Source organism: Melanostigma gelatinosum (genome assembly GCF_949748355.1).
Source record: "Melanostigma gelatinosum genome assembly, chromosome: 13".
NCBI lineage: Eukaryota > Metazoa > Chordata > Actinopteri > Perciformes > Zoarcidae > Melanostigma > Melanostigma gelatinosum.
The window spans coordinates 7171762-7243850 of record NC_136646.1 but is presented as its reverse complement, the minus strand read 5'-3'; the positions used below and the strand labels follow the sequence as shown (position 1 = coordinate 7243850).

Here is a 72089-nt window from a genome sequence, read left to right as displayed (position 1 = left end):
GAGAGTTTTAGGGGTCCTTATTATTATTATTATTGTTATTGTTATTATTGTCTTTTTACCTTTGGACAGAATAGGGCTTGGCATTTTCTCATTTCCAGACTTTGTTCTAAGTTAAACTAACCGGCTGTCGGAGGTAACATCATATTAACATAGTGGTATCAATCTCCTCAACTTTCTGCAATTAGTGCATTGTGGACTAGAACCGTATCAGTCTGTCCGTCTGTCCACGACATGGTCCTCACTTTGCCTAGCATTAGGCTTCTCAGCGGTTTAAGAAAAGAAAAGGAATCAGCAATCCTACTCTCTGGGCTGTTATCATATTCCTCTGTTATGTGTCCATTGTGGAAGTCGTTGCTTTAGTTTCTTTTAAAAAAGCCAAAGAGAACATTAATGGAGCGTGTGCATCGCAAGCATGCCGGGGGACACAACAGCAGACCCAGAATGGCCAATCAACAGGTGGTCAGTTCCTGTTTAGCATTGAGGACACACACACACACACACATACACACAAATGTGAAACACGATTATTAGGTGTAAACCTCCCTTTCCTAGCGTACACACGCTTGCAGTAAATGATTATTAGCGGGAGGCCCCTTTATACACACACACTGACACGCATATGCACACACACACACACACATACATACTCTGCATAAAACCCAAAACCTCTCTCCTCTCCGTTCTTTGCCAGTAGCGTAAACTTCAAACAGCCAATAGCTTCCGTTCATAAAGAGCCCATTACACACACACACACACACACACACACACACACACACACACACACACGCTTAACCATTGCTGAGGTAGTAATGAGAAAGCAGCAGGTAGGCTGTGCTTTTCATCCTCCCTCTCTCTCTGTCTCTCACATACACACACACCTACACGCACACAAACACACACACACACACAGAGGCTGTCTCGCTGTGTGTGATGACAGACAGCTGTGTGTTCAGGTTTTTACAACCTGAGAGGAAGTGCAAAGTCGACAACAGGGCGACATCAAAGCGGCTGCTCGCTACTGTACAGTTAAGCACAGTTTAATTCAATGCACGTGCGCAGTTTAGTACAGTTGAATCTCACACCGTGAAATTCACTTCAGATCCATCGAGTTTTAAAATGTGCCCGAAATAATCATACCTCTGCATTTACTTGCACTCCACGGCCATTCTGTCCTCACATTAACTACTTTACTTTCTTTTGTGAGAAAAAAAAGAAGAAAGATCTGCTCGCTCTATACACATCAGGGTGTCTTGTCTGTACTTGTCTGTAAATTTGCGGCCAAACACGCATGGGCGCAAATCTACGCTAAAAGGCAGCTAACATCTGGAAGTACAACTGTATTAAATCTATTGGCTGCTTTATTCTTTTTACTTTAGATGAGATGCTGAATTTAACTGACTTGTGATTAACCTCTGAGTCACATCAACCCCCAATAACTGAAATCTATGTTTAGATGTCTCCTTAGTTAACATCGCTACATAGCACTGAACAACAAGTACAGCTGAAGCTGATGGCATTAGCATTTGTTTTGCAGGTAATTGGTCATAAATTTAAGTATTGGATAGCTTTGAATGTGATAATAGCGCTCTAAAGCATCACTAAAGCTATTATCATTGATCTAATCTGTCTTATTTTTTGTGAATTTTCCTACGAAAGTCGAGCTACACTTTTCAATATCTGCTCGTTACATGGATACCACCTTTTCAAAATAAACTTCCGTCTTCACGGGAAACAACTCACTACGGTTTAGGCAACGGAAATACTTAAATAGGTTTAGGCAACAAAAATAATTAGTGAGCTTTAGGCAACGAAACCACTTAGTTAGGTTTGGGCAGCAAAACTACTTAGTTAGGTTTGGGCAACAAAACCACTTAGTTAGGTTTGGGCAGCAAAACTACTTAGTTAGGTTTGGGCAACAAAACCACTTAGTTAGGTTTGGGCAACAAAACCACTTAGTTAGGTTTGGGAAACAAAACCACTTAGTTAGGTTTGGGCAGCAAACCTACTTAGTTAGGTTTGGGCAACAAAACCACTTAGTTAGGTTTGGGCAACAAAACCACTTAGTTAGGTTTGGGCAGCAAAACTACTTAGTTAGGTTTGGGGAACAAAACCACTTAGTTAGGTTGAGGAAAAGATGGTAAAATACTGAGTTAGGTTTCGGCTGCCAACAGTTCACATCCAGATCAAGAGGAAATCACATCTGTGTGTGTGTGTGTGTGTGTGTGTGTGTGTGTGTGTGTGGTTACAGTGAAGGCAGCTCCACCCTGCAGTCTGCCTCGCTGCTAACTGACCACAGGACGTTATGAACGCAGCACAGAAAGTCAGTCAGAAAGAGAGACACAATCAGACTTCCAGACGATCAATCGGACCGACAGTCAGACAATCAGACAGTCAGTTAACAGTCACCGCAGCGCAGGGAGTAATGACTGCTTCTATTTCAGTCGGTCCAGCCGAGGACACACACGCCCTTTTCTAGCTTTGAATATCGTTTTTTCTTCTTTTGTCTTCTCTAAATCCTCATCTTGTTGTCTTCTCATCTCCATCTTCATGTTTTCATCCTTCTTACCTTCCTCTGATGGAGGGCATCATTTTCCTACATGCTCCACCACCTCCCGCCTTTCCTCTCTCCTCACCCTCATTTTACACAGTCTTCTCTCCTGTTTCCTTCAATAGTTTTTTTCAATATCTTCAAGTGTGTGATTTTGTATATGTAGATATTTCTTGGCCTTCCCTACCTCTCTGTGATGCTTCCCCGTTGTAGAAGCAGAGCATCACAACTGTGCAAGATGCCGTCACGAAACTTTCAACTGGTCCGAGCAAAGGCGACAGAAGTAGTGGGATAGGATAGCAAGCTGTTAAAATGTAGATATGGGTACATATGTTTTGACGATATACTGTGGCAGCCGGAGGGGCAACCCCAGAGGGGTAGTGATAGAGGGACGATATTGCCTGACATGGAGGCGGAGCCCCATGTCAGGGAATGGAAAAGAGCGCCAAACCACCATCAGCCCAACAAGCAACACCTGAGGAGGAGAGACGAGGGAGCGACCACACCCTATCAGAGGAGGAGGAGGGGACTACAAAAGGGCCCAGGAAACAGGAAACCGGGAGAGAGTAGGAGTAGAAGAGGAAGAAGAAGAAGAAGAAGAAGTAGCCTAATCAGCGAAACCCTTGGAGAAGACTGCCTTACCCCTGGATCACCCTGGAACGTCTGACTACCCGCCCGGCTCACGACCCCTGCCTGTACGACTACCCTGCTCCTGCCCGCGCCCTGGACCGTCTGAGGAATACCCGTTGTGCACCGACCCGTGGAATTGGACACCGACCATCCCTCTGGAAAGCGGACCTTGTGTTATTGAGTGTCTATCCTACCTCTTTCCACTCTCTACCTTCAGTAAAAACCTCACTTGAACCGTTTATCGGCCGACTGGTTGTGTTTATTGGTCAGTGTTGTCGTGAAACCCCCTGTCCACCCCGGGGGCTGTCACAACTGGTGGAGAATGTGGGCACAACCCGGTTCTGGCAACGCTGACCGATAGACCAACCGACCCAGTAAGCATGGCCACCCCGGTGCCATTTCAAGAGCTGCTAGCGGGGCTAATCGCTAGCAACCAAGAAACCCAAAAGCGCCACGAACAAGCCATGCAATTACAAATGCAAATCCTCCAATCCCAGCAGCAACAACAATACCAACAGCAACTACAAATGGAGAAATATATGGAATTGCAAACAGAACGCGCGGATGCCATGCAAAGCGAAATCAAGGGCATGTTACAAAACCAACAGGAGCAACATACCGTGGAGAAAGCCAATCCAGCGCGCTTCATGCTCAAACAAACGGCAGCTGACGATGTTGAAGTTTTTTTTCAAATATTCCAGACAACGGCACTCCGCGAAAAATGGCCAGAAGATCACTGGGCAGAGTTAATAGCCCCCTTTTTGATCAATGAAACGCAAGTAACGTATCAGGACTTAGAGCGCGCTGGAAAAGTTGACTTCCGGGTTTTGAAAGCGGAAGCGTTACAGCGATGCGGGGTCACGCTGTTCTTAAAGGCCCAACGATTTCATGAATGGTCATATGACGCCTCACTTTCTCCGCGAGCCCAGATGCATGAGATCAAAAGGATTACGACGGCCTGGCTACACGCAGAGCCAACAGAGGTGTCGCCCACCGATCGCGTGGTCATGGACAAATACATCAGATCACTCCCGTATGAGGCAAAAAAATTGGCAGGCCAGAGAAACCCCCGCAACATCGAGGACCTGGTGGAAATAATGGAGGGTTACCAAGCAGCACAAGCTTTAGTGCGTGGGGGAAGAAACCAGAAATTAGAGGGGCCCACCCGCAAAGAAAAAATTAAAACTGAGGAAAATAAATATGTGTCTCCCTCCTTCCCCCCAGGCTTTCCCCGACGTCGGCCGGCGTTTGGACAGGAAGAGAGGAGGTGCTACAACTGCGGCGAGATCGGGCACATCGCCTGGGAATGCCCTCACCGCCGGGACGCACCCATGCCCACGGCCAGTGAGGGGAGTCGCCCATGCGGCTTGATTACAGGATGCTGGGCCACTCACGAGGACCACATGCCCCTCACCCCTGTCAAAGTCAACGGCCGCGACGCCTCAGCGATGGTGGACTCCGGGAGCGCCATTACATTGGTGAGACCCACGTATGCTCAGTACCCGCTCCTAACAGGCACCCGAGCGGTCACGTGCATCCATGGGGAGACCCGCGAATACCCCACCACCGCCCTAGAGATCTACACGACGAGGGGTAGATACATCGGCACTGCAGGAGTCGTGGAAGGACTCCCCGTAGAGGTGCTCGTCGGCCGAGACCTGCCCGTGTTCCAGGAGCTTTGGCGCAGCCTGGTGGTGAAACAAGGTACGACCCCTCCCCGAAAGTACAAAAAGAAAGCCATCTGTGGGCTGGGGGAGGAGATCTCCACCTCTCCCCTATCGGAAGGAGTCGCCAGTGCCGTGGCCCGGGCGTTGGTGGAGGCCACCCAACCCAACCCCGATGACGTCTATGCCACAGCCATCGAGAACGACGGACCCGCCAGCCCCAGTGAGCCCGAAGGAGAGGCGCCGCCCATCCCCGAGGAAGCAGATACCCCCTCCCTCGACGAAGAGGAGCTGGCCGGGCTGTTTCCCCAGGACCCGGAGGAGCCCATCTTACCCGGGCCCCTCACAGGGAGGTTTGGGACGGCCCAGTTGGAGGACCCCAACCTAGCCAACGCCCTTCGGCAGGTGGCCGCCGTAGACGGACGACCACTGGACGGGGTAAGAGACCTCCCTCCCACACATTTCTCCATATATAACGGGCTCCTATACCAGGTAGTAATGAGGGACGGGGCCCCCCTCAGGTTGTTACTGGTGCCACGTCCTTTTATACCCTCTGTCCTACAGTTAGCCCACTCCCATCTCCTAGGTGCCCATCTAGGAGTGGAGAAAACCCTGGAAAGGGTGAGGGCCAGGTTCCACTGGCCCGGAATAAAAAAGGCCGTAGAAGATTACTGCCGGAGCTGCCCCGAATGTCAACAAGTGGCCCCACAACCCCATCACAGAAACCCGCTGGTGCCCCTGCCGATCATCACCGTCCCCTTCAGCAGGATCGGGATGGACCTAGTGGGGCCACTACCCAAGACCAACAGGGGACACAGGTACATCCTGGTTATTGTTGATTACGCCACCCGGTATCCCGAAGCCATCCCCCTACGCTCCATGGCCACCAAGGGCATAGCAAGGGAGCTTGTGATGTTGTTTTCCAGGGTCGGAATACCGGAGGAGATTCTCACCGACCAAGGGACCCCGTTCATGTCTAGGATCATGAAGGACCTGTGTGGCATGCTGAAGGTGACACAACTGAGGACGTCGGTGTATCACCCCCAAACGGACGGCCTAGTAGAGAGATTCAACCAGACACTGAAAAAAATGCTGAAAAAGACCATGGACCAGGACGGTAAGAATTGGGACCAACTGCTGCCATTCCTTATGTTCTCCATCAGAGAGGTGCCCCAGGCGTCTACAGGATTCTCGCCCTTCGAGCTCCTGTACGGTCGACGACCCCGGGGACTACTCGACCTGGCCAAGGAAGCCTGGGAACACCAACCCTCCCCCTACCGCACCATGGTGGACCACGTCGAGGAGATGAGGGTGAGGATGGCATCACTCTGGCCCATAGTCCGAGAACACATGGCCGATGCACAGGCGGCCCAAGCCCGCGTGTACACCCGGGGAACACAACCCCGAGTGTTTAACCCAGGGGATCGGGTGTTGGTCCTGGTGCCCACGGCGGAATGTAAGTTTTTAGCCCGATGGAGGGGACCTTATGAAGTTATGGAAAGATTGGGGCCGGTAAACTACCGAGTCAGGCAACCAGGTCGAAGGCACCCGACGAAGATTTATCATGTTAACCTTCTCAAGAAATGGGTGAGTAGGGATGCCCTGCTCTGTTTCTCTCTCTCTACACCCCCAGGAAAAACGGAGCCAGTCGAGGTACCCGTGGGAGAAGAGTTGACCCCCCGGCAGAAGCAGGACGTCCGGGAAATGGTGGATCGGTTCCGAGACGTGTTCTCCCCGGACCCCGGATACACCACACTGGTGCAACACCGGATAATCACCGAGCCCGGGAAGAAGGTAAAACTAAGGCCGTACCGCATCCCCGAAGCCCGCCGGGGGGCGATAGAGAGAGAGGTACAGAGTATGCTGGAGGCAGACATCATCGAACCCTCGACTAGCGAGTGGTGCAGCCCTATAGTGTTGGTTCCGAAACCAGATGGCTCAGTCAGATTCTGCAATGATTTTAGACAGCTCAACGCCATCTCAAAATTTGATGCCTACCCGATGCCCAGGGTGGACGAAATGATAGAGCGCATCGGGAGGGCCAGATACATAACCACCCTCGACTTGACTAAAGGCTACTGGCAAGTGGCAGTGGCCCCCGAAGACAGGGAAAAAACGGCCTTCACTACTCCCATGGGCCTGTACCACTATAAGAGGCTGCCGTTCGGTCTCCACGGAGCCCCCCCCACGTACCAGAGACTGATGGACCAGGTACTTCGTCCCCATCGGGAATACGCGGCAGCCTATCTGGACGACATCGTCGTACACGGGGAGGAATGGGGGGCTCACCTCCAAAGACTGGAAGCAGTCCTGAAAGCTCTGCGAGGGGCGGGGCTGACAGCCAACCCCAAGAAATGTCGCCTCGGCCTCCGGGAAGCTGACTACCTGGGGTACACCATCGGCCGCGGCTGCGTCAAGCCCCAGGTAGGGAAAGTCGAGGCGATCCGGGAGTGGCCCCGCCCCCGCACAAAGAAACAGGTACGAGCATTCATTGGGCTAGCTAGCTACTACCGACGTTTTGTTCCCCAGTTCTCTGCCCTTGCAGCGCCCCTGACGGACCTAACCAAAAACCGGCTGCCAGATCGGATCGTCTGGACGGCAGAGACCGAGGACGCCTTCGAGAAGCTGAAGGAAGCACTTTGTTCCGAACCAGTGCTGGTGACCCCGGACTTTACCCAACCGTTGGTGGTACAGACGGATGCCTCCGAGACCGGGGTGGGTGCCGTCCTGTCCCAGCTGAGGGATGGAGAGGAGCACCCAATCACATACGTAAGCAGAAAACTATTACCTAGAGAAACAAGATACGCCACGGTCGAGAAGGAATGTTTGGCCATCAAATGGGCTCTGGGGGAATTGAAATACTATCTGCTGGGACGGCACTTTACCCTGGTCACGGACCACGCCCCCCTGGTATGGATGTCCAGAACGAAAGACAATAACGCCAGGGTCACCCGCTGGTTTTTATCCCTTCAGCCGTATGCTTTCTCTGTTGTCCACAGATCCGGGGCCGCTCATGGAAACGCGGACGCCCTGTCAAGACGGGACGCCCTAGGTTCCTGGAGCAGTCCTCCCCCCAGGTCGGATTTAAGGGGGGGGGTATGTGGCAGCCGGAGGGGCAACCCCAGAGGGGTAGTGATAGAGGGACGATATTGCCTGACATGGAGGCGGAGCCCCATGTCAGGGAATGGAAAAGAGCGCCAAACCACCATCAGCCCAACAAGCAACACCTGAGGAGGAGAGACGAGGGAGCGACCACACCCTATCAGAGGAGGAGGAGGGGACTACAAAAGGGCCCAGGAAACAGGAAACCGGGAGAGAGTAGGAGTAGAAGAGGAAGAAGAAGAAGAAGAAGAAGAAGTAGCCTAATCAGCGAAACCCTTGGAGAAGACTGCCTTACCCCTGGATCACCCTGGAACGTCTGACTACCCGCCCGGCTCACGACCCCTGCCTGTACGACTACCCTGCTCCTGCCCGCGCCCTGGACCGTCTGAGGAATACCCGTTGTGCACCGACCCGTGGAATTGGACACCGACCATCCCTCTGGAAAGCGGACCTTGTGTTATTGAGTGTCTATCCTACCTCTTTCCACTCTCTACCTTCAGTAAAAACCTCACTTGAACCGTTTATCGGCCGACTGGTTGTGTTTATTGGTCAGTGTTGTCGTGAAACCCCCTGTCCACCCCGGGGGCTGTCACAATACATATTCATGGAATTTATGTCACTTTATTTCCCTGAATTTGCCTTTCTGGTCGTATGCTACACAACAAGCTCTTCCAGTGTTTGTTTTGCTCGTAGCTGTAACACAGGCCATAATGCTTTTAGACACAGTTTCAGGGCCACTAATCTTCCCTCAGCCAATCCCAGTGAGGGAGGCGGGACGTAAAAATATCTTCAATTATCAAAGGATCAAACACAAATCGAAAAGGAAGACACGCATACACCAGTGCGGCTCCTTCAGTGCCTAGAAACCTAGAACCAAACTAGAGGGTTGAAAATAAGATTTATGTGGAATTATAAATGTTTCGAGGCAGGGGACCCGCCGGTACAACTTCCACTCAAGACAAGCCAATAAGGACTCAGAGCCAAGTGGGAACTAATTTGAGAGTGTTAATCGTGTTGTTTTTGAAAATTGAAGGCATTCTGAGGCCCATTTAGTTCTTTAGCCAAGCTCTGCTAGAACAGATCCGCTCTGCCGTCGTTGTAGCGTTACCCTCACTTCCACCAAAGGTGAAAACGCACATCCTTAGAGTTACACAACAGGTGATTTCATCCAGCCAATCATATTGATGGAGGAGGGTCTCAGACATTCTGGAAATAATACATGGGTATAGCTGTTTCCTGTTCAGACATCTCCATCTGTAACTGTGATTTATTGCACTATTCCTTCCATTCCTCCTCTCAGCGTCCTGCTTCTCATCCCTGCGTCCATCCCTCCCCTCCACATTCTTCCATCCGCCTTCTCGCTTCTGCACAATCTTTTTGTTTTTAACGACGCAGTCGGGGAAACTACGAAGAGGAACCTTGCTCCCAAGGGGGAAACAGCTGGGGGCAACACGAGATGAATGTTTAGGGTCCCCATCCTCCTATCCTCTGCCCTCCCACCCGTCACCTGCTTTAAGTGTTTAAGATGCTGAGTTGGCAAGTATACACCCACATTCAGGAGATGAATGATAATTCTCTGCATCTCACCAAATGGCAGATGAAGGACACAACAATTGGTAAGTTGTCTTGTAAGTCATTGAACTGTAATGGCTATCTTTCAATACAATTTAACCCAATTGGCTTAAATTCCAAGTAAAAGAAAACAAGACATCTTCTGAATAAAGTAATTAAAAAAGTGCCTGATTCAGTTCAATGGTTCCCATCCTGGTGTCCAGACGGCAAATGAAATCACAGGGGGTGCGCTAGATTTAAACATGTATGACTAAAATCATAATAACACACTTACTAGCAATATTTCTTAGTTAGGTTCATGAAAAAAACCCTGGTTGGACATAATATCATTAACTGTCAACACACGGTAAAAAATCAATTGGACTGGCTCAGTTAAGAGAAGCTATGGCTGTATTAACTTCATCAGGCTGCTTTCTCCATCTACCTTTAAAATTATTATTTATTCTTATTAATTTATCAGAAATTGGTCACATAGGTCTGAACAAAACATTCACTCGATCCAGGTCCGGATTGTGGTCCGCCATTTGGCGAGGCCCAGAATACAGTATGCTAACGTTCAGTGCAAACGCTATAAGTAACGTGACCTTACCGAGGCAGAAAGTACATCTGTAAGTAGTAATACGTAGTTTTCATGGATTTAAAGACAGAAAGCTAAAGTGAACCCTTGTCTAACCACCTCATTGAAACCAACAGGTGAGACTGTCTCGTGAAGAACAGCCTTCAGCAGTGCTGTACTTCACAGCCACTTATCCGTCTTTCATCAGTGATGGTAATATTACCAACAGAAACAGAAGTACCAGTAATGACAGCAGCGGTTGCTGCAGTAATATAAGGCCTAAAGGAAAAACACTTTTAACTCAGCGCAAAGCCATTCATTTGTCATTTGTCCATTTGCCTGGAATGGAGTGGAGGCTGTGTTGGCATGAGTAAATATTTAAAGCATGCCCAGACTCAATGTCTGTAATCTACACATTTCTACATAAACAACAGGTCGGGGATGTTTTCTGGTGGGAGTCAATGGTCAAGATTCAAGCAATCCGTAATCATGATCTGAATTATTCACACAGCATAGACAGAGACAGGTCTTATTTTTATTGCGTTAATCACAGCTTTTGCATTCAGGTCCAGAGCCATTTTGTGGCCTTTTCACTTTTCAGTGGCAGCCCAACTTGGTCCGAGGCTCTGACGGCTCAGTAGCGATGATGTGGCAGAGATGGCAGCACACAGCTTTTGTGTCAGAGAGAGAAAAAAGAGAGAAAAACGTGTGTTTCTTTTTTGCAATGCTTTCCCTTTTGTCAACTTCCTGAATTTTGATTTCTAAAGCTCAAATGCCACAGTTAAGGGTTGACTGGTTTATTTCAAATCCAGCCAACGACATCAATGATTTTCATCTCCTCAGTAATTTTATTATCTCAGCAGTTAACAAAGACAAAGACAGAACAATGCACCCAAAATCAGGCCAACACACAAACAGCTCATCCTAAAAGAACTCAAGACCTGCTTTTCACAGCTGAAGGCTTGGGCTTGGACATGTTTGGAAAGAGTGGACATTTTGTCCACACCTAACTTCTGGGACAGACCTTCAAAGGCCTGTATGAGAGTTCAGACTTTGTTTTAATGTCCACCTTAGAGTTTAGCTTAGGGTTAGGGTAAGGGTTGGGGTCAGGCATTTGAGTGCATTATGTCAATAACTGTCCTCACAAAGATAGAGGTACAAGGTTGTGTATTGACGTCTAGGTGGCAAACGTATTAACAGGTAAAAGTGAAGCAAGCATCACAGCTCGTTAACAGTTGTCCCGCTGCCTTGTTGTCACTTTCTCTCTAGACGATGTGTGCGTCCTTTCACACGTCCACTGCAACCCTGATCTTGAAGCTCATTGTGAGAACGGAAACGTCCGAATCAGTCGGACCGGACGATAAACAGACTTTACCCTGTCAGCACCCTGGTACATGGTCCATGTAATAGCTGATTGAGCCACCTCTACGCTGATTTTATTGGTTTAACCTTGCTAAATCAAAATGTTCCTCGCTACCTCCAATACATTCTCAGTCCCAACTCGTCATATAACTATGCCTGGTTAGTGGCCCTACGCTTCAAACTATGACGCTCTTGGTCCCCCTCTACCGTCAGTGTTGGACGGGGCAGAGACAACGTGTCATCGTAACGTTTACTTAGTTTCACATGGGACAGGAACAGCAGTCTCCTGGATGAAATTCTGTGTTTGTGTGACCCATACATCCAACTCGACCTCCACTTCACATGGACTTTGCCGATCGTTGTTCTATGTCAGTTGCTCTAATACTGATGCAGATGGGTTTACATTGGAGTTAGTTTAAAACCCTGGTGTGTCTCATACAGACACAAAAGGGTGCCTCGGTGTGTCTATATTGGATGCCAAGCAAGCAACGGTATTTGGGCGCTTGGGCAATTGACGAGTTGGGAGTCAGAAGGGGTTGGTACCTTGTATCTGACCTTTGAGGATAATTAAATCATTTCAATCTCTTCTTCCCGTCCTCGTGTGCAGGAATCCCGAACATTTCCATGTTTTTTCTTCCTGGCAAACGTTGGAAATTACAGAGTTGAAAATTTTGCTCCACTGATCACTCAGACTTTTATTGCTATATGGCTTGGCAATGTGCTTTAATTAGATCACGTGTATTTATGTATGTGTGTGTAGCTTCGTCTCTGGGGTCAAACATAATGTTCTGCCTGTAAGAACTGATCTGACCTTACAAATTCTGAACCAGCCAATCATCTCACAAGTAATTACTGACAGCTCTGTGAATGCAATGTTTGCTAGGAATGGCTTTTTAGGAATCAAAGCCTAAATTATGTACATTTATAGAGCAAATGCACATGATTCCGTACTCTTTTATTTTTTAGGCTGGAAAAAAAACAGGCTCAATTATCAGCTCCACAACATGTTTTGTCCAGACTACACAGAAGGAAAAAAATATTTTCACGAGTTTATTGCACTACATCTCGACCCTGATTTATCCATGGAGTATGTGCAAACTAAATGTTGAAAGAACATTTTTGGACTGTTTTAACCTGCAACAATTAGAGCTATTTTTTAAATCAGTAGTGCAAGAACTTCAAACCCATTTCATTCCAAACAGCATAGTGTCATGTTGCATTTAGAAACACTGGATCATGTGGTGGTTGATTCCATGCTTCTTTACATGTTTGGAATAATCCAAGAGAAGGAGTGCCAGCATGGAGATGATTGATCAAATATGTGATCGACCCATCCAACTGACCCCTTTTACTTATCACGTCTTGGATTCCCATTGGAAAAAGGTGTAGATAGATAGTGGGCTACCTGGGACGGGGTACCTATTTTTTGGAACCACCTTGCTTGAGGTTCCATTTGGGCTGATCATACACTATAAATTGGAGTCATAGCACTGCAGACCACTGATTTGTCAGAGAGAATATTCAGGAGCGCGACACGAGACATCCTACAGAAACCAGCTATTTTTTGAAAAGGCAAATTACTGTCAATAACATTCTTTTTATTTTATTCACTCAAGCAAGTTTTTTTTTAAACGGCAGTCCGCAAAATCACGCTTTGGTAAATGAATGGAGCGCAGACGTGCTTCTGTTTGGGTGTCGATGAAAATATCTAGCAAGAGCTGGATGGGTAGCTACTACAATTGAGAAAAAGAGTTGAGTCAAGCCAAACATTGCAGTGGAAATTAGACATTGGTGTTCCATTACAGCGGGATTCCCATTGACCCCTTGCATGAAGTATAGATTGAGAAGTAACAATTCTCAACATGCATGTGTACTGGATGAATCCAATAAGTGGAGGCAGTCATTTATTTTCAACATGTTCTCACAGTCTAAACATAAAAATATCTTTTGGTTTATTAACAAAAGTGCATCATTTATTGGAATGCATTCAGGGTGGTCAAGCTACCTCCAAATATACTTTTCGGTCAAACACACTTTTATTAAGCAGTATTTTCAGAAAACAAATATTAAACCCGCAATAACTGATTATTTTTGGACCACCTGGGGGCAGCAGAAAGGAGCAGTGAACACAATTTAACATATCGTCACCTTTAAAACTGATATAGAGGAGAGGAGCTACAGTTTAAAGATGGCGTTAGCACTGGTATTAGCATTACCAACATACACAACAATCTGCAATATTTTACGATTTCCGTTTTTGTTGTAATGCATGAATTGACCATGTGTGGAGGCAGCTTATACAATCACCATTTTAAAAACTATTTTCTACACAGGATCTGTGTGTTTCTGTTTTTTACGTGCCAGAACTTGACAAAAAGGAAGGTTTCTTACTGATTGTCAACTAAATATAGTGAACATAGTGAAGTTATCGTTGAATGGCCATGAGTCTGTGTTGTTTGTTGCTGAAATGAGGGCGATATGTTCTTTTCATCAAAAACACATTGGAACAAAAGCTAAATGTGTGCGTGTGTGTGTGTGTGTATAGGATTGTACACATGTGTGTTTGTGTGTGTTGGTTTTGTGTGTGTTGGTTTTGTGTGACGCTTTGAGGATCCGATCAGAGCTGGAGGTCCGATCAGGGAATGATGAGGTGGCACTTTCCTCCCTTTCTTCTTTTTCGTCTTCTTTTTCTTCTCTGCCTCGCTTTCTTCCTGAAATACAGATTGCATTCCGTCCTCTTCCCTGTCAAAAAAAAAAGAAAAAAAGGAACAGGCAGACACATGGATAATGTGAAGGTATCTGCAAGTGTGTGTGTGTGTGTGTGTGTGTGTGTGTGTGTGTGTGTGTGTGTGTGTGTGTGTTAGAGAAAGAGAGGAGGAGTGAATTAGAGGCTTGCTTGGCCAGCTTCAGACTGTGCAACGTGTCTGCTGCTGGTGGATCAGATGGCAAAAAGAACTGCGGCGCTGCGTCTCCCTGCAGCTCTTTCTGCTCCATAATGTCTGCTTTCTGCTTAATTACAGCTCACCTGCAGCCTGGCCGGCGCTCAACATAGCCTTCTGTGGGAGGGCGGGGGGGCGAGAGCAAATGCCCGTATAGAACTTTATTTGGACTGGGGGGGACGCAGCCGCGAAAAAAGGGCTTTTATTATTTAGAGCCAATAACAACCGTAATATCTGCAAACCCCGCAATTGTGCAGGTATTTCAAAACAGGCAGTTTCGGCCGATTGCAGCCGCTCGCTTAAAAAAAAAAAAAGCAAACATCTGGTTCACTCCTAAGAAATATGTTTGTTTTTTTCAGCTGCTTCATTTGCTGAGTTATTTATTTGTCTGTCCGTCTATCTATTGATCTACGTGATTACGTGGAGACAAATGTGCAGCACCGTAGAGTTCTTATTTCTACACATTTCCATCAAATCGAGTTAAATAGGAGGATAATTCTGGTGGTCTTGGACATCAAGACGAAGTCTTATCCAACCTTTTTACACATCACCGTACCATATTCTATGTTCCGATAATATGTTTCTTAAATTTAGCCTCGTCCTCAATTGAAATACTTCCAACATAAGGACATGGTCAACTTTAATTAATCCAAATAATCTGATCATCAGGATATGTTCAATCAGTTTATTGTGTACATGCATTCCTCAAAAGCAATGAACTTGAAGTCTTACTCTTGCACTCTTGGAAATGTGAACCTGCCCAATTAACAATGAACGACACCATGTTAGCTTGAGGCTACATTGGCCGATGCTATCATAACACACACCTGAATCGCCGACCGAACAGTCGCATTGTGGGTAATGTTGGATGAGGAAGAAGACTGTGAAATAAAAAAAGATAATATCTCTAGTTCTGCGTTATCTGTCCTTTTTTTCAAACTGTCCATTATGAGTCTGACAACGAGCATGATGCTAAATCGGTGGAGCGTTTTTTGAAGAACACCGGGCATCTTTAGTGTTTTTTTCAGTCTTTACACAATGCTAATGTTGCGTTCCATTTACCTCGGAAGTCAGCGGCTCGGAATGACGTGACTCCCGAGTTGACCTCGTGCCAGTACAACAAGTCGGAAAAGTTAGCCAGATTAGACAAAACACCGTAGCAACATGTCCACAGATAGAAGTTGGACGGTACTGTGTGTTCGATTGATTTAGTGATACACAAATAAGACAGAAAGGCTAATAAACCGTATATTACTACAGCTTATCACTTATGTTGACTCCATCTTGGATTTTAGCTTACATGCTTGTATGATACAGGAGAACTCAACAACACAAAGCAAGTACAGTGCCGTTCTCTCACAGACACTCGCTGTTGATGAGTCACTGATCAAGATCTGAGTTGTCTGAAGTGCAAACCTATGACACTTAAAGGTAAAATCCCCCAACACACTGACTTTCAACAAGTTGTGGGAGTCATTTAGTGATAAAGGCATCAGATGCAAATTAAAAGGGGTCTCTAGAAATTTTGTATTGCACTTTAATGAAGTTGGAGGACTCACAAAAGACAGATTTTTGAAAGAATGGTTAAACTTATGCAGGAGAGGCAGACATATCCTAAAAATATGGTACGGCTGAAGCTCCAAAAACGCTGGATCCTACAATTCTCATAATTCAACCTGATGGCGTCTTTTCATTGGACCCTCCCTGCATGATAAATGCCTACTTCTTTCAAACTCCACACGCCATGTTTGTGATCCAGCTTGTACCGATAGAAAGTAAAGCTAACACTTCTTGTCAATGTGGACTGAGGGAGAAGAAATTTTGAGAACTGAAACTCGAGTTTTAGCTTTGGTGCTGCGGTTGCAACACAATGATGATCCTAGACATGAAACAAATGTGTCGTGTGAACAATGCAAACAATGAGGCTTTCCAAAGCTGAGGTCAAACACATCGATCGCAACTGAATTAGCAACAGAAAACCCAACTACAAGCTGAGATAAACCTGCAAATGAAAGAAACACACAAAACAGAACTACAACACACCAGAACTTGAATCTTTAATTTTCTGAGACATTTTGTTTGTGAACTACACTTCAGCTGAAGCCAGAATCCCAGAAGCAATCAAAAAAAATCAAAGTAAATCAGGAAGTAGACCAGAACCAGAAATAAAAACCTGGATTAAACCCGTGGCTGCTGGATCCCAACTCCAACTCTTCTGCTGTGGAATTACAGAAGGAGGGACCTGTTTTTTTCTTCTTTTCTCTCTTTTCTTCTGTTTTTTTTTTCTTTGAAGGAGGGGTCCATTCTTGTCTTCCCTAAACGTGCAGCAGCAGCAGCGGCGGGGGTAATGAGGGTGCGTCCCCAGTTTGTCCAGGCCTCCCAGCACCTCCCAGTTCTTCAGGCTCCCATATAAAAACCCCGGCAGAAAGTGAGTGAAGGCAGTAGGGAGTTTTCTGCTGGGGTCAGGAGGATTGTGATCAGACGAGCGGACCCTGCCCCAAAAACACCCTGTGTATGAGTGGAGTGTAGCAGCGAAAGAAAACATCCCCCAGCATTCTTTTTTTCCTCACTCGCCTCAAAGAGTCTACATGTCTGGTGGCATCTAAGACATGTTCAGCTTTGTGGATTTGCGGCTTGCGCTGCTGCTCGGCGCAGCAGTGCTCTTGGTCAGGGCGCAGGGCGAGGACGACCGTAAGTCTCATCACTGTTTGCTGGAGCTTCTCAACCCTCTTCTGTTTTTTTCTTTTTTTTGTACTGGTTTTTTTTTAACAGTGGATTTTCTCTTCATGGGTGGACGGCTTGCGAGATCTTAGACAGGGACGAGAAGAGAGGAAAAAAAGTTTAAGAAGTTGAAGTAGGAACTTTGATGCATGCTGCACCTTTGATTCAACTAGAAAGATAGATGGATAGATGGATGAGCTTCTGCAGCTTGCAGTCTAAACAGTACAGGGCGTACGTAATGCATTGGGCATCTCAAGAAGGCCCCTCTCACTCTCCTTGTGTTTGTCGCTGTCTCTCTCTACCCTGCCCCCCCACCCCCACCCCTCACCCCCTCCCCCGTGCATGCAGAGCGAGTTGCTGCAGGTTTTCCAGGCTTTCCTCCAAGCGAGGCTTTCTCCAATAGCAGAAATGCATGTTTTATCCAATTTGAACTGCCCCCCCCCCCCCCCCTCCTAAAACAGCAGTACTTGCTGGAAAGCATCTGCTTGTTTTTCTGACGAAGCCAGAATTCTTTCGTGGCATTTTATCAATTTGACACGCGTAACCACTCTACCTGCCAGAGGTTGATCCCGGCTTAAAAGGTGTTAAACTCTACGGTTGTGGATGTAAGACTGGAGAGGGGATAAAAATGGCCATTTATTTTTGAAGGAAGATCCCCACCCCAGCTGACACGACGAGGCGGTGAGGGGAAAGCTTTCCTCAGGCCTTGATCGATGTGGCAGACTCATTCACTGCCTGGAGCCAAGTGTCGAGTTGGCCAGGTGAGTGTGTGAGAGAGTCACATAGGGAGAGAGTTGGGCCGCCGGAAACGTTTGACCTTCACAGCCCGAGCAATCTTCCACTTAATGCCCTTGAGTGAGAGTTTCCAAAAGCTTGGATGTAATTCCAAAAGAGAGTTGGGGTTCAGTGAAATTAGGTGAACAAAGGCCTCTGTTGGTGTTTAGACGCCCAGATGTTTTTTCCTCCCGAAAGAAGACAAAGAAAATCAGCTTTGGAAACAGAAACCAAGGAGCTGAAATTCAATTTTTCCAGATGTTCCAGTTGTCTGGAAATGAGCTGCCGATGCAGTTTGACCCCATTGAACGGTCTCACAACGCCACCCAGAGGCCTCACTCCGCACCTGCGGACACATCTGGCCGCCACGTCCTCCCACACCGCCTCCTTTTTTTCCTCCCTCCTCCTCTTCTTCATCTTTCCACTCTTTTTTTTTTTTTTTTTTTCGTTTCCTCTAATTGCAAACACATGCATAGCATGTTTCCACCAGCTGCTGCCAAAGTCTGCAGCGAAGTCTTCGTTGCTTTTCCCTCTGAGGTCAGCACTTTGGCACGCTGTGGAACACTTATAGCCCCTGAAGGGAGCCCCCGTTTGGGTTTAGTTTTGCTGAGAAAATGCCACAGCGGCGGCTGATGCAGCTGCAGGTCGGAAAATGTGACTTTGAGTTTGAGCAGGGGGAGCGATCTGCGTTTTGATTGTTGTTAAAGGGAAATTAAATCACTTGGGGACGCGTTTGGTCCATGGGCCTTTTTGCTGATGCCACTTGCGTCCACATGAAGGATGCCGGCGCCCTTTCTGTCACCTCATTCTGTCCTCTCTCTGGTCCCATTCTCAGGCCACCAGTTCCTGTCCAAACCTTTCACAACACTCACTTCTCCTGCTTGATGTTTCTATGTTACTGTCAAATTTCCTCAGTTCGCGTTCATGACGTTTGTGTCCATGTATCAATTATTTGAATGATTTTTAGAATTGTGAAGTTCTTGAAAACTTTCCTTTAATGCTAAGAGTGCTACACAGAACAGAATATATACAAACTATACTTTCTTAATATTTTAATTTAGTCTTAAGTGATATGGTATGGGTATTTTTGAAAATAATAAAATATGTTAAGACACAACAAACAATTGCTGAAAAGATATATATTGTGGTATTTAAAAATATTTTTTTCATATGTACATTTTTTTTTAATCAGCTATTTTTATACTCTGCTTCCATCTAGTCCCTTGTATTTCCGCGCGAGCTTGTCCAGCTATCTCACCTGTCTCGCTCTCTGTCACCCCCCATCAGGCACGGGCGGAAGCTGCACCTTGGATGGACAGGTGTTTGCGGACCGTGACGTGTGGAAGCCGGAGCCATGCCAGATCTGTGTGTGCGACAGTGGCACGGTGATGTGCGATGATGTGATCTGCGAGGACACAACTGACTGCCCCAACCCCATCATCCCCCACGACGAGTGCTGCCCCATCTGCCCCGATGACGGTACTGCGTCCCCTCACCTCCTCTGTCCTCTTCTGTCTGTTTTTACATGATTTTTATGCTATACTGAATTCTGTCTCGCTAATGTCACCTGCATTCAACTGTCTATTTCACTTCCTCTTGTTCGTATTTCTTGTTTCCTTACAAAAAGGGCAAATCCAAAACATTTAAACACTTCTAGTCTGGCTTTCACATTTGGCTCAAACATGACCAAATGCCCATTAACCCCACAAATACACACACACGTGCAACCTTGTACCTCGATCATTGCTAAGCTAAACCTAATTCCAACCTGAACCCTCGAATAGGCCTTTTAAGGTCCGTCCCAAAGTGAGGACTGGCCAAAATGCCCTCTCTCTGAAGGTCTAAAACTCAAATTGGTCCGAGCAGAGATAGCTGAACAGAAAAACACAACCTTGGTCCTCACAAAGTTAGCAGTAGTCCTCACGAAGACAACTGGACAAGAACACACAACTGTGGTCCTTACAAAGATCACTGTCCTCACAAAGATAGCTGTACAAAGACACACACACACATTCATTCTCATCCAGCACCAGATGCACATTCTTGCTATATGAAAATCTGCCTCTTCTACTTTTGCTTGTGTTTTGTTTCACAATCCAATTTTCATAATCCGTCTCCTCTCTCTGCAGGCTTCCCGGACCCTCAGGTTAAGGTAAATATTGAAAATTGCATTGATCACCAACCATTTAATGGTCGCTCTAAATTGTAAATAATGTATTTTTCTTCATCATCACACAAACAGGGAAAAATAAATACTTAATCAATTTGATGTACCTATTGATTGTAGTATTGATCATTGATGTGATGACTGGGGCGTATGATAATCAAGTGGAAGATGATAATTCTTCAACTAAATCTTTAGATATTGTTAATTGGTTTATATCAGATACAGATAGTTGATTGATCATTATCTGTGTTACATCACTTATTGATTAGGTCAGATACATCAATAATCATGTGAATCATATTCAGATATATCAATTACATAATTTAGTTTGATCATACACTGAGACATTCACTATTGTATTGTTTTCTTTACTCATAGGGACCCAAGGGAGAGCGTGGACCCAAAGGAGACAAGGTAGGTTCACACACTTATCAATTCTCTTGATTTCTGGTCACCACGCGGTGAGTTCACTGCCGGCCACTCTGAGCAGATTCCTGTGTGTTTATTATGGAGTTGAAGAACTGCTGTACTGACTCAGTTTTCATTCAGTCACATGTGGAAACAGGATCCTTTAGCCCGGGCCGGCATTCAAAATCTTACTTGCATCACAGTAGAGAAGAGTTAGAATTGAAACAGAAATGGCATCAGGTCTGATTGGCAAATAGCTTAATATTTAGAGAAGGCATTTAAACATTTGCTTGCAAAGTAACTATTGTCATCAGATACAAGGAATGATGTAAAAAGCCCCTGAAAATAGCAATACTAAAGTAAATGGCACATACATCCTTAAAACTGCACTGCTTTTGCTTTGCAGCTTTCACCTCTGAATTTAGTCAATGTATCTTGTTTCTAGAAACTATTATGGCACAACAGAGTAGATTAAGGGGAAGCAATGTGCTTTAACAGGGTTCATCATCAACTGAGAGCAGTGAAAAGATCAGTGACTGAAAACATGCCAAGGTCAGGTTGGGACACGCAGAGTGAGGAGGAACTTGAAACTTTGCTTGATTGAAGGAAAGTTAGAAACTGCGAGAAAAGAGTCTTAACATTCAAGCACGTTAAATATTAAGACTATTCATTCAGAAAACTGTCAACAAAATTGATTATATTCTCAAAAAAAATGAAGCTGGGTTTGGTATTGATTTTGCAGTGGTGATGCCTCTTTTATCTAAATTGATGGGCAAACAAAATTTGAATTCAAATTTAATTTTTATTTATTTGTTTATTTATATTTTTTTACAGATCTTCTCATCAGATTCTTTATTTTTTGTGATAGTGGGATTTGATTCAGCAAGCTGCAAAGACATCTTTGATTTAGTTTTTGTTACAAAACCAACAGCGAATAATAATTTATTATTATAATATAATATCATATTTCATCTAATTATGAGTTTTCAGTAATGCTTATGATAATGTATTTATGGTATTATGTGACATGTCGAAGTTATTCAGATCATTTATTTCGAAGTTTGTTTTACAGAATGTGTAGTTAAAGTGTTAATGGCAGTTCTTACCCACTTCCTGTATCCTGCTTGTCACATGACCGCCACTCCATTCCTGGTTGGTCACATGGTCAGTCTCCCAGGGGAGTAAACTGTGCCTCCTCCAGGTTTAATGCTGCTTTCACCACTATAGGGAGCAAGTGAAATTAAAGATTATACAAAAGGATCCATTCTGACAATGTAACAAGAGTATAGGCAGTCATGAGATTGGGGTTTGAACAAAATCAAACAGTTGATGTTTTCCTCTCTGTTGTCTCTGGGTGCGTTTAGCATCCAGACGGCCATTTTATTCTGACTCAAGAGCCTGGCCCCTTCTTTCTTTCTTTCATTCTTTCTCTCTCTTGCCCCCCAATCTGCAGGGTAATGCTGGTCCCGCTGGTAACGATGGTATGCCCGGCCAGCCCGGTATGCCCGGACATCCCGGCCCCCCTGGACCCCCTGGCCTCGGTGGAGTAAGTTGTAGATTTATTTTCTTTTTTCTTTGTATTTGACTCATTCGGGTCCAAATTTACCAGATCTAAGCCGACCATGGCTGTAAAAAAATAGTCGTAAGACTCATGCGTTTATCTCATTTGTTGGACAGAGATAGTATCAGTAGCTGGAACTTCTTCGTGTGTGGGGGTTTGTCAAAAACAAGCATTAGTCCCAATTCAGGTTTGTTCTTCTCAGTTCCCCAGCCCTCATATCCCCCTACCCATAATCCTCATTGTTTGTTGTAGTTTGTTGGATTGCATGCCCATACCACCTCAGTGCTGCTGTTATAAAAGGGATTCCCAAACTTCTTTTTTGGTGAATGACATCAAAATAGACCAGTATAAACCAATATGGTGGCTGTGCACGCAGCTTCAGGGAGGGCGGGTCGAGCTGGGAAATTGAACTCCACTTTCACAGCTAAAACGCAAGCTTTTCATTGACGTGTTAGCGTTGGCCTAAAATGATTGCCTCTGACTTGGAGTTTGGCTTTCAGTCTGAGGTCAAAAGGTCAGAAGTTAATTGGGGTTCATTCTTAAGAAAAGGGAAGCGGAGATGTCCTGGATGCTTGTCAGATCCAGTAGTTGATTCGTTTATTGTAGAGTGAACACATTTAGCCTACTATGCTAATAATGTATGTTTATCAATGATGCCCATATACTTCTTCAATACATCTCAGCATGCTATGATTCAGCTAAGCATCAACTTCCATCGTAGTTTATTATACTAAACTAACATTCCCGCAGACTCTCATTGTAGTTTAGTATAAACTTACATTTCCATTGACTTTAATTGTAGTTTAGAATATGAGCTAACATTCCCAGGCAAATTTTGGATTCCGATGTAGAAGTTATTGCCTCACATGCTAATTCACTAGGCTATGCTTACATAACATACCACCCCAGTCTAATTTACCATGCTAATGTTCTTTACCACATATTGCCAATAGTATCACAATCTAAGTTAGCATGCTATGGTTCACTTTACCTTTGACTTTTATCCAAATTTAGCATTTGTAGCTATGATTTATCATTGACTCATGCTAATTCCCCAAGCTAATTTAATCTGACATACCATCCCAGTATAATTTAGCATGCTTGTGTAGAATTTACAACAAACTCAAATGCTTATTTACCACAAACAGTTTTAAAAGTTTTGGAATCTAATTAAGCATGATTCAGTTTACTATTGACTCCCGACGAACCACAATATATCAACAACAAACGCCCATTCCAAATGACCAAGCTAAGCTAACACCAACATTAACCTTGATTAACCTCACCTCAGATTGCAGTTTCTAAGTAGCCTCTGTGGTCAGATAACAGAAGTAGCATCCAAAGAGACTTCATTGAGCTCAACAAATTCAGCAACACTAAGAGTGATGAGGTTAAAGGTTGGGGGATGGTCCTGGCTGACAGAGAAGTGAAACTGTCAACAAAACATTATGGGAACGTTTATTTCCAGGATTAAAACATAATTGAGAAAGCATTATACTAGTCCCCCTAGTGCATAGAATACACCTACAGAGGAAGGGAAATGGGTCTTGAGCTTGTTTACAAAAAAATGTGTGAAAATGCTTGACACATAAAACTGGCATAAAATACCAAAGAAAAGGCTTTCATTCATATTCATGTCATGGAAATTGTAAACCTTTTCCGCAAATACACATGAGAAATAGATTGTAATATTCATAGCTCTGTTTTTCTTTTTTCTAGAACTTCTCCCCTCAGATGTCTGGTGGCTATAATGATAAAACTCCTTCCATGCCTGTTCCTGGACCAATGGTAAGACGCACACACACACACCCAATCATTTCACCATCAATCATGGAGATGCCGTATCTGACCCTGCCTCTGTTTGATTGACAGGGCCCAATGGGACCCCGCGGACCCCCTGGATCGGCCGGTTCTAGCGTAAGTACGCCGCTTCCTTCTTCTTCAACGCAAAATGTTTCATAGTTGAAGCTGGGAGGATAGAGGAGGGATAGCACGTGCACACTCATACATCATCATGACATCACTTGTGACATCTCCTCGGTGCCCAGTTCACACAAAACCATCACCAAACTCTTATCACACTCCTTTTCCTTTCACTGCATTGGAGTTCATTTCCAAATGAAAACTACAATAACCCAAAATAATTTCTAATCTGATTATTATTTTAGCTGTTAAAAAATGAATTTCAGCTAACTTAACTAGCTTAAGTTACAGCTAAAGTCTAAAGTTTAAAATGATGCTACTGTTCCCACTCGAGTCAGATGACAGCAGCCATGAAACAAAGATACCCCCCACTGAAACACACACCGAAATGCATGTCTTTACAATAACTTGGTTGGATTTACACCTAATAGAGATAGTTGTCAATTTATTTAGTCATGGTGTTTGATGTGTGTCTCCACCTACAGGGACCTCAGGGATTCACCGGCCCCCCTGGTGAGCCTGGAGAGGCTGGATCTTCTGTGAGTATTAAGAACACATTGAAACAGATACACGCCTGCATTGCGCCTCGGTAGCCTGTGGTCATTCTCACCTCTGTGTCTCTTTCTTTGCAGGGTGCCTTGGGTCCCCGTGGCCCCGCCGGCCCCTCTGGAAAGAACGGAGAGGATGTAAGTCGACTGGATCTGCTCGTATTCACCATCTCCATCTCAGCATAGAGTGAAGAATGACTTACTCACTGTGTTCACCCCCTTCACTCTTTATCTTAGGGTGAGTCTGGCAAACCTGGTCGCGGTGGTGAGCGTGGACCTTCCGGCCCACAGGTAAGTCATCATGGCGGTGTAATTGTTATTCCTCGTGAAAAAGAACACAGAGCCGTGATAGATATATAAATAAAATCTCCTATCTCTTTCCCTCAGGGAGCTCGTGGTTTCCCAGGAACCCCCGGTCTGCCCGGCATCAAGGGACACAGAGTGAGTCAGAACTCCCGACTGCCCGTTCAACAAACAAACAGTATGGCATCTCTTATAACTGTGGACTTAATCTGTTGCTATGTCTCTCCATCTCTGTAGGGATTCAGTGGTCTGGATGGTGCTAAGGGAGACAATGGCCCCGCTGGTCCCAAGGTGATTGCCCGTCTTTGATACCTTGCTCCTCCGCGCTACGTTTCAGTGTAGAAAAATGCTAATTTTGCAGTACTAACGGTGGCGATAGTGACAGAAGTAGTAGTTTAATAATAGCAATGGGTATAGTAGTCGCAGAACTAGTTATTGGCTAGCAGCAGTCATATTGGCTAGTTATTGGTTAGCAGCAGCCATAATGGCTAGTTATTGGCTAGCAGTAGCCATATTGGCTAGTTGCATTAATATTGAAAAACAATGCTACAGTTTCTATCGTTCTTAATGCCTCACCTGCCTGTGTGTTTATGCATGTTTAGGGAGAGGGTGGAGCCTCCGGTGAGAATGGAACTCCTGGTGCTATGGTGAGTAAAACAATCACCCCCATCTCTGCCATGTAGTTTCCTTCTTGGATTTTGGATAGCTGACTGACTCTTTGTGTCTCTGTTTCAGGGACCCCGTGGTCTGCCCGGCGAGAGAGGCCGCAATGGTGCTTCTGGAGCTGCTGTGAGTCCACACATCCACACACTCGCTAACAAATACTTGAATGGATCAGCCAGTCGGTCAATGAACAGATTAATCAACCAATCATGTTTGTCTGTGATCTGCAGGGAGCTCGTGGTAACGATGGTTCTGCTGGTGCTGCCGGACCTAATGTGAGTCTTCCATTTTACTCAAATTTTATACTGTTCTCAGAACAAACATGTTTGTCCTTTAGTAGCAATTTTTTATGTACAACTTCAAGTGACTCCTAGTTGTTTAAAACCCCAGGGGGATTCTCAGACAGGAAGCACAAATAAAAAACATTTTCTTTCCCGCTATAAAATCTGTCTGTCTTATTGTTTTCTCCCAGGGTCCCACTGGCCCCGCTGGACCTCCCGGATTCCCCGGTGGCCCCGGATCCAAGGTACAACAACGACCATTATGATCCACAGCAATAATCTTAAACAGCCTCCATTTTTTTATATCTTTCATCTTCTACATCTTCCTTAATCTTCCACGGCTTTCACCATCCAAAACAACACCACACGTATCCTATTTCATCTTCTTAAGAGAGCTTGCAGCAGTCACTGGAAAGTTACTTTCATCTCCTAACATATGTGACCTTTCATGTGGTCTTTGAACAGGGGTAACACAGGGTGGGGGTCGTCCAACCCGCACAGGAATTCTGTTCCATGTCCCGATTACATACTTACATTCAAAGTCTAAGCGACTTTGGGGTTTGTAGCATGCGAAAAGTGACCTCATATTAATAACTTAGATTGTGAATTGTAGATTTTCTTCTTTTATTTTGAGTGTGCTGTTAATGGATTATATTAGCCTACAGTAGCCCAGAGGTATTAGTAATGAATCTTCCACCCTAAAATATTTTTTACTTATTTATTTTTAAGATTATACTTTGTGTTTGTTAGGTTACATTTCTTGTATCAACTTCAAAGGTAGTAGTAGTATATATTAAAACTGGATGATATTACTATGTAGTGTGGAGTTTAGATTTAATTATCTGTACAGATTATGGAATCAATCAATCAATTATGTTTTATTGATATAGCACCTTTCAAATAATTCGAATGCAATCCTAAGTGCTTTACAAATGATTAACAAGACGAAAACAAAAAACAGCTGGCGTTTTAATCATTTTAAAACTTTGACTCCAGTATAATGCAAAATACAGTCCTCTGTTGTCCATTTTCATATTTACTTTTCGACATGATTTGCATCATAATCGTATTTTTCATCCCTCTACTAGTCTTCCACCATGAAGAAACCGCTATTGCTTTGGACACTGATTGTCTGACTGCTCTTCTTTTCCTCCTCTACCCAGGGTGACGCTGGAAATCAGGGTGCTCGTGGATCCGAAGGCCCCGCTGGATCCCGAGGCGAGCCCGGTAACCCCGGACCTGCTGGCCCCGCAGGACCCTCAGTAAGTACAAACAGTAACCCCTCTATGACGGACTGTTCAGGTTCTCGATAAGATCACCTTATTGATGATATCATGGCATTTACATCATTCCTAAGAATCTTCTGGTTGATGAAAATCTCTTCCCTTCTTTCTCCTCTCAGGGAAACTCCGGAATTGATGGAGGTGCCGGAGTTAAGGGAACCCCCGTGAGTATCTATCTCAACACAATTACCTCGTGAGCATGACAGGGTTGAGGATTCGAATCCCATCCTGGCTCAAAAAGGTGTTGTTTCACAGCAGCATAGCATCAAAGACTGGCAGTGCAGCATGATGTGACCGTGTTGCTGCTGTGTGCTTCCGCCCCCTGCAGGGTGCTGCCGGAGTTGCCGGAGCTCCCGGTTTCCCCGGACCACGTGGACCCCCAGGACCTCAGGGTGCTGGCGGTGCCCCTGGATCCAAGGGTAACAGTGTGAGTAAAGCTTTCTCAGAAAAAACGAACCAACGCCATAAATAGTATTTTCTGTCTAGAGTCTGTCGCCTGTAATGGACACGATTAGAAATAGTAATTCATTCCAAACATAGTGAATTAAAAGTAAAACTGCTGAATCACAAGTAAACATTGTTTTACTTTTGTTCCGTAGCAGTGTTTTGTTTGTTGTTCACAGCTTTTTGTCTATTTTTATTGTTCATTTATTTGTTGAGATTTGTCTCAGTTGTGCTTATTTGTTTGCATGTTTGTTTGATTGATTTTGACCACTGATGTCAGTTGTTGATTTGGTATCGTTTGTTAATGTTTGTTTATTGGCTCGTTTCCCTCAGGGTGACGTCGGTGCCCAAGGATCCAAGGGAGAGGCCGGTGCCAAGGGAGAGGCTGTAAGTTGAAGTTCACCACAGTCAGAATGGAGCATAGCTCCGTAATACACACATGCACGAATACACGTTCCATCTCTAATGCCATCCGTGTGTGTTCGCGTGCGTGTTCTCCAGGGAGCTGCAGGAGGTGCCGGAGGCCCAGGACCATCTGGTGAGGAAGGCAAGAGAGGAACCAGAGGAGAGCCTGGTGCTGCAGGAGCCCGTGGAGCTCCTGGAGAGCGAGTATGCATCTCACTTTCCACTATAATATACTGTATGCTGTGATATTTTTTAATATTAAGTGTTACTGGTAAGAAATGTGATTGAGTTGCCCTCCAGTGCAAAAATGAATCTCTTATTTATTATGAATATATAAATGAGGGAAAAGGTCGAAATATGGCCTACCTATATAATACAAGTATACATAGTGTAGGCCACAAATGACACAGAAGCCCTTTTGGCTTAACAGGAACATCCAAACACACTCTCTAGGGCCCCCTGCTGGCCAGATATATGAACTGTAAATGCAGGAACAGAGCATAATTTCCAGATATTTGGAAAAATTATTACTGACACAATATTTGACATGTTTTGCGCATAGAATGTGAATACAGCTCATGCTGCCACCAGGGAGTGGCATGATCATGTCATCACGACATGAGCCTTCCTGATCTGGCCCACAATACATCATGCCTGACATTTTTAAACAGTTTAGACGATACAATATCATTCAACCAAGGTAGAGCGGCATTACACATTGTTGACATGGACTTACTTGATGGGAAAGGACAGGGCACATTAAGATTATGGCAATAGCCCATCCCTGTCGAGATACAGTGTCCACAGTGTTGTTCATAGAGCTAAGAAACATGTGCTTGATTCTCTCTACAGGGTGGCCCTGGAGGTCGTGGTTTCCCCGGTTCTGATGGTGCTTCTGGAGCCAAAGTGAGTATAAAACACAAACACACACATTCGATACGTCCCTCTTTTCCTCTTACAATCATGGAGATACTTCAGATCAGATTTGATTGAACTAATCTTTGCCTTTCTACCTCTCTTCTCTCTCTTTCTGCCCCGTCATAGGGTGCCAATGGCGAGCGCGGTGCCCCCGGTGCTCTTGGACCTAAAGGTTCAACCGGTGAGTCTGGCCGCACTGGTGAGGCTGGTTTGCCCGGAGCTAAGGTGAGATTTCCTACCATAATTATCAGCGACATCATTTATTCACTGCACAGGCCGTCCTCTGACCTCTAAACCTTTGCTCGTAGGGTATGACTGGTAGCCCTGGCAGCCCTGGACCTGATGGCAAGTTGGGACCCGCTGTAAGTTCACGCTCAGGACAATACGTTTGATTTTCATCTCATCAAAACACAGATATGTTGTGTTAAATGAATCCTTCATTATTCCTCCTCACCAGGGAGCCACTGGACAAGATGGCCGCCCCGGACCCCCTGGCTCTGTTGGAGCTAGAGGCCAGCCTGGAGTCATGGGATTCCCCGGACCCAAAGGAGCTGCTGTGAGTAATGGGTCTCAACTGCTACAAAGTATCATGGATCATTGGTTTTTAAGTGAGTAGACTACTGAGAAGTAGCCATCCCTGCTAATAGTGCTCTTCTACTTCTGTCTGTAGGGTGAGGGTGGAAAGCCTGGCGAGAGAGGAGTACTGGGATCCACTGGCCCACTTGTAAGTTGTCTACACTTTGCTTCTCTTTGAATCCACTGTACTCTACTGTTTGTTGAACCTGTGTGTCTGAAAGCCTACCATCTCTCTACCCAGGGTGCCCCCGGAAAGGACGGTGACATTGGTGCTCAAGGCCCCTCTGGACCTGCTGTACGTAAAACACACACATGCCCACATTGACACCCGCCTCAAAAGCCTGATGGTCTCACACTACAAACCACACTTAAAAGCTACTGACAACAAGTGGTACCCACACCATGCATTACTCCTGGCCACATTCTGTTAGCTCCAATAGTCCTTCTCCTGTTCAACCTCAGGGTCCTTCTGGTGAGAGAGGAGAACAGGGAGCTGCCGGACCTGGCGGATTCCAGGGTCTCTCAGGACCCCAGGGTGCCGTTGGTGAGAGTGGAAAGCCCGGAGAGCAGGTACTGACTGAAATATGGTTGATTTAAATACGTGATCAAATTGATACTGTTATACTGGGAATTAACGTATGAATTGCCTCTCTGTCTATCTAGGGTGTGTCCGGTGAGGCTGGAGCCACAGGACCTGGTGGAAATAGAGTAAGTCACTTATTATCATTGTCATGTTCCCAGTTACTCAGCAGTCTGCTCCCAGCAGCATCCATTAATGAAGCATCTTTGGAGAGTTGTCTAAGTAATTCAATTGTGACAAACCAGGCTACAAACAACAAAAGTTGAGTGAACATTGATGTTAATGCTATCAGGCTAAAGATAGCTAATAACAGGCTAATGCTAATGGGAAGGACTAAACACAGATGACTCATGACTTCTTTGACCACTCTTGGACTTCCATTTCAAATTCCCTAACTCTCTGCCACCCCTTCCCCTCAGGGTGACAGAGGATTCCCCGGTGAGCGCGGTGCATCTGGTGTTGTTGGACCCGCTGGTGCCCGTGGATCCGTCGGGTCTGCTGGAAACGAGGGTGCCAAGGTAAACCTCACGAGATGTGAAAGAAAGAAACACTTGATAGCCTGTTCTCATTGATTGTTGAGTAACCCTACTACTCTTGTTTTCTACCCCTTCGTCCTCTTCCCCAGGGAGATTCTGGAGCCCCCGGTGCTCCCGGAAACCAGGGTTCTCCTGGACTCCAGGGAATGCCTGGTGAGCGTGGAGCTGCTGGCCTTCCAGGACTGAGGGGAGACAGAGTGAGTCGCCACAACAATATTCCTAGTACTCCCAATATTCCCAGTATATAGGATTAGTCACTACTGAAGTACCCTAATGAGAAGCCTGACTCACGCAACACCATCCACAGTAGCTTTCCAGTATATATATTCCTCACTCCCCCTCTCCATCCAACAACCAAGGGTGACCAAGGAGGCAAAGGTGGTGATGGAGGTCCTGGTAAGGATGGCCCCCGTGGTTTGACTGGACCAATTGGACTTCCCGGACCCGCTGGTTCCTCCGGAGACAAGGGAGAGCCTGGCGCCTTCGGACCTGTCGGACCTGCTGGAGCTCGCGGAGGCCCTGTAAGTACCTGTCCATCTGTTCTTCTCAAGAGTGAAAGAGGAAGCTGCTTGGAAATCACTGACTGACTTTTCGTCTTCCTCCTCTTTCTCAGGGAGAACGTGGAGAGTCTGGACCACCTGGACCTGCTGGATTTGCTGGACCTCCTGTAAGTCACTTCTTCATGAATGTCCTGGGTCCTCTCACCAACTGTTTTTCTTTAGCTTTTTACTGATCCTCTCGCCCCATCCACCATCATTTCACCACAGGGTGCTGATGGACAGCCTGGTGGTAAGGGAGAGTCTGGAGATAATGGTGCTAAGGGAGATGCTGGTCCCCCCGGCGCTGCTGGACCCACTGGTGCCCCTGGACCTCAGGTTTGTCAACATTTAAACTTCCTTATAGAAAATCCCATAATTCAGAGTGAACATTAGAAGTTGAGGCTATATTGCCTGGTACTGGTTCTCCGACATTGACTGACAATTTGTTGTGTCCTTTCAGGGTCCCAATGGAAACACCGGCGGTAAGGGAGCCCGCGGAGCCGGTGGACCTCCTGTGAGTCACCTCGTCTTTTCTGTCCTCCTTTTCCTTTAATATATTTACTTTTATGCTGACTTCAGCTTCAATTACTAGATCAGGAGCATCATAAGCAGTAGTGTAGTGGTCAAAGGTAACGGTTCCCATGGCCATAGCAGAGAGAGAATTCTGGAGACAATCCACTGTCAAAACATGTTTTATTACAGATGTATTACTTATATTGCAAATTGTTTAACATTGTTTAACATTCATCCCTCTTTATTTATTGATTGTACTAACATGATACGGCCATTTTTCCAGTCACAGTCAGCTAATTGCTCTCTCTCTCTGTCCCTAGGGTGCTGCTGGTTTCCCTGGTGCTGCTGGCAGAGTTGGACCTCCCGGCCCCTCTGTAAGTCTTCCTTTGATGTTACCAGCACTTATTGTTCCTGTGGCAGGGCCCAACATCCTCGATGGTTTTCAGCAATGTTGCGTTCATCCCCATAGGGCAACTCTGGACCTCCCGGACCCTCTGGACCAGCTGGCAAAGAGGGACAGAAAGGAAACCGTGGTGAGACTGGAACTGCTGGTCGCCCTGGTGAGATGGGTGCTGCTGGACCCCCAGGACCTGCTGGAGAGAAGGGTGGCGCTGGATCCGAGGGAGCTCCTGTAAGTTATAGTAAACCATCAAAAGAAATTAGAGCCCCTTCCATCTCAATCTATCACAGAACCAAATGATTGGTTGCTAGAAAGAAAAACAGCGTGATTTGATTCCAACTAAATTATCCTCTTTATGTAGTAGCATTGAATTAAGTTTCCACATTTTCACTGACAACACACGGACATTATTTAGCTTTCCGTTGTTGTTCCTACACCTTGATGTATAATCTATATAACCTCTTTAACTTTGTCTCTCTCTCCACCCCTGCAGGGATCTTCTGGAATTTCTGGACCTTCAGGTATTGCTGGACAGCGTGGTGTTGTTGGTCTGCCTGGACAGAGAGGAGAGAGAGGTTTCCCTGGCATGTCCGGACCTTCCGTAAGTTCCTGTTATTACTCTACAAACTCTACTCTACAAAACTACAAACTGCACAGTGGAGCTGATGTAACCAGAATACCCAAACGTGTTTAGCCAGCCAATATGATGTTTAGAATCAAACATCACTCCAAATCACTCCATAAACTTGAATATATTAGAAAAGTAACTGTGGTTGCTAGGACTGGACTGACTTTGCCCGTGTCACCCACAGGGAGAGGTTGGAAAGTCTGGACCTTCTGGCCCAAGTGGTGAGCGTGGACCCCCCGGACCTATGGGACCCTCTGGACTGGGTGGAGCCCCTGGTGAGCCTGGACGTGAGGTATGAAGTAACAATTGCACCTGTACACTAGCTATCTGTCTGACTTTTGTATACTGCTGTAGGTGTTTTCTAAATAGTTAACCTGCTTTATGTTTGTGTTTTAGGGAAGCCCCGGAAACGAGGGATCATCTGGTCGCGATGGAGGTGCTGGATCCAAGGTGAGTTCAAATGACATCATCGCTAAGTCACCAACACCAGATGGATTACTAAACAGGCAACTACAAAGAGACACAAAAAGACACATAAAGAGACCAAAACAACTTTAAAGAGATGCAAAACAGCTGCAAAGAGACACTAAGAGACGATACCACTATATATTGGGGCAAAACACCCACAAAGGCTTGGGAAGAATCAGCTAGGTTGACCTGAACCTAGGTAAAGCAGCCTGCAAGGTTATTTAGCAAACAACATGCTAACTACAGTGGCTTCTGCTAGATACAGTGATGCTTAGTTTTGCACCTGCTATGGTTAGTAAGCTGAAATCTAACATTATCACACACAATCAGAGCCAATTCTGTGTCTGAAATAAATTCTGTTGACATGATAGAAACACCAATGTGGCTGCCAGAAGACAGAGTTATACCTGCATGTAATGTTCTATATAGCCTAGTCAGTGGCCTGTTTCACCAAATCTTGTATATCTTGTATAATCTTGTATATGTTTATTTAGACAAAATCGAAGGCAAAAAAAACTATGTGTGATCCAGGCAGATAGTTGGTTCTATCTGTGCGTTTTTCACCACAGCAGCTTGTAAGGATATTAAAGCTGGTTAAATAGCATTATTTTGTGTTTGCATTTTAGGGAGACCGTGGAGAGAGCGGCCCATCTGGAGCCTCTGGTGCCCCTGGACCCTCTGGTGCCCCCGGACCCGTTGGACCCGCTGGAAAGAACGGTGACCGTGGACAGACTGTGAGTGACACCAAAACCATTTTTCAGTTTAATCACTGTGCTTTTCTGAAAATATCTTCAGTATACATTACAGTATATGTCAATGGGAAACAGCCATTAATAATAGAGCTATTGTAGGTGTAAGCATAGATTGTGTTTCGCTGCAACCTGCCTTTACATCAAACTGTTTTTTGTATGCTTCAGGGACCTAGTGGCCCCTCTGGATCTGCTGGCCCTGCTGGACCTCGTGGCCCTTCAGTAAGTAACAACCTTTGCGCCATTAATAAAAACAAACAATAGAATAGATGGAACAGCCAAAGGCAAAACAATGCTCTTCATCCCCTTCTTACCCCTAACAGGGAGCTCCTGGACTTCGCGGAGACAAGGGAGAGGGTGGAGAGGCTGGAGAGAGAGGCATGAAGGGACACAGAGGATTCACTGGCATGCAGGGACCTTCTGGACAATCTGTATGTCACTTCACACTCACATCTACACATATATAACATAAACAACATACAGACTTTATTTCTAACTAATGTTTCTGTTCTGAACCCATAGGGATCTTCTGGAGAGCAAGGACCCTCTGGTTCTGCTGGACCCGCTGGAGCTAGAGTGAGTTAACACACCACACAATATTTTAGTGCTTGGAGTCGTTTTAGATGTTTTGCATTTTAATATTTGGTCTATCTGTCAGTGTTTGGAGGGACTTTGACATTCAGAGACTTTCCCTTTATGCTGTTTGCAGGGCCCATCTGGATCTTCTGGATCTGCTGGTAAGGACGGTATGACTGGCCTGCCTGGACCCACTGGACCTCCTGGACCTCGTGGACGTTCTGGAGAGATGGGACCCGCTGTAAGTCTGGCTGTCTAACTATCCATCCACTCCTCTGTCTATTTACTTTGTGTCTTCTAAGGGAAAATATAGATTGTGGTTTGCTAGGCACACCACAAAGCCTCTACGAGCACTGAAATAACCAACTTCTTCTCTTCCTCCTCTTGCCCGTCTTCTCTTTCAGGGTCCTACAGGAGCTCCTGGACCTCCCGGAGCACCAGGTGCCCCCGGTGGCGGATTCGACCTCGGCTTCATTTCCCAGCCTCAGGAGAAGGCCCCCGATCCCTTCCGCATGTTCCGTGCTGATGACGCTAATGTTCTCCGTGACCGCGACCTGGAGGTGGACGGCACCCTGAAGAGCCTGAGCCAGCAGATCGAGCAGATCCGCAGCCCTGATGGAACCCGCAAGAACCCCGCCAGAACCTGCCGCGACCTCAAGATGTGCCACCCTGACTGGAAGAGCGGTGAGTTTTTACCTGACAGCCGTTGATCAATCCAAGTGTAGAGGAGGATTGGAGAATCTAAACTAGCATACCGGGTTTTTCTAAACTTTTCCGCTCCTGACTCCTTGTTCTCCAGGCGAGTACTTCATCGACCCTGACCAGGGCTGCACTCATGACGCCATCAAGGTCTACTGCAACATGGAGACCGGAGAGACCTGCGTAACCCCAACTCAGCCCGAGGTCGCCAAGAAGAACTGGTACATGAGCAAGAATATCAAGGAGAAGAAGCACGTCTGGTTCGGAGAGGCTATGACCGATGGCTTCCAGGTAAACATGCTGACTCAACCAAACTGAGCACTTCCTCACTCCTTGCTACAAATCCATCCCTACTTGCCTTCTCTTTGGTCAACTTCCCTCTCAATTCCTCCTTCCTCTACCCCTCCTCTCATTTCCACTTCTCGCCCCTCTTTTGTTTCCTACTATTCCTCAACTCGACCTTACCTCTCCGCTTCTTGTCCCTCCAGTTCAGTCAGTAACATCTCCCCCTTCCTCTTTCCTACACAGTTCGAGTACGGCAGCGAGGGCTCCAAGCCAGAGGATGTCAACATCCAGCTGACTTTCCTGCGTCTCATGTCCACTGAGGCAACCCAGAACGTCACCTACCACTGCAAGAACAGCGTCGCCTACATGGACGCCACCGTCGGCAACCTCAAGAAGGCCCTGCTCCTCCAGGGCTCCAACGAGATCGAGATCAGAGCCGAGGGCAACAGCCGCTTCACCTACAGCGTCCTGGAAGACGGATGCACGGTGAGAAAATCTTAAGTTGACACTCTCATGCCAATCCCACTGACAGCTGAGTGAGCTTCAAATGTTAAATCTTCAAAGTTAGGAATGACCAGTAGGTCACAATTCAGCAAGCTTATACTTTCCCTGATGGTATAGACTCAGTGGTTTCAAACATGCATAACAGCTACTGTAGCTAGTCTTTCTGTTCATGGGATTTGAACAAAAGTTCAGGCAGAATTGGAGACATTTTCATATGTCCTGTGCTAACCATGCAGCGGCCAATTTGAATGGTGACCCTAACTCCCCTTTCTTCTTCTCTCCCTCCAGTCACACACCGGTACATGGGGCAAGACAGTCATTGACTACAAGACATCGAAAACATCTCGCCTGCCCATCATTGATATCGCTCCTATGGACGTTGGTGCTCCAGACCAAGAGTTTGGCCTTGAAGTTGGACCCGTCTGTTTCTTGTAAAAAGAGAAATCTGGACTTGAAATTGTTGTTGTGTGTGTGAGTGTGTGTGTTTTAATTTTTCTAGCAGTCATCTCTCTCTAAAAAAAAGCCCACCAAAACATTTCTCTAATGCCATTTTTCTGAAAAATCTGACCCCTCGTTCCTGATTCTACGAATTTCCATTCGGCCATTGTTCCGATGGTCCACTTTGCCTAAAACCTGCACTTCAACAAGATGGCGGCGATGCGGCGGAATCTGCATCGCCGCGTTTGGGACCACTACTTTTTTTTCGTTTCTGACTCTTGTTTTTTTTTTTTTTTTTTTACCATCACCAACACCAAGGATCCTGTAGAGAAGACATTTTGTTTCACTGGCAACAAGAAAATAATATATGCTTCTGTAAAGTGTAAAAAAAATTGACTTCCCCTCTTCATCCAGCCATACCAGGCTTCTCTGGAGTTTACAGAAACACACAGGTGACTTTTGTATTTTTATACACCACTGTGGCGAGAGGAATGAAAGGACAGTCCCCAACAGACAGAACCCAATTGCTTTGTACCACATTTCAGGTGTTGATGAATAAACGGTGAAACTGACAGCCATGTTTGTCTCTGTTGTTCTGCCCCCCCTACCCCGTCAACCTGGCACAGGCAACACTGAAAACTCCCCCCTCCTCATCCGCTGATTTTGTGGCTGTTGTGATTTGTTTGTTGTTGTGGTTGCTTTCTTGTTTGTTCCTTTCTATTACTCCCTTTTTCTTTTTTTTAAAGAAAAGTCACATTAAAACCACCAGCAGAGAAACATGGGTTTCAACCTCTTTTTTGAAAGTTGTGAAAGAAAGATCCTATGGCTTCCTCAGAAAAGCAAGGAATATCAGCTGTATAAAAAAAAGGGTGGCCCAGTGTTTGTGAAGTGAAGCCTGCGTTGGGGGTAGTCGACTTTTACCAACACTTTAGCAGAAGCGGATACAGCTAAAATTAAAGGTGCTATACTTTCTTTGAGGTCTCCTGGCTGTCCAGTACGGCTATACTGTTGTGTAGTGTTACGGTCACTCTGGCGTGGCAGGGCCCTCTTGGTGCTAAAACGAAACCGCCGTTTTTTATTTGCTCTTGGCGCCCAGAATGAGACAGACTTCTCTCTTTTCCAACCACGGTCACACTGGCAATCGAGCCTCTTGCTCTGAGTTCAAAGTGAAGTGCGGATCCGCATCTTTTCTTCTCACACTTTTTGGTTTCATGTTTTTAAACCCCAACCTCCACCTTTTCTGTCCTCCAAAAAAACATCCCCCCACCCCTTTCATCCACACATCTGTTGTAGTTTGTTTCTTGTTTTCTTGTGCGAAGGTTGAATTTTCTCAACAAAAAGAAAAATTGGAGATCTATTTTATTTTTTTCAAACAATGCACAGAAAGGAACGAGTTTGTGAGATAATGCAGACAGACACACCCATGGGGGGGGGGAAACACCACAAGGATCTGTACCTATTTTGTATATGTATAATAAATTGAGATGTTTTTAATTATTTTGAATGCTGAAATAAAGCATGTTAAGTGGTCTGACATTTGAATTCTGACTAATTCCCTCATTGACTCACTGACTGCCCCCTTAGGACTTGAATTACACAAGGTTTTCATTTTTTTACTGGTTCACCAGTTATACAGTGACTTGATCTGTGACATTAATGCAAACAATCTCAGAAATGCTTGCTAAATCTCTTGGAAGTGCTGATCCCAACTGAGACAGAGTGTGTGGAGAAGAGAAAAAGATGCAACTGAGACAAATCCCAGAGAGGGTCTTTACTTTGTTTTAGGAGCTAAATCAGGTCTTTCGGTGTCCCTGTTTGCTTAAAAAGCTCACACTGGATTGGCAAATACTTTGACATGCATTGTGACATTTTGCCTGGAATCTGAAAATCTCTTAATCATTGTTTCAAAAAATATATATATATAGTCAGCCTCCTCTCTGGTCTGAAAACATATGCCACGCTCCTCACTCGGCAGCAGTGTATTGGTCAGAAAAGATGGATAATCATGGCCTACCTCTCAGTCGGTGGAGACTCCTCGTTGGTGTCGGGCTATCCCAAAGGAGCCTGTGACGTTTTCTGCGGGCTGTTGAATCCAATTTGAAAAGGAGGATTTTGAACATCCATAATCCATCAAGAAAACACTGATAATCCAGTATTGATGATAAAATTTGTCCAAAAATAATCCAGTGTTTCCATAGCGAGACCCGTCTGCACAGCTCCGCCAGACTGAGGGCTGCCAGGTGGACCTGCTCCTGCTCAGCCTGTTGGCATCAGCTTGGCTTGACAAAGATACTGATTGTCCACCTTGAGGGAGGCAGCTGCCCCAGGATAGGTTGCAGTCCCAGCAGGAATCTGGATTATTTCTCCATAGAATTGGAGTCTTTATTTGAGGCCTGGGCAGAGGAATGCTGACCTCTCCGGTTTCAGACACAGAAGAGGCTCTGTTTGCTGAGAGGAAGCCCCCTCTGCAGGCGAGTGGGACTCTGCAGTTGACTTTGCACTGGGAGTAAACATCAGAGGGATGTGGATGAGGTGCGGCCAGGTAAAAGCAGATTTTAAAAAAAGGATGAGATGGAGATGTACAGAAAGAGGGACTGGGGTTTTATAAGCACTTTAGAGGGCGAGTTTGCCCAAATTACATGAAAAAAAAAAATTTGTATCACTTAACCCCCAGTAGTGTTTGGTCATGAAGATAGTTTTGGATTGATCCGCACAGGTTTTGATAAAATCTGTCACTGAAAATAATGTCATCCCCCAAATATTTGAAGTGAATTAAAAATGTCGTGCCGATCCATGAGATAAGTATGAAGATGTTTCATAAGATAAGTGAAAACTTTGACCAGCTGTCAAAGGCTTCAATCTCCATCAGACACTGCCTCCCATAGATCAATGCCACTATAGCATGTCTCAAAATGACTTTCTGTCATTTGAGTCAACTGATGCTTTACATACCAAGAACAATTTTTGGTGTTGTACGTTTTTGCAAAAACCACGGGATACGTTGAATGGTGATGTCACTGAATCAAAAACACGTTTCAAATCAGCCTCATATCAAGCTTGGAGACACGCACAATGCCACGTGGAACTACTTGGGTAATGGTGCAATATGCAGGATTCAGTGCATTAATAGAGAAGAAAAACAACTATTTGCTCTGTCAAAAAAAATAGTGGAGTAATGTCTACCTGAGATTACTTTTAGCATCAAATGGGATACGCTTGCGGGCTCCTGGGTTAAAGTCCTGTGTGTAAATCTAACTAGCCATGTGCAAAAGATTGTTTTCGATGTCAAATATGATGTCAGATGTCAGTTTGGGCAGATAACTGTGCAATGAGGCCGCAACTAATACTGTAACATATAGAACAATTCAATATTTCTCCGTCGTTGCTGTCACTTGGGTTTTGTACATACTAAAGTAATCACAAAGTACATCGGGGTGCGCTTCCATGCAAAAATAATGCTCCAGCACCACCTGGGACCATAACTGGATGCAAGCAGCAAAACTGGAAACTCCCCTTAATATTCCCCCACAAGAAAACTAAATATTAGAATTATTAAGAGGAGGCTGTGTTTGGAGTTTGATTAACATGAAACGGATATAAAAAGCACTGAAAGTTGGCTAGATGTCCGTTAGATACAAGTGCTGTGTTGGAGGGTTTACGTGATCGATAAAGTTAGCGGTGCTGTGTGAGCCGTGAAAAAATAAGCTGAAGCACATTTATGAATCACCGTTAGAGCTAGGATAGGCAATTTATTTTAGGAGCATTTTTTTATTTTATTTTTGTTATATTTGTTGAAATTCTCATGAAATGCTCTGATCAGGGGACATGCTCTCAGAGTTTCACCAATTTGGTTGAATTGTGTATATTCCTGCCCTGCTGTTAGTTGGTAGTTGGCTTTTTTAAACTTTTATAACCAATAACTGTATATTTGTACTGTATGGACCCAGTAGTAGAGGTGGAATATGAGGATCAGATGAGGATAAGACTGTCCTGGTTTCAGGTAATGGCATGAATACTTTTGATTCTGTTCACATACTTCTGTGCTGCCTTTCCTATTTCTTTTGTTTTTCTATCTTCTGCCCTCAGTTCACAGCGAGTTTGTCACGTGACAGCCTGCAATCAGCAGGAGTTACCTTGGTTGCTTTGGTATCACACCGCGTATTAGGATTCATATCTTGATTTCAAGATCTTTCCTGCAGGTGGTGTTAAAACTCAACAAATGCTCTTGTGTTGCACCATCAAACACAACCAAGCTGTTGTCTATTAGAGTGGAGGGTTTACTACATTTTAGCCTTGTGCTCTTAATGCATTTTGTTTTTCCTTTTATAAAATGAGTTCCTACTGCATGTTTCCTGGAGAATATCCGGAGACAAATGCCAAGCTGTGCACCTGTATCCCAAAGACCCTCTGGGTGTTTCGAACGCAGGTATTGTCTGACTGGAGGCGTTTTGATACTACTTTGTACTGGATCATTTTGGTTGGTACCAACCTTATAACCAAGTACAGCAAATTGACAATCAAAATATATAAAAGTAGTTGAGTATAGGGATTGTTTTCAGGTTGACATTCTGCAGCTGAACACAGTCCTTTGTCATCGGTGGTTTTGTTGAAGGCATTAACTGCCTTTCAGCACCTGTTTCTGTGGTTGGTACTTTATTATGCAATAGACAGCAAAATCGGCTCCCTCCTGATTACGGTTCATTCACCTCACCTGTCCGGTCTGCACCAGCGGCCTTCGATCAACACACAGTATACCTACTCTGGTTCTCCATATGCTCCTCTCCAGATAGCTGTTGCAACCGCAGTGGTGTGTTCGGACACCAGCAAAACGTTTTGTCTGTTCATGACTTTTTTTAATTTTTACGAGAGATATAGATCCTCATCGGGGGGTTGCTTGTCTGTGTCAGCTTCTTGAACTGCCACAGATCTGAAAAAATGTAGCTCTACTCAAAAACAGGACCGGTATGGAAATGACATGAAAGAAGAAGTTGAATATTGAGAGAGAAGAAGAAAAATTGTGTCTTAATAGCTGATATGATTTGATTTGAGAATCAGAGGGTTGGGGTTCAAACCCCTTCTTCGGCTCTGCTAGTCACATGTCGATGTGTCCTTGAGCAAGACACTTAACCCCAAAATTGGGGTTGAACTTGGCTGCACCCACAGTTAGCATCCAATCAGACGTAATGAATACAAGCCAATTACAGCACAGCCGGGCAGGAATTGCAGCAAAACAGGTGGAGGGGGATAACCAGTGCAGGTTAAGGTTGGCATTAGAGGAAAGGTGAAGCACTTATGGAAATCACCAATGATCTTCTACTAAATTGTTGGACTTTATATTTGACAGACCAACGTAGCCACAATAAACTATTTGACAATCATGCTTAAGCTGCTTCTGGTCAACACAGAAAATGATAACAGTTAAAACTGGGTTGGATAAAGAGGTGTGATCAGTAAAGACGTCACTTCCTCTGTGCAGCTACTGCATGGAAACACAATGTTTTCTTTTCCTGATGGTTTCTTTTCTTAGCCGTCACAGAAATAGCCGGGGCTATTCAGTGGGGCCGACCTGCACAGCTGCTTTCACAGGCAGACGCAGGAAGATGGAGGCTGAGATACGGAGAGGCTGAGTGGGGGAAGGAAAGACAAAAGCAAGCAGAGGGAAGTCAGGTTTTTGAGTCATGCTTTTTCACTGTGGGACAGGGGGCACGGTGATACAATCCAATACAGCAGCTGTAGAAAAAAACCCTCCATTTAACATGCAATAGTGTGGAGCGCTGCAAGTTATTTCGGACACTCAATTTTCTATTCTATTCTATTTTGATGTTGTCAAAAACTAAAGTTCAGCGAGGAAACCTTTTTGGAATTATAAAAACCAATACACAGAATTTGGGTTTTCGCCACATAAAAAAAATGTCCTTGTTTGAAAATGAAAGAAAAAATGTCCGACCAAATGAATTTACCTGACTTGGGAATAATTTCACTGACACTGTTCCTGTTGAATAAAGCAAGATGACCATTTTAGCAAAATGTTTCAGTTAGATTTTTTACTTTGGGTCATAGGAAACATCTTAAGATTCACAGAATACAAAGCGAATCGCAAAAACATGCGAGACATGAAGCATGAGACAATCTTGGTGGAGAATGACACAGGAGCAAACTGATGCAGGAATAAAATAATTGGCTCTTTGCCCAAATGAATGCTCTCAATGTGAGTTCTTATCAGCTCTGGTACTGTCAGAGATGTTTACTTTGGGACTGGAACTAAATTTACTCTCTTCAGTAAGGTCAAAAAAAAATAAAAAACGTAAGATGATATAGAATTCAAAAGACAGATTATGTAATATTTCATCATGTATAATTCAAAGTTAGCTAACTAATTCTTCAAATATTGTTCTATTATGTTGAAATTTGAGCCTGAATTTTGGGGACATTTCCAGACACTTTTCAGCATTTTCTGACATTTCATAGACTAACCTATTTATCAGTCATTCGAAGGCAGCAGTTGGACAGTGTGAACAGTTTTTAGTTGTGTGTCAAGGTGACCAGCTGCAACCCTGCATACTCTGGTAGTGGCACCAAATTGAGGTAGGAAAAAAACATTAACAGGCAATATTATAATTTGAATGTCTAAGCAAAAGAAATTTACTTTGTAGTTTGGACCCCGAACAGTGTAAAATCCAAAATTTTGAATTATGAATTTAGAAGATGTCCCTTTCGTTTTCTTTTTTAGTGAAATGAGGAAAAAGTTAAATAAAGCAAACACAAAGTAACTGAAACAAAAAAATGAATGGCATACATGGAGTAAAATGGGATGAATTAGATGCCGATTTTGTGTCGCGCTCCACTTAAACTACTTATCTCGGAAAGGGGACCAGGCCAACAGATCTTTGTAAGACAATAAAAGAGAAACGAAATAGAATGATAAGGGCTCTAAATGTGATTAAAGCTGAAACTTGTGATGTCACTGAGTATAAAGTGTAGAGCTACTTCAAAGACAATGAATCAGAAAGATGTTATAGAGGACACTGAGGACACCAGGTGAATTATTGATGAGTGTCTGGAAACATTTTCTGTTTCAGAACTGAGAACACTACGACAGAATAACAAAGAAAACTAACTTCCAATGGAGCAGCTCGAGAGTTTTCACCTGTTCACAAGTTTGAGACTTCCCTTCTCTGGTTTCTGGCTTTGAGAGAGAGCAGCTCATGTTCACAAATATTGACTGAACTTTCCTCCGTCACCGAAATAACATATTATAACTCTTCATTTTGGTGGCGTTCCTCTTTAAGGACGAATTAATAAAATAAAATAGAAAATGTTTTTTTCCATAACCCGCCGCTGACTCTGTGATTGGACTGAGGCTTGTCAAATATACCTTGATTGAATCAATATCATCAGTACAACTCTGGATGTACCAGATTACTGACTGTGTCTACGTTCAATCATTTACAAAGCTGATGTAGAATAGCCTTAACAGATTTACAATAGCATGCCAGACATTCTTTCTAAGTTGTTAGCAAAACCACCTTTACCATATATGGACATTTATCCCGATTAAGTTTTGAAAAATAATTAGGCTTTTTTGGGGTTATTCATTTACATCACTCTAAAACTAAACCATATAAACTCTGCAATTAATTATCACAAACATGAGATGCAAAGTAAAATTTTGGAAGAGAAAAGTTTTGTACTAGCATCCGCACAAACGTTCTGTCGTCCGTTTCTAGCAAGCATGCTAACCCGGAGCGATCCATGTGACGTGACTCTTCCTTTGCAGCTGGAGTTTGTATTGATAAATATTTCTGACCATAACTTAAATGGTTATGATCCAACCCAAACAGAAGCAGTGCAACGCTACAATATGTTGAAAGTCCTACTTTTGGATATGTAATGCTGTGTGCAGTTAAGGTGAGGTTGGAAGGGGGGGGGGGGGGGGGGGGGGGGTGAAACGATGTATGGAACTGAATGATCTATGAATATTTTTCACCTTTATCAGATACTGAGGTTCCAGTGAGCAAGGCACCAAGCCCTGAGAGGTGACATGTATTAATCCATGATGACATTATGTTGCAGCTTGCATGCAGCACACAGGGTGTACACTGCGGACATCATCAATTAGGTGTCTCCATCTACTGGATGTAGAGGGCTGTTGCACCACTGACTTGTATTCCCATCAGCCAGTGCAGAGCTCAACCCTGAAAATATTAACGCTGTATTGATCAATATTTCTCTGATATATTATTGAATCGGAGCCAGATATTTTTGGTGAATATTGAGTTGGTGAAAAACCAGCGGCGTGTGGTCCAGTAAGGGCGCATGAATCACGAAGTATTACAGGAATGTGCGATGACTAATGGAAGAGCCCCCTTTTGACCACTGATTGGCTGACAGACTTTTTTCTATTATTTTTCAAAGTTCCCTTTTCCTTTTCTGGATAATAATGATATTTTTTAACCAACCTGGCAGCACTTCATTAGCTAGAAGGCTACTTGACCGCGCTGGTCAACCATCAGAGGTCCGGTCGCCACCTTCCAGCTGGTCAGATCAGCAAGTTGCAACGATGGCTAGATGATGGCTATACTAACAGGCAAATCCACAGAGGACTACTATACTATACTAACAGGCAAATCCACAGAGGACTACTATACTATACTAACAGGCAAATCCACAGAGGACTACTATACTATACTAACAGGCAAATCCACAGAGGACTACGATACTATACTAACAGGTAAATCCACAGAGGACTACTATACTATACTAACAGGCAAATCCACAGAGGACTACTACACTATACTAACAGGCAAATCCACAGAGGACTACTACACTATACTAACAGGTAAATCCACAGAGGACTACGATACTATACTAACAGGTAAATCCACAGAGGACTACGATACTATACTAACAGGTAAATCCACAGAGGACTACTATACTATACTAACAGGTAAATCCACAGAGGACTACGATACTATACTAACAGGTAAATCCACAGAGGACTACTATACTATACTAACAGGTAAATCCACAGAGGACTATTACACTATACTAACAGGTAAATCCACAGAGGACTACGATACTATACTAACAGGTAAATCCACAGAGGACTACTACACTATACTAACAGGTAAATCCACAGAGGCCTACTATACTATACTAACAGGTAAATCCACAGAGGCCTACTATACTATACTAACAGGTAAATCCACAGAGGCCTACTATACTATACTAACAGGTAAATCCACAGAGGACTACGATACTATACTAACAGGTAAATCCACAGAGGACTACGATACTATACTAACAGGTAAATCCACAGAGGACTACTATACTATACTAACAGGTAAATCCACAGAGGACTACTATACTATACTAACAGGTAAATCCACAGAGGACTACTATACTATACTAACAGGTAAATCCACAGAGGACTACTATACTATACTAACAGGTAAATCCACAGAGGACTACTATACTATACTAACAGGTAAATCCACAGAGGCCTACTATACTATACTAACAGGTAAATCCACAGAGGACTACGATACTATACTAACAGGTAAATCCACAGAGGACTACTATACTATACTAACAGGTAAATCCACAGAGGACTACTATACTATACTAACAGGTAAATCCACAGAGGACTACTATACTATACTAACAGGTAAATCCACAGAGGACTACTATACTATACTAACAGGTAAATCCACAGAGGACTATTACACTATACTAACAGGTAAATCCACAGAGGACTACGATACTATACTAACAGGTAAATCCACAGAGGACTATGATACTATACTAACAGGTAAATCCACAGAGGACTATTACACTATACTAACAGGTAAATCCACAGAGGCCTACGATACTATACTAACAGGTAAATCCACAGAGGACTATGATACTATACTAACAGGTAAATCCACAGAGGACTATTACACTATACTAACAGGTAAATCCACAGAGGACTATTACACTATACTAACAGGTAAATCCACAGAGGACTATTACACTATACTAACAGGTAAATCCACAGAGGACTACGATACTATACTAACAGGTAAATCCACAGAGGACTATGATACTATACTAACAGGTAAATCCACAGAGGACTATTACACTATACTAACAGGCAAATCCACAGAGGACTACTATACTATACTAACAGGTAAATCCACAGAGGACTACTATACTATACTAACAGGTAAATCCACAGAGGACTACTATACTATACTAACAGGTAAATCCACAGAGGACTACTATACTATACTAACAGGTAAATCCACAGAGGACTACTATACTATACTAACAGGTAAATCCACAGAGGCCTACGATACTATACTAACAGGTAAATCCACAGAGGACTATGATACTATACTAACAGGTAAATCCACAGAGGACTACGATACTATACTAACAGGTAAATCCACAGAGGACTATTACACTATACTAACAGGTAAATCCACAGAGGCCTACTATACTATACTAACAGGTAAATCCACAGAGGCCTACTATACTATACTAACAGGTAAATCCACAGAGGACTACGATACTATACTAACAGGTAAATCCACAGAGGACTACTATACTATACTAACAGGTAAATCCACAGAGGACTACTATACTATACTAACAGGTAAATCCACAGAGGACTACTATACTATACTAACAGGTAAATCCACAGAGGACTACTATACTATACTAACAGGTAAATCCACAGAGGACTACTATACTATACTAACAGGTAAATCCACAGAGGACTACTATACTATACTAACAGGTAAATCCACAGAGGACTACTACACTATACTAATAGGTAAATCCACAGAGGACTACTATACTATACTAACAGGTAAATCCACAGAGGACTACTATACTATACTAACAGGTAAATCCACAGAGGACTACGATACTATACTAACAGGTAAATCCACAGAGGACTATTACACTATACTAACAGGTAAATCCACAGAGGACTATTACACTATACTAACAGGTAAATCCACAGAGGCAGCGATATTCCGAATGCTATAACGTCTTTGGAAATAGATGGCGAGCCTTCGATTTTAATTTACTTAAATTTATCAACACTTATATTTACTTAAATTGAATCACACTTCTATTTATTCAATTCATCAACACTTCAATTTACTTCAATTCATCGAATTTTTTAAATTCTTCATTCACCGTGAAGGCATGCGGCAAAAAAACAGCTTTCTTCAAGAATTCAAGGTAACACGAAATGAGCAATTGATACACAAATGGTCATTTTGTTGTTGAAGTTTATTAAGTAAAAGATTTAAGTAATTTTTTTGCCACTGTAAAATAAAATACGAACTCTGCTGTTCTACCGCTGCTGTGCTGTAAGTTTGATGATGCGACACTTTTAAAAAAGAGGAATACCATCAGGTTCCAGCAAGTCAAGTTAGAGCTGTGGAAAGTGTCAAATAGATTCATTTAAAAGCTTATATAATGTAGACAAAGCAGCAGAGTGATGGCCACGTGAAACAAGGAGGCACTCCGGCCTACAGAGCTGGACATTGTGTATTTGCGGCGGCCCATGGTGGCCAGTGGACAGGAGCTTCCAGAGCCATACTTCCCTCCCAGCGTGGACACGCCCTCCCTAGCCAGCAGGACGCCGGAGAAGGTGATGGTTTTGGAGATAGTGCTGGCCCAGGCGCAGCTCCCCACACTCTGCTTCACCCACACCTGGTCACCTGTCTTCAGTTCCTCCATGGAGGAACAGCAGGTGTTGAGGGTCGTGTCAGGACCAGACACCTGGGGGACAAGGAGCGGAAAATGGCATTTTGAGACACATTTTTCTGTCACTCAGCTTGGCTATTGAATATCAAAAGCATCCATATTTTTTTCAGCAGATCCTCATGGCCTTTAGTTAATTTAGTTTTTTGAATTGTCTTTGTTTTAATTTTCAACCTGACGTTGCTTCAGATGACCAGGGTGTGCAATATAGTTTCACTAATTTGAGTTGTCTAGAGTCCTGTAAAGGTAGTTTTTGTTTTTTGGTACTCTCAGTCTTCATCAGTATGAATTAGTTCAGCTGTCATGAAAATATTTAATTTCTATGCCTTCTCACCAGCGAAAGCCGTGGCCAGAGGCGTTATGTTCATCCGTTCATACCTAAGTACGTCCGTCTCGTGGTCAAAGGTCACTGTGTCACGTGGTTGCCCATAACTGAATAATTAATTTGCTAATCATGACAATTTCATACAAATGTCAATTAGGATGAAATGTGTAGGTGCTGACATTTTGGACAGACATGGATTTAAACTGTGACATGACTAGGGCGGAGTTAAAGAAGTTTCAACTTTTTTCCAGTATGATCTATTTAGGCTAAGTTTAGATTTTTACTCTTGTTTGGTGTTTATTTCACTATGGTAGAGTTTTTAGTCTATTGTTGAGACCAGTCTGGCTCACCTTAGACTAGCTTAGAGTATGTTGCACATACAAGGAATTTGACATGGTGGATAGTGCATAACATTAAACAATCAACACAGTTGATGACCCTTAAAGTTGTAACGGCATCTTCTTTTCAGCCATAGCCATTGACATTATTCAATTGTTTTAACTATCTCTCCAGACTGTAGTTTTCATTGTTAGTGGTGGATTCCACCACTCTGGTGCTGAATTCAAATTCAAATCTGTAATTAACAGGAAACAATGCTGCATGTCACCTATGGTAAATGTTTGAAATTTGATCTTATCTTTATCAGCCTCACTGTTCGTTTAGTCTCCTAAATACGTATCAGAGCTGGATTGAGTTACAGGTAAAGCTAACCTAACAGGGACTCACTATCGCCTTCTGAGGAACGAGTGGTACCACAAGACGGGACGGGCCGCGGCTAGCTAGTTAGCATGCTCAATTCAGTAGATATCTTTGCTCCATAGCCGACTTTGACTTAGCGTCAACAAACCTCTTCACATTCTATTGATATTGTTTTTTAAATGTTTGAAACAAAAAATCTGGCCAGATTTTACACATCACACCTCATTCAGTTAATTATACGTATAACGTACCTGTACTTGATTCTGTCTTCTCTGATGGTGGAGTTAAGTATTGTCTACCAGTGCATAGCAACCATTCTTTTGACTTTTAATTACCATTAAAATGTAGTATTTTCATGTTCACTTTAGTCAATTCTAGTTACTAGGTTTCTTTTAAACTCAATCTCACTTTATTTTTTCGAGTTCAGTGTGGTGTACCTGAGCATGGCAGGTCATCCCCCCGTTCCCGTTGACCATGAAGTACCAGACATTGTTGTGGTCTCCTCGGCAGAGCTGGGCGGCAAACACAAACTGGTAGATGCCAGCGACCGGCGCGGTGAACACACCCGTGTCATTGTCGTAGGCCGAGCCCTGGTTCACCAACAGCTGGTTGAAGACGATCGGGTTGAACAGGATATCTCTCAGCTGGCCCTGGTAGGCGGCGTAAAAAATAACAGCGCCCCCTGGGACACAGATTTATACCTCAATCAAATAATAAAAGACTGCACTCACTTTGCCAGCTCATTTCCATGTCACATCTAATAACAAATGAGATGTTGACGTCGATGTGTTTCTACTTAAACACTTAAAGCCAGCACATAAACCCATGACATGACACCAAATCCATCGCTCTCTCTCTCTTGCTCTCTCTCTCGCTCTCTCTCTCTCTCTCTCTCTCTCTCTCTCTCTCTCTCTCTCTCTCTCTCTCTTTCTCTCTCTCGAACACACACACATTACTTACCCTGTTGTCTGGCTGCTGTCTGTCGAGGGATATGTGGAGAGAGTTAGGAGAGAGTTGGTTATGTTGAGCCAGTATAAGAGCTAAGTTTGAAGTGAAAGGGTCAATGGTCAAAGGTCAGTTCACTCACCAATTCCACTGGGTTTGCTACAACAAAACTGGTTGCACACAACACCGTCACCCAAACAAAAAACGTCTTTATCTGTAAGAAAAAGAACCCCCCCCCAAAAAATTGACCAAATTGAGGACCAGGTAAGACAGGTGGAAAGGTGGACAGACGGACGGACGGACGGACGGACAGACGAACAGACAGACGGACAGGTACCTTGGTGGAGCTCATCTTCCTGCTGACACACTCTGCCAGGCTTCTGCTGAAGTGTGTCTGTGCCCAGCGAGCAAAGTCCACCTGCTGTTCGACTATCTCATGTCCTAATATTATTACTAAGAAAACATTGAGTAGAGATCATTGCGGTGTGTGTTTCCAAAGTGGATAGGATGCCTTAAGGTCAGACCAAGGGCACCACAAGAGCAGCAAGTGTACCAAACAGGTGGCAAAAAAAGTGCCTGAAACTTGCATTCTCTCTAATGGCCATCAAGGGGCGACTCCTCTGGTTGCAAAAATAAGTCTGGTTAAATAGAAGTCTGTGAGAAAAAGACACTATTTCTCTCTTGATTTATTACCTCAGTAAACATTGTAAACATGAGTTTATGGTCTCAATCTCTAGTTTCATGTCTTCTTCAATACAGCATGACGTTCAATTCGTAAATTATGGTCCATTTATAGGGTATGCTTTAGGGCGGGGCTACCATGTGATTGACAGGGTGCTACCAATGCAGTCTGGGAGTTGTCCGTGTTTTTGTCCTACAACTTTGCCCCTGTGTTTTCGGTTCATGATCAAAAACATTTCTGTGTGTCATTGTATTTTGGCGTTTTACTACATTAAATATTTAGCCGACACCTACATTAAGTACATTTTCATATAACATTTCCAAATGGAATAAATATATTTTAAACTGACCATACAGTACGGTAAGTTGTGATCCCATAATATGTTCATGCTATAATTTGAATTAGTACTGGTGGAGTCTACTGCGTGTGACTTAACTGTATAATCACCATATCAAAGTTTCAGATGTAAAAACAATGATTACAGTCGGCTACACGAGAGGCACAAACACAAGCAGCCAGAGTTGTGTGGTGTTGTCCTTAGAGGGAGTGCATTGACACTGTTAGAGGATGCTACGGGAAATTGGAATTTGACCTCAGGTGTGATGAAACATAAACAGTCCGTCATAGACCTGTGACCCAGTGTGACGAGCCTCAGCCCTCACACTGTTTTGTGTTGATTACAGAAGGTCAGATCAGGCAGTCCAGTGGCAAGAAACACGGTGAAAGACTTCATGTATATCAAAATGATATCCCCTTAAACATAGCTACATTTCCCACTATTCACCTTAAAATAGTACTCTACTGGTAAGACGGGTCCTTCCAAGTCGGGTCCTACAGGGGCTAGGCAAAATTCCTTCCGAGCATTTGGAGAAGAAGAAATGGAAAAAATCTATAAAATCAAGAAGGACTCTATAAGCGTTGAAAACATACAACTAATATGCTTTCCTCAAAGCCATCACACTCCATTAAAAAACACAACAATTTTACCTTTGCCGCTAGTGAAACACGACAGAAACGAAATGGTTAGCTCGTTCCACTGTACGATCATCATCATCATCAACTCTGGTTTTATTGAAATAAACCCTAAAATCATCACATTAAATGTGAAAAGAAACAGCCATGCTACCAGTCTCCACTCAAAAACACAGTAGTTTTACTTCAATGATGAAAAATGCTTCATTCAAACTCCACACAAACAGAATAATGAAACAGAATACGTAAGTCAGAACAAACTTTTAATTTAGGCCTTGTAGATCTAATATGAGGGAAGATTCAGCAACTGGATCGGCAAATTCTCGCCTCAAATTGGTTCAGAAGCAGATTTTGGCACACTATTCAGGTTTAAACTACCACGATATATCGTGTTAATTAGTCAGTTTTAGAGATATATTTTTCAAATTGGACAGAGCCAAGCTAGTTGTTTGCCCTACTTACAGTCTTTATGCTAAGCTAGGCTAACCACCTGCTTTCTCAAAGTCAATATAGCGCACAGTGGTATCGATCTACTCAGCTAACTTTGGAAAGAAAGCAAATAGTATTTCATTATAATTCCCAAATTGTCAAACATTTCCTTTCAAGGCTGTGTGGGTAGGGCTCAGGGTTGACACTCGAACAGGCCAAATCTTTAAAGACGACCTCGTGCTGCCCCAGTAGGTGAAAACAACCATAAACGTTTCAACAATCCCCTTCTATCAAATGAAAGGCTCTTTCTGTCTTCCCAGAAAGCCAATCCCATAATCCCACACTGTCTCATCCCAATGTCCTCTTTCAACCGGAAATGCAACACATTAAGGAGGTAAAGATGCATTTGCGTTTGGCCTTCAGTGCAACAAATGGTGCAAAACCCGACCTCAGCCCCCACCGTTCAGTCTGTGTCAGACATATCTTTGCTGGCAGTCAGTCAAATATAGTAAATCGCCCTCTAATCCTGTTGTTCCAGTCTGCTCTGTTCAGCTTTTTAAAAAAGCATACCGACAAGAGAGACAAGGGGGAAGAATTTGTCTCCATTCATGACATTATCAGTCCTTCCCTTCAGCTTTCAGTGATCCCTGGTTGAATAACTTTGGGATTCCTAATTTTGTGTTTGGATATAGTATTTTTACGTTTGGGGTATTCCAGCTGGGTCGGGTTAGATGGTGGCCTAATACCGGTTTGGTCTCTCAGTGGAGGGAGTGGTTCGAGATGTGCTAATGTTAGCTTGACACAGGGTTGACACAGGGTTCAAGGTGCCGGTAGTTCCAAAGTTGTCTTATTCACATGTTCTATAGCTGCCTTGCTGACGTTAACCATGGAGTGTTGTTGAGTATAACGATGTGTAAACCGTGCAACTGAGTTCAGGACTTCTGGAGAGCTGTGTGCCATCACCCCGGCTAACGTTGAGCTGCTGGATGACGAAGTAAATATCTCCAAATTGTAATCCTGGTTGTTCGACCAAAATGTCTGGCTATCTCTTTCTACACATGTTAAAATACAGAATAAATGGGTGTGGAGGATTCGGAGTGTGGATACCCGACCCGAGCCCGCCGGGAAGGGCTTCGGATAAATATTTACAGATGACGTTCGGGTTCGGCCTACTTGACATGGCTTTAAAATAAAACATAGTGTAAATATGAATTCAAATGTAGGGACCTACTGTCTGATTCCACATGTTCATCAATCATTCACTGCTCTGCTCCGAGTGTCCAGAGAATGCTCTGCCGCCATTGTACGGTTTATTCTAGCAGCGCTGAGAGTGACTATTTACGAACGCACCCCAGCAACACCAACTCAGTGAATCAGCTTGCATTAACTGCGTCGGCTTCTGGTCGGTTCAGACATGAAAAATGAAATCAGAATGGCTGTTGAGTTCGGACAGAAGTATGCAGCCTGAGCCGCACCGTAATAGTTCTTTGAAATCTGTTGGTTTTCTCTTCTGTGATTCTGACATTTCAAAAAGCATCCTTATTTATTTGGAACAGAATAATCCGTGAAAATGAAGCCGCTAATCAAGGATAAAAGAATGTCCGTCTGCTGTTAGGCCTGTCTGAACTCTGCCTCTGTCTTTATAATACCCCCACCCCAACACAAACACATCTAATCAATGTATTCCAGTTCAGCAGCAATCATCTTGACATCTGGCATTTGATCTCAATAGGACTGTCTCTCTCTTTCTCTTTGCCTCCATACATCCAGCAGTAATCCTCAGTGCTGTCACAAAGACATATGATCCTCATAAAGAACTCTGTCTGCCATTAGAGAGAATGCAAGTTTCAGGCACTTTTTTGCCACCTGTTTGGTACACTTGCTGCTCTTGTGGTGCCCTTGGTCTGTCCTTAAGGCATCCTATCCACTTTGGAAACACACACCGCAATGATCTCTACTCAATACCGGAGTGCTGTTAATGTTCCCTTTCCAATCAAACCACATGGCAAGAGACTGTACAAAAATATGGGAAGGGGTGAGTCATTTTTTAAATTGATTAATTATTAATGTTATTATTATTATTTAAAGACTAACCGATTGAATGTTCATTCCCTTTAAATGAATGTCTAAAGTGCACAACACCATCGTCACCATCTTAATTCTTTATGCATTAACTCAATTGAGTCATATTATTTGGAGAGATACTAGGAAGAGGTCAAATATTACATTTTCTTGAACATTAGGTTCGGCCCCCCGTCCCCACAATCCTATGAGATTATTAGAAGCCTAGTTGCTTTCTGTGCTGTTTGAATGTCATCTAATAAACCATAAAACACTTTAATTTAAATGTTTTCTGACTTCGGCGGCTCCAAGTGATGTCATCAAAAGAGACTGAAATCAAAGCATAGCATCAATGTTCTCTTGAATGTATCGATTTTCTCCAGAAACAGAAAAACATTGAAAGAATATTCATCATACAGGGGAGGGGCTTTAAAGGTGTGGACATTATACTTCTAAGTGAAAACATGAGCAAGAACTCAAACCAGTGTCCTTCAAGCGCTCCAGACTTCTACTCTGTTGCCTGTTTAAACAGCAAAGGAAAAGGGGAACTTGTCCGTTCAAGTAATCGTCAGTTTGTGGCAGCCATCTTGCCTCATTGTCACTAGAACCTGGGAGTTCACCCTCCGGTCTCACAGGGTCTCCATATTGTTAGGTATTAGTTTGATTCTGTGACTCAGTGTCCCAGTTCTTCCCCCTGTTCTTCTTCCTGTTCCTCTCCGCCATCACCAGGGCCGCCACAACGGTGACCAGCACGGTGCCGGTGATGACGAGCACGGTGGCGGTCTCCACCACGCAGAGCCGGCTGTCCACCCAGGCCAGCGAGGCCCCGGCCAGCTGCGGCGGATCCTGGCACGTCACGTTGCGGTAGTCGTCGATGTGGAGGTGGCGAACGTGCAAGATCTTGCTGAAGACGCGGTGCAGATCGCAGTCGCAGCTCCACGGGTTGCCTGGTGGTGCAACAACAGAGGTTACGACAATTGGCTCCGAGTCCGCTGACCCATAGGAGATGTTGACCAGACACAGCAAAAAGGGTATAATGTTTAAAAAAAATGTTTACATTTCATAAGTCCAAGTGAAAGAGAAGTTGGAGCTTCTGTGGTGGAATGTATTCCTCAGTGAAACTGAATAATTGTGTACAGTTGCAAGAGGGATTTAAATCAAATCCACACACACGTATATAATCCACACACACACACGCATACCAGGTATGTATACACTTTTTTTTCTTTTTTTTACAGGAAGAAAAGATGATTCGATTTTGATATTAAAATAAGAATGAAAAAAAGGTTGTTTGCCTATATTGTTGGATTGGGGCACAATGTGACTGGGAATGTGATTTCAAGGGGTTAAAAGGGCATTTTCCATTTCATCTGCACGTAGACTGTTTTCTGTACTTGTTTATGTAAAACATTTATATTGATCAAATCCTACGTACACACTGGGAGTTTGTTTTGTCTTTTTATTTATCGCATGATCATGTCGCATGGTACAATTTAACACTTTGATATGGACCTGATATGGAAGATTTGAATACTTTTGATATTTCAGTACATTTAGCTGTTTGTTTGCTTTTATTCGGAGGCACAATGTGAATCACAATGACGTGGAAGATGTTGTAGTAAATACATAAACATACTGGGTCTATTTTTCATGTTATTATAAAATAGTCTTTCGTTATGACTACATACCATTATTACAATAACTGTTTGTTATCATAACAAAATAGTATCTTGCGATATTAAAAAAAACGTTGTTGTTGTTGTTGTTATTGCACAGAATCAACGTATCTACAAATACTTACTTATTTCATACACTGAAATAGAAATACCCGATATAACTATATAGAGAGATACAATATGTGGATTAGGAATGGTGGTCGGGTCTTCACTGGCGATAGACAGAAGCTGGGCTTATATACTGATGGGAGATAAAGGTGATGAACTTGATGTGCATAAAGTGCACGTACATACATAAAGCCATCTGGCCTTGTGGGTGTTGCTGGCGGGAGGTTTAGGAGAGGCTCATTCTTGTCAGATAATACCTGCCATCTGGTAGCCAACATTGCACGTACCATGAAAACTATACTTAAGCAGCCTGCGGCCATAGAAACATCCTGCCACACGTCAAGAGCTTTCAACAGACGTAAACGTCGAGTTTGTAACAACAGCTTATCGTGTTATACAGAGACGTGGCTCTTGTTTTAATGAGAAACCGTTAAGTTTCTCGACGTCACGAAATAAAGTGGCGTGTTGAGAACAGAGAAAAGAAATGTTTCTTTTTAAACGGAACAATTTGGTGAATTTAGTAACGACAATAAATATGACGGAACCGGAAAGGTGCACCTAGTAGATCGCAGCCAGGTGTGTCTGCAACAACTCCTGCTGTAATATTTGATCGAACGAATACAACCCGCAATTGGCTGACCCTCCGTCTAGACTGCCAGCGTATCAGACAGATGTGCTCTCATTGTAATGACATGAAAAGCAACCTTTATCCATTAAAATGAGAAACTGAGCACATTTCTTTTTCATGGTGGCAGCAACACACTGTTTTTAATCTTACTTTTCACTACTATGTCATCTTCCTATGCAATAGAGTGAATAATGCACATTTCTATTGTGAGCAATAGTGGTGTCTCTTCACTTGGTCAACAATAAAAAAAAGTATAGACACTGGAAACCTGACAGCTGGATGTGTGTAGCCGTTGTATGAAGGCAGATGAAGGTCTTAAACTTGAGGTGATTCAGGTTGTTTCCATCCAGAGCGAGGACGGCCAGGCTGTAGAGAGGGGCCAGAGCGTTGTTGTCGATATGCGAGATGTTGTTGTTGCTCAACTGGAGCACCTAGACGGACAGACGGGTAATCAGACGGACAGGCATACGGGCAGCTACACACACACAGAGTCATTTCAAGTCTTATTTATTGCACCTCTAGTCCAGGCAGCATGTCCAGGCTCCCCTGCTGCACCACAGTCAGTCTGTTGTTGTGCAGGTAGAGCTGCCTGAGCCTGGAGAGGCCCCTGAACACGCCGAAGCCAACCGCCACCAGCTGGTTACTGCTGAGGTCCAGCTTCTCCATGTTGTCCAGATGCTCGAAGCTGACGGACGGGAAAGGAGAGACAATTACAGGGTCAATCCACATGCGCTGAATACACTGCTGTCTGTAGCTTCATCTGTGGCTTGATGCGGAGAGGTTTGTTTGGCTTGTTGGCCCTGATTCACCAATGGTAAACTGGTGGGTAGAATGAGGGGGTGGACAAGAAGAGGTGATGTGGTGTTGGGGTCTGGTGCCACCTCCTGGCTGGCTGAGCTCCTCACATGTTCCTTCCTCATAAGCCTGACAAGCGAAACTCCACCTCTCATAACCTGAGCCTGACCCTCCATTGGCCAAGAAAATGCCCCCCGCTGTTTGTGAGACATGGCTTATAAGCGCTAACACAGCGAGATTCTTCCTCTTCCCTCTGGACTTCGTCCTGGGACAAGAAGATCCACCGGGCTCTGCTCTTCCCCCCCCCCCCCCCCCCCCCCCAGCATCACACTGACAACAGAAGGCCCACGAGGATCGCGCGGCCTCATCAAATCCTGTCAGGTCACATGCCATTTCGCTGGTCGAAACAGACTGTGTTATTTTGAGTTCTGGATCCATGTGCGAGAAACGGACAGCTTCTATCCCGCTTCTCCACCCCTTTTTATGTACACAGCCGGCAGAAGGAAGACGACTAAGCCTCACTCCTTCACCGATGATTACCGGGGGCGCCGACCACGTCGCCTCATCCGAAGTTAAATCGTCCTCTCTGCAGCGAGGCTATCGCGTCCACGCCGGCTCCGAAGCCGCGCCGATACCAGCCCTCAACACTCGAGGACTGATCGTTTCCCATCACGGAAATGGACCAAATCCGCGCCAGCGCAAACGCCGCGTCGAAAAGCAGCCCCCCCCCTCACTCCTCGAGGAGCTGATCGTTTCCAATCACGGAAAACGGGCCAAGCCGAGCGAAGCTTCTACATGGTAGGTTCATGGTATCTGGGCATAGCTTAGCATAGCTTAGCGTAGCTTAGCTTAATTTAGCATTGGCGTAATATAGCCTATTCGCTGATGTGTTGTCATTCCCGTATTTTGTTGTGTTAAGACACTGTCGCGTTATACGGAGGTATTATGCAATCATCACGGACCACGGAGCTCCGTTGTATTGTGTATTAACTGCTGTAACTGTCTGCATCAGATCCGTCGCTGCCAGTGGGTGTAGAGTTTGTGTATTATCGCTTTAAAGACTGAAACTCCGGTGGCCGGACCCTCGTCTCGCCGACCGAGTTTCGGGGTGATAAGAAAACAATACGCTCATCTCACCGCAGTGATAAAGGTCTGTTTTGTTTGGGGATTATTTTCATTTATTTCATTTCGTTCTGTTTTATTCTCTCTTCATTAAATCGACTCTGTGAGTGAGGTGAGAGTCGTGGCTTATCACTGCATAAGCTGCCGGCGCTGCACCGACAGCGGTAGGCTTGTGCATAAGACCAGCGTACATCAACCCTCATTACAACATCGCAGCAGAGTTGATTCATGTCGCTTCCTCCCTCCTTTTTCTTTCTCCCCCTCCCGTAATATACACACACATAGTCAGGGCCCCTGGGGAAACCCCTAGCAGTTGATTGCCTCACACACGTGATTACATATAGCCACATCGCAGCCATTTTGTCCGCCATCTTGGTTTGTAGTTCTTGGCTGTAGTTCTTAGATTGCCCCTCCTCCTTTCATCACTGATGGAATAGGTTACACCCCCTCCTCTCACACACACACACACACACACACATACTTGCATACACACATCCTCCTCCATTTTATTCATTTGACTTTAGGTATTAGACATATAAGATTGTGTGATAGCGTTTGTTGGTTGCAGTATTAATTGATTTGATCATTTATTATTTTGATTTCATAAACTCTGTTATACTTTAAGGAGCAGTCGTCTGTGATTACTTGTGCATATGTATGTAATGAAAACTGTATGTAGTAGCCTTGTGTACGAACTTAAACCTTCACTGTCACTGAATGTGTAGTCATACGCAGACTATTGACATTATGAGTGACTACTAATTATGAGACTTAGTTTATACCAGAGAGTATAGAAGCAGAGAGACGAAACGCTCGTGCTTTTTTGACAGATGGCGCTGCTGTAGCGAATGCTGCCATCTTGGGCTGAATACACCAATGACTCTTTGGCTGTGGACGTATGACGAGACGTTCTTTTTGGAGGTGAATGGACTTCCCAGTACAAACTCAAAAATAGCCCTCATTGAAACAGATCGATTTCATTTCAACGAGTCACTTGACTAACGACTCACGTCACGAATGACTCGCATGACAAAATGTCAATGTTTACTTTTAGTTAAGCAAGGGACACGAACAACGGTCTCCTGGGTGGGGGGGGGGGGGGGGGGGTACATACTGTGTTTGTTTGAACAATCCACCCAGCCCTCCCTCCCTGCTGCCCTGTTTGGTTTGCAATAAGGATGTGGGCGTGTTTACGATGGAGTTAATTGCAAGCCCAGTCCGTCCGTCCCTGCAAATCCAGTTCCAGTTCCTCTGAGGAGGCTAATAGAAATATGGAGTATGATAATGACAATGATAGAGAGATGGACTTCCGTTGTACTTTAATGGACGGACTTGGTACCTGTTTCCAGATATATGGTGTAAATTGTTGTGCTCCAGTCGCAGCACTCTGAGAGCAGATAGACTGGTTGAGAAGTCGACAGGTAGAGCTGTTAACTGGTTCCAACTGAGATCCAGCTTCTCCAGGAAGGACAAAGAGAAAAACGCCTGTGGAGAGGAAGAAATACAGACAGAGAGAAGCATGTATTTAACTATTGCGATTATTTCCATCTTCCCTGTCCCCCTCCCTTGACTGTGACCCAGATGGACCCGAGGTCATCTTTTGAACGATTCTTCCTTTCTATTATTATTAATCCTTTATTTTAGCTTTCTCCTCCTCCACCATTGTCACTCTTTTCCTCCATCTGGTCCCCTTCACTGTTCATTGGCCTACATGTTAATTTGTATATGGGGAAGTGAGCTCTGCATGTGGAGAGGCATTCTAATGCCAGGTGTGAACTCACGTTATAGCTGTCCACTTGTGAATGGATCACCTGAGACGCATGTCAATGCAGGTGTGAACAGGGCCACTGACACTTCTCCTCTTCAACTGAGGCCATATCCACACTCGTCCAGTTTTCCTACGTTTACACTGACGGAGATCGGTTCTATTTGACAACTCTGCATCCAACGAGACACGGACTAGTGTAGATATGGCCTGAAGGTTACTACTTCCCTCTCTTAAACCTCTACTGAGATATCAACTGCTGTCAACGCCTGCATGTAAACTCAATACTTCAACTGTTTTCAGTGCTCAACACTTCCACCGACATTTCCAGTGCATTCATTTCTTTTTTTTCAACACAGCCTTTCAACTGCTTTCATTGTTTTCACTTGAACTGACATTTTAACTTCTTACAGCATTTACGCATCAACGAACATTTCCGTTTCATGTCTGACTCTTCAGATGGCAGTTCAGCTGCTCTCAGCACTGATAAATCAGCCTCTTGTTTATAAGTCAACTGACATGTCAAATGCTTTTATCTCTTACTCTTTGGATGCCACTTCATGGCATTTACATTGCTTTTAACTCAGCTGCTTTCATACTTGAACTGATGAGTCAAAGGCTTTCAATGTCCATAAGTCAACGAACTGTTTTTATCTCTTTCAGACGACAGTTCAGCTGCTTTTCATTTTGTGTTTCCTTTCAGCGTTTACATTGACACATTAACTCCTTAATTGATTCAACTTCTACTGCGACTTTCATAAATGTACCCTTAACATTCTTTCAAAACTTTCAAAATGTTTCCAATGTTATTTATCAGCAATTGTCCCAAAAAAAATGGACCTTTTTAAGTTCATACGTCTGTTGGTTCCCACCTGTGGTTGCATTTCTTGGATCTGGCTGTTGGTCAGCACCAGCACCCGCAGGGACCACAGCCCGGTGAAGGCTTGGGTGCCAATCTCGCTCAGATTGTTTCCTCCCAGCTCCAGCAGCCAGGTGCCGTGCGGGAGGCCCCTGGGGACGCGTTCGAACCCGCGGTCGCGGCAGTCTACCAGGTCGGCATGCTCGTAACAAATGCAGTGTTGCGGACACGACCATGAGCAATCGACGGATGGAAAAAGGGACGGTGGGGAAAAAAAGGCAAGAAGGAAGATGAGAGGGGCCAGGAACAGGAGACACATGTTTCACCGGAAAGCGAGAGGAGGTGAGGAGAGCAGCCTGGTAGTTAAAGTGTGGAACGCTGAATGAAGCGCGGTAGTTTGATGTCCTCTTTGCCAATCCTCATAGTCAGCCTGGAAATAAGAAAGCAAGCAAAGCACAGACCTTTGACCTCAGAGCTGGTGACCTGGCGACAATCTCCATATCATTCTGGAAGGGTGATCTTTTTTATTTGAATATGATTTCAGAATACATTAAACCTTAAACCAAACCACCAAAAATGATGAATATCTTGAAACTATTTGTTTTACCTCTTTATAGAATGGCCCAACAAGAGCGCACTCACTTCCTACGATCAAAACCATCATTTTCATCACTCCATAACTGACTTGAATCTTTCTCACAATTGCTAGGGTCCTTTTAGCAGAGGATTTGTCATCCCTCCCTCCCTTCCCCATGCAAATGTTTTTACATAATCACAGCCATTAAGAGCAGAGCAGCAAGGATTAAATCCAGCCAGTCTGTCTGACATTCACACGCCGATAATGGCATAAAAGCAACACTGTTATTCTGCATTTATTTCTTCTTCAGCTACAGAATGAGCAGCTTGTTTTTTCCTCAGAACTTCTTCGCTATCAATGCAAATAAAAAACATTTTTGTACTGTACAATATTTTGAAGAAACATTGCATGATTTATTTTTCATTTTTTACACTCATAAAAGTGTATTTTTTTTTACATTTTTCCTGACAAAAGCTGTCAACAATTAACCCCACACAAAAACAAAGAGTAAAATCGACATCGAAAGGACACCGATGTCATCTTCGAGGTCTGGGCCTCCCTCTTCCCAACTCACCTCCTCTACTGATGGAGAGCCCAGACATCCGCGTGCTGCATCGTTGACTTTGTACACGTCCTCTCGTGTCACTGGAGGGCAGCTCGGTAAAGACGAGCTTGTGGAGATGACGGGCAGGTAGAGAAACAAAGACAGAGTGATGATGCTCGGCGGAGATACTCGGGGCGTGCAGCTGTGCCAGTAATCCTCTAAGCCCGTCCAATCACCAAATGTCTCCTCTCATCCACTAAACTCTGGCAGCTTTTCTGATGTTTTCATCTCTGTCTCTGCCCCCCCCCCCTCCCTCTCGTTTCCTGCTAATACCACTAGGGAGCCTTCAGCATCCCTCCATCCATCTGTTCCACTGACTTTATTATTATATAAAGACTGTTGACCTCGTATGAAGAGTTTGCGTGTGAATGTTTCAGAGGGTGCGGCAGACAGGCAGGGAGCCAGATGGATGACCCAACAGGAAAACAAAACCGCAGCTGATTTGCCCACAAAACGTCCCATGTGAGCGTCCATGCTGGTTCTCAGGTTGGGTTTACAACCAGGCGCAGCGGACGCTTGCCCAGGTGTGCCAGAATGTACGTTTAGGGAAATGGTTTGTTTGGGGAATGTGGTTCACAAAAGCTACTGACATAGTGGCCTGAAGGGTCCTGGTCCACAACCTACAAGTTCCTGTTTCAATCATCTATCTTGCCTTGAATATAATACTGGAAATGTGCAAATTGGGATAGTGAGATAAAAGGAAGACGCTTACATTAAATACAAAATAATGTATGAATGGAAAAAGAACCAGTAGGCTATGATCATGAGTAGATTCAGATTTGCTCACAGCAACTTGAACAGTACACTTACATAAACATCCCACTGGTCATTGTAATCAGTGTCAAGAAAAGGAGACACGTCCTGTTTTCAAACAGGAAGTATGAAGTGGAAAGAAGGGCTGTGATGGCAGGAGTACGGGGCGAGGACGAGGACGAGGACAGGCCAAGATGAAAGAAAACAGATATTTTTAAAAGCATCAAACGAGGCTGTGCCAGAATCGGACGACAGTGGACGATTAACTCCAATAGGGGGCAGTAATGCATCGTAAAGGATGCCATCTGCCGTAAAAACAACAAGAGAAGAAGTGGTGGTTGTTGTGGGTAGTGCCAGTGCACCATGCAGCGTCGAGTGGTCATTCAACAACAGAAGAAAAAATGTCAAATTACCAGTCCCTCTGCGGAGCTTTAGCTCGTGTTCGGAGTAACAAGCGGTGTTTTCAAACCACCGCGTGATGTTGACGAAGCCGGAAACAGCAGCGACGCAGTGCTAACTTCCAGCTAACGTTAGCGCAGGAAGGTAAGTTAACGTTACGTTGTCGACGTTTAATCACATTGCTGTAAAAGTTACCGCTACAACCCCGTCTGTGCTTGTTATTAATACAGTTTACTGATACTAAACGTCTCTTTGTGGCTAGAGGTGCACTTTGTCCTGAGTGTGATCTGTAATGTTACTTGTGTTTCACTAACGTTAGGTCAGACAACTTCCGTTAACTTCTCTCTACTGTCCAGCTAGCTAAACATACATTGAGATGCTTTATATGAACATTCAGGGAAGACGTTATCTCACAGACTTTACCACAAGAAATTCATTTTTGGAATTGCCCATAACTTTTTAATAAAGGTTACATTTAAAAAAACAAACAACTCTAAAGGTGTCATATTTGAAGTCACCTGCTTTGATGAAAGCTGACATGTTGGTTAACGCTTGAGTGAACTTTGACCCTTATTCAGTACCTAACGTTGTGTGCCAAACAGGATGTCCGAATGATCATAACGTTGCATAAATTATCATTCGAGTTCTGCACAAAAAATATTTTAGTTTGTAACAAATTTGAAAAGAAAAGTGTCACAAACAAATTGAGAGACAAACGACCTGTTTCTGTCTGTGATCATTGCACCCCGTGTGTTGGACTTTACACAATAGTTTACAGAACATTTAAAAACACTCTTACTTAGAATGGAAAATCGTTGCTGTGTAAGCTGAGTGTTTATTCTAAAGACAGTTGAGGTGTTGTTGACTGTTAATACTGTACAACTGACAAAGTTTTAATGTATTTCCACAGGAAATGCATTAGGGTAATTTATTACTCATTTGTGGTCATGATACAACAACTTTATTTTCTGAAAAACAAAGTGGGAAAGAAAATTTTTAATGAAAGGATATCAAAATAAAGAAATGTAAGTATGAATACAGACATCCATAATATTTTTGTCACAAAAATATGCGATGTAAACCGACTTTGTGTCTTAATGTCACCGTGCCAAGCATCCACTTTCTCTGAACAATAAAGGGATCCTTCTAACATCCAGGTAGTTGTTTGCTAAAAATGTAACGCTTTTGAACAAATATTGCATCTGTTGCACGACACCAACATTTTTCTTCGAAAAGGTGCAATTCTGTTTCCTAACCCAAGCAAAGCTCTGTGACTTGAATATAATGTTGATGCATGGATGCCCTTCCGCCGTAGTATTTAACAGTCCTTGTGTTGTGGTCCTGCAGCAGCCATGGCCGAGGCCGGAGCCCATCTGACCTCCACGGCCGCCGCCGAGCAGCCGTCCATCTTCGAGGTCCTGGCTCAGGAGTCTCTGATGGAGGCGGTCCGACCGGCACTGAGACACGCCGTCAAGGTGAGCGAGCGCCTTCAACCTCCGCCAACCGTCTCTTACTTTTTCTATTCATTTATTCATTATTATTTGTTCTGTGTCAAACATTTGGAATGCATTTGCGCGGTGTTGTGTAAGAACTTTCTGGTAAATATGAGAATCCGGATTTTTGCCGAAGATCACTATTTTTGGGAACTTCCACGTCTTTTGTTGCTTCTGAAAAGCTTTTTATTTTGCTGCATTGTACTCAATTTAATTAAATTATATATAATACAATTTTTGGAGTCCACAAAATTAAATAATTGATTTAATTGTATGAGTTAATAAATACATAATTATTTTAATTAATAAAAAAATATTTTTAATTAATGGAAAATAGATGTATATTTAAATGAGACGGCCTATTGATAGAACGAGCCAGAAATTGTGTTCTTCCATTAAATTGCTCTAACCAGCCCCGTGTTGGCGACCCTCTCAGGTTCTGGCAGAGTCCAACCCATCCCGTTTCGGCTTCCTGTGGCGAAGCTTCGACGAGCTCTCCCTGCTGCTGGACGTCCTCCTCCAGAACCACTTCCTGTCCCACTGCAGCGCCTCCTTCTCCGAGAACTTTTACGGCCTGAAGAGGGTGTCGGGGTGGCGAGGGCTTCCCGTCCGCGGGAGGCTGCGCTGGCGCTCCCTCCTCCTGCTGTGCCTGGCGCCGTACCTGCGGGCCAAGCTGGAGGCGACGCTGGCGCGGCAGAGGGATGAGGAGGACTTCTCCATCCGGCTGGCACAGACCAGGAGCCAGAGGCTGTACCGGGCGGCCGTGGCGGCGTACCCGTACGTCGGCTCCGCCTGGCAGGCCTGGGCCTTCTGCCAGCAGCTGCTCTTCATCTTTGGAGTCGCCGGGACCCATAATCCCTTGCTGTGGCTGGCCAGGGTCCGACTGGCACGACTTAACGTTCAGGATGTCAGGGACATGGAGCTGAGGAGCAGCAAATCTGGCAACCCAGCTGATGGGAGGTACGTGTCGGCTTAATGTTCAGTCAGTGGTGAGAGTGTTAACCAACCTGTGCCCTCCTCCACGTGGAGGACAATCTATTTTTGACCTTCTTTGAGGCTCACTCGCAGCTGTAAATATTTTTTTGTAATGGTTTCTACTGACACTTGATAACTTCTTGTTAGGTTTTGTCGACTGATATCCAACAGCAGGACTAGAAGCTCTGTGGTGTGAAGTCTTTACTCTTTGCTAACATTTTTGGGAATGAAACATGTCCACAGATGGAGCAGAACAGGCTGCCTCGTATTGTTAGCGGGGCTCATAGTAATGAACAAATGTGACGAACGTGCACCTAGGGATGGGTATCGTTTGGATTTTATTGATATTAGTACTCTTATCAACACTCTTCTCTGTTCTTACTGATTATTTTGCGAGAAAAGAGGATTCATTAAGAAAATAATCGACATTGCGTTATTATTCTTGTAGGTAAACAAATAGTATTTCTTGAGCAGCAACACAAGAAGTTCCAAAATCTTTTAAAGACATTCGCAGCTAAACAATTAATTTATTCGTCTATTCTTATGATCAAACTCCGTATGGCATCGCTAACGTTACCTGCAGTGGACGAGGATGGACGGCTGCTCCACAAACAGTAGAAAACTGAGCATTTCTGCAGATTAATGTTCTGTGTTTACTGTTTTCGACACATGTTGTGATAAATTGCTGGTGTTAGCTCCCTTACTTGTGAAGGTTTTATTGCATTTGATACAACGAGAGTTCTCAGCATTTACTGGAGTAAATGTAGCCACACTGGATCTTTTTCGTGTGTGTGTGTGTGTGTGTGTGTGTGTGTGTGTGTGTGTGTGTGTGTGTGTGTGTGTGTGTGTGTGTGTGTGTGTGTGTGTGTGTGTGTGTGTGTGTGTGTGTGTGTGTGTGTGTGTGTGTGTGTGTGAAGCACAGAGAGAGGAGGTTTGAGACGAGGTCTCACTCAGTAACTTCTACAGTACTGATAGCAGTTAACTCCAGACCGTACTTATTTAGAACAGGGTTTCTAGGGTGCCTCCCTACTGAACCCAGGTGCTGTAATTCGGTCACAGAAGAAAGTAAGAGAAGTTAAAGTCAGGAAAATGTTTAACAAGTGTTCTTGCATGAGTCCCAATTTCAGACAAAGCTCTTGAATTCACCACCCACAATGCATTGTTCTCCCGTTTGCAGCCTGGCGCAGAGAGCGTGGTGGTTGATGTCGCAGGCGGCGCGCGGCGCGGCCGTGTCCCTCTCCAGTTCCCTCTCGCTGGGCGTCTTCTTCCTGCAGTTCCTGGAGTGGTGGTACTCCTCGGACAACCAGAGCACCGTGAAGAGCCTCACCTCCCTGCCCGCTCCCCCACCCCCACTCCACCTGCGGCGGGAGCGGAGCGGGCGGGACTCCCCGGCCGACCGCGGCGAGGAAGCTCCGCCCGGTGCCGACAGCAGGGACTGTCCACTGTGCCGCGGGCTTCGCTCCAACGCCACGGTGCTGTCCACCTCCGGCTTCGTCTTCTGCTACCGCTGCGTCTACACGTACGTGAAAGCCAACCGCCGCTGCCCGGTCACCGGCTACCCCACCGAGCCGCAACACCTCATCAAGATCTACTCCCCGGAGAGTTAGTACACGAGTCTACTCACCACGTTTTCAGGTTTACTCTCCCAAATACAAACTCTTCTGGAGAGAAAGGAAGTGGCCTTTTTTTCCCTTTTCTTTTTAAAATAACTCATTCATAATTCATTCAATAATTAGTTTCCCTCTGTTGATATACTTTGTTTTTCTTTAGTATAAAATGGGCTCTGCGATGTACATACTGTTAATAAATATTTCAAATCAAATCAAACTGATTCCAGCTGATTTATATGCGATGCTGCAATTTTCTCTCATAAATAAAAAGTTCTGAAATTGTTTCCACCGTGGTATTAAGGAGATTGAATTATTTTTATTATTTTTTACATTTGTAATAAAGTACAATTGTATTTGTTCAGCGTCCCAAACTCTACTCCGCGTACGCTGAGTTAATGGTGAGGAAATGTTCGCGGCTAAGCTAGCCATTGGCAAGTTGGTGATTGGATGGTTGAAGTTTGTACATTCAGTTTTTCTTTTTTTAAAGGCTGATTACAAAAGTTAACATTTAGTTTCAACTAAACTAACTTTTGTCAAAAAAAAGTTTATAAATTGGGGTTGCAACTAATGATTATTTAAATGTTTTTATTGAGTCATTTATTTTGATCAATTCAGAGTTTGGTTCATAAAATGTCAAAATAGGAGAAAAATGTATTAATTCACTGACCAACAAAGATGTTAACGGAGCGGAATAGAGCAGAAACAAGTGGTTCAATAACCACAGATTTAGTTCGTGCACACACATATCTCTTATTAGAGGATGATAAATAAATAAAGGGATGCCGTGACTTCTTTGGTTTCAGTTAAACGATTCAGTTAAATTAATTTTTCTGTTATTGGAAGTCACATTTTTCAAAAGTGTTCTGTTAGATCATTTATCCTTAAATGCAGCCCTTATTTTACTTGAAATGAGAGAAGAACATTTATTTATTAGAGTACCGGTATGTATTATTTATAATTCATTCAGTTCAATTTGAAATCTGACAAATATTGTTGAGATTCAATTGAACTTTCCATATTTGATTAAACAGTCAGTTGTTGACTGTACAAATGATACAACTAGAGCAAGTTAGACATTGTGATGTTCTGGACCTTTGCATGAGGAAATGCTCTCCAACTGGACCTCACTGATGTGTATGTACCCTTGTACTACACTATGACTTCATTCAACAAGCTATACTATGACTTATTTATGACTTCATTCAACAAGCTATACTATGACTTATTTATGACTTCATTCAGCATGCAATACTATGACTTATTTATGACTTCATTCAACATGCTATACTATAACTTATTTATGACTTCATTCAACATGCTATACTATAACTTATTTATGACTTCATTCAACATGCTATACTATAACTTATTTATGACTTCATTCAACATGCTATACTATAACTTATTTATGACTTCATTCAACATGCTATACTATGACTTATTTATGACTTCATTCAGCATGCTATACTATAACTTATTTATGACTTCATTCAACATGCTATACTATAACTTATTTATGACTTCATTCAACATGCTATACTATAACTTATTTATGACTTCATTCAACATGCTATACTATAACTTATTTATGACTTCATTCAACATGCTATACTATAACTTATTTATGACTTCATTCAACATGCTATACTATAACTTATTTATGACTTCATTCAACATGCTATACTATAACTTATTTATGACTTCATTCAACATGCTATACTATGACTTATTTATGACTTCATTCAACATGCTATACTATAACTTATTTATGACTTCATTCAACATGCTATACTATGACTTATTTATGACTTCATTCAACATGCTATACTATAACTTATTTATGACTTCATTCAACATGCTATACTATAACTTATTTATGACTTCATTCAACATGCTATACTATGACTTATTTATGACTTCATTCAACATGCTATACTATAACTTATTTATGACTTCATTCAACATGCTATACTATGACTTATTTATGACTTCATTCAACATGCTATACTATAACTTATTTATGACTTCATTCAGCATGCTATACTATAACTTATTTATGACTTCATTCAGCATGCTATACTATGACTTATTTATGACTTCATTCAGCATGCTATACTATGACTTATTTATGACTTCATTCAGCATGCTATACTATAACTTATTTATGACTTCATTCAGCATGCTATACTATAACTTATTTATGACTTCATTCAGCATGCTATACTATAACTTATTTATGACTTCATTCAGCATGCTATACTATAACTTATTTATGACTTCATTCAACATGCTATACTACGACTTATTTATGACTTCATTCAGCATGCTATACTATGACTTATTTATGACTTCATTCAGCATGCTATACTATGACTTATTTATGACTTCATTCAGCATGCTATACAACGACTTATTTATGACTTCATTCAGCATGCTATACTACGACTTATTTATGACTTCATTCAGCATGCTATACTACGACTTATTTATGACTTCATTCAGCATGCTATACTACGACTTATTTATGACTTCATTCAGCATGCTATACTACGACTTATTTATGACTTCATTCAGCATGCTATACTACGACTTATTTATGACTTCATTCAACATGCTATACTACGACTTATTTATGACTTCATTCAGCATGCTATACTACGACTTATTTATGACTTCATTCAGCATGCTATACTACGACTTATTTATGACTTCATTCAACATGCTATACTACGACTTATATATGACTTCATTCAGCATGCTATACTACGACTTATTTATGACTTCATTCAGCATGCTATACTATGACTTATTCATGACTTCATTCAGCATGCTATACTACGACTTATTTATGACTTCATTCAGCATGCTATACTACGACTTATTTATGACTTCATTCAACATGCTATACTACGACTTATATATGACTTCATTCAGCATGCTATACTATGACTTATTCATGACTTCATTCAGCATGCTATACTACGACTTATTTATGACTTCATTCAGCATGCTATACTATGACTTATTTATGACTTCATTCAGCATGCTATACTATGACTTATTCATGACTTCATTCAGCATGCTATACAACGACTTATTTATGACTTCATTCAGCATGCTATACTATGACTTATTTATGACTTCATTCAGCATGCTATACTATGACTTATTTATGACTTCATTCAGCATGCTATACAACGACTTATTTATGACTTCATTCAGCATGCTATACTATGACTTATTTATGACTTCATTCAGCATGCTATACTATGACTTATTTATGACTTCATTCAGCATGCTATACTACGACTTATTTATGACTTCATTCAGCATGCTATACTACGACTTATTTATGACTTCATTCAGCATGCTATACTACGACTTATTTATGACTTCATTCAACATGCTATACTATAACTTATTTATGACTTCATTCAACATGCTATACTATGACTTATTTATGACTTCATTCAACATGCTATACTATAACTTATTTATGACTTCATTCAACATGCTATACTATGACTTATTTATGACTTCATTCAACATGCTATACTATAACTTATTTATGACTTCATTCAACATGCTATACTATAACTTATTTATGACTTCATTCAACATGCTATACTATGACTTATTTATGACTTCATTCAACATGCTATACTATAACTTATTTATGACTTCATTCAACATGCTATACTATGACTTATTTATGACTTCATTCAACATGCTATACTATAACTTATTTATGACTTCATTCAGCATGCTATACTATAACTTATTTATGACTTCATTCAGCATGCTATACTATGACTTATTTATGACTTCATTCAGCATGCTATACTATGACTTATTTATGACTTCATTCAGCATGCTATACTATAACTTATTTATGACTTCATTCAGCATGCTATACTATAACTTATTTATGACTTCATTCAGCATGCTATACTATAACTTATTTATGACTTCATTCAGCATGCTATACTATAACTTATTTATGACTTCATTCAACATGCTATACTACGACTTATTTATGACTTCATTCAGCATGCTATACTATGACTTATTTATGACTTCATTCAGCATGCTATACTATGACTTATTTATGACTTCATTCAGCATGCTATACAACGACTTATTTATGACTTCATTCAGCATGCTATACTACGACTTATTTATGACTTCATTCAGCATGCTATACTACGACTTATTTATGACTTCATTCAGCATGCTATACTACGACTTATTTATGACTTCATTCAGCATGCTATACTACGACTTATTTATGACTTCATTCAGCATGCTATACTACGACTTATTTATGACTTCATTCAACATGCTATACTACGACTTATTTATGACTTCATTCAGCATGCTATACTACGACTTATTTATGACTTCATTCAGCATGCTATACTACGACTTATTTATGACTTCATTCAACATGCTATACTACGACTTATATATGACTTCATTCAGCATGCTATACTACGACTTATTTATGACTTCATTCAGCATGCTATACTATGACTTATTCATGACTTCATTCAGCATGCTATACTACGACTTATTTATGACTTCAT

General features: G+C 43.5%; 3 protein-coding genes across 3 annotated transcripts; all 3 read left to right on the top strand.

Moving 5' to 3' along the window:
• Positions 1–4566: 4566 nt before the first annotated feature.
• LOC306787289 (uncharacterized protein) lies at positions 4567–6107 on the top strand. Its single transcript, XM_079282405.1, has 2 exons — positions 4567–5280; positions 5429–6107. The coding sequence occupies exons 1-2, from the start codon at positions 4582–4584 to the stop codon at positions 5438–5440; spliced, it is 711 nt and encodes a 236-aa protein (XP_079138531.1). The 5' UTR covers positions 4567–4581; the 3' UTR covers positions 5441–6107.
• A 10702-nt stretch (positions 6108–16809) lies between these two features.
• On the top strand, positions 16810–37805 carry col1a1a (collagen, type I, alpha 1a). The gene is made up of 49 exons (XM_079281980.1): positions 16810–17064; positions 19156–19347; positions 19998–20020; positions 20414–20449; positions 21897–21989; positions 23724–23792; positions 23877–23921; positions 24413–24466; positions 24560–24613; positions 24713–24766; positions 24863–24916; positions 25016–25069; positions 25381–25425; positions 25514–25567; positions 25672–25716; positions 25914–25967; positions 26886–26984; positions 27125–27169; positions 27334–27432; positions 27783–27836; positions 27951–28058; positions 28707–28760; positions 28899–28997; positions 29081–29134; positions 29230–29328; positions 29443–29496; positions 29590–29643; positions 29811–29918; positions 30012–30056; positions 30348–30446; positions 30554–30661; positions 30824–30985; positions 31078–31131; positions 31232–31339; positions 31464–31517; positions 31837–31890; positions 31986–32147; positions 32410–32517; positions 32729–32836; positions 32941–32994; positions 33639–33746; positions 33930–33983; positions 34085–34192; positions 34284–34337; positions 34471–34578; positions 34742–35021; positions 35137–35327; positions 35565–35807; positions 36114–37805. Exons 1-49 carry the CDS (start codon positions 16983–16985, stop codon positions 36258–36260), a joined length of 4344 nt encoding a protein of 1447 aa, XP_079138106.1. The 5' UTR covers positions 16810–16982; the 3' UTR covers positions 36261–37805.
• A 25553-nt stretch (positions 37806–63358) lies between these two features.
• On the top strand, positions 63359–67685 carry LOC306787481 (peroxisome assembly protein 12-like). Its single transcript, XM_079282623.1, has 4 exons — positions 63359–63569; positions 64773–64900; positions 65355–65878; positions 67071–67685. The coding sequence occupies exons 2-4, from the start codon at positions 64778–64780 to the stop codon at positions 67498–67500; spliced, it is 1077 nt and encodes a 358-aa protein (XP_079138749.1). The 5' UTR covers positions 63359–63569; positions 64773–64777; the 3' UTR covers positions 67501–67685.
• Positions 67686–72089: the final 4404 nt, after the last annotated feature.

What these genes read in the sequence shown, in the direction of transcription:
- LOC306787289 (XM_079282405.1), top strand. Translation starts at nt 4,582, where the DNA reads ATGCCCCTCACCCCTGTCAAAGTCAACGGCCGCGACGCCTCAGCGATG.
- col1a1a (XM_079281980.1), top strand. Translation starts at nt 16,983, where the DNA reads ATGTTCAGCTTTGTGGATTTGCGGCTTGCGCTGCTGCTCGGCGCAGCA. An exon ending in GGCGCAGGGCGAGGACGACC is followed by an intron (nt 17,065 to 19,155) that starts GTAAGTCTCATC and finishes ACCCCCCATCAG; the next exon opens with GCACGGGCGGAAGCTGCACC. An exon ending in TGCCTGTTCCTGGACCAATG is followed by an intron (nt 23,793 to 23,876) that starts GTAAGACGCACA and finishes TTTGATTGACAG; the next exon opens with GGCCCAATGGGACCCCGCGG.
- LOC306787481 (XM_079282623.1), top strand. Translation starts at nt 64,778, where the DNA reads ATGGCCGAGGCCGGAGCCCATCTGACCTCCACGGCCGCCGCCGAGCAG. An exon ending in CACTGAGACACGCCGTCAAG is followed by an intron (nt 64,901 to 65,354) that starts GTGAGCGAGCGC and finishes CGACCCTCTCAG; the next exon opens with GTTCTGGCAGAGTCCAACCC. An exon ending in GGCAACCCAGCTGATGGGAG is followed by an intron (nt 65,879 to 67,070) that starts GTACGTGTCGGC and finishes TCCCGTTTGCAG; the next exon opens with CCTGGCGCAGAGAGCGTGGT.